This window comes from Aquarana catesbeiana, linkage group LG01 (genome assembly GCF_042186555.1).
Source record: "Aquarana catesbeiana isolate 2022-GZ linkage group LG01, ASM4218655v1, whole genome shotgun sequence".
Lineage (NCBI taxonomy): Eukaryota > Metazoa > Chordata > Amphibia > Anura > Ranidae > Aquarana > Aquarana catesbeiana.
Genome location: NC_133324.1, coordinates 135267522 through 135339610, shown reverse-complemented (window position 1 = coordinate 135339610; position 72089 = coordinate 135267522). Strand labels below are relative to the sequence as shown.

General features: G+C 42.0%; 1 protein-coding gene across 3 annotated transcripts; it reads left to right on the top strand.

Moving 5' to 3' along the window:
- Window positions 1-36568: 36568 nt before the first annotated feature.
- On the top strand, window positions 36569-66911 carry HMGCR (3-hydroxy-3-methylglutaryl-CoA reductase). 3 transcript variants are annotated; one of them, XM_073624079.1, is made up of 20 exons: window positions 36569-36730; window positions 50367-50550; window positions 53268-53379; window positions 53492-53579; window positions 53661-53745; window positions 53859-53964; window positions 55063-55169; window positions 55374-55484; window positions 55655-55818; window positions 55907-56145; window positions 56255-56424; window positions 57740-57934; window positions 58188-58346; window positions 59272-59429; window positions 60785-60890; window positions 63160-63330; window positions 63622-63762; window positions 63844-64002; window positions 64253-64407; window positions 65282-66911. In XM_073624079.1, the coding sequence occupies exons 2-20, from the start codon at window positions 50386-50388 to the stop codon at window positions 65334-65336; spliced, it is 2646 nt and encodes an 881-aa protein (XP_073480180.1). In that variant the 5' UTR covers window positions 36569-36730; window positions 50367-50385; the 3' UTR covers window positions 65337-66911. The 3 variants fall into 3 exon arrangements, with proteins under 3 accessions (XP_073480180.1, XP_073480176.1, XP_073480183.1); XM_073624075.1 differs by lacking the exon at window positions 36569-36730 and adding an exon at window positions 36844-36990; XM_073624082.1 differs by lacking the exon at window positions 36569-36730 and adding an exon at window positions 36849-36985.
- Window positions 66912-72089: the final 5178 nt, after the last annotated feature.

Genomic DNA, 72089 nt, shown 5'->3' with positions numbered 1-72089 from the left:
TCCAGCGAATGATGGACAAAACTTTGAGACCACATCGCCCATATGCAGCTGCTTATTTGGACGATGTGGTCATTCACAGCCCAGATTGGGAATCGCACCTGCCCAGAGTACAAGCAGTGGTAGATTCCCTTAGGAAAGCAGGTCTCACGGCAAACCCAAAAAAGTGTTCCATAGGCCTGGAGGAGGCCAAATACCTTGAGTATGTTATTGGCCGGGGATTGGTCAAGCCTCAGACCAATAAGGTTGAGGCACTTCAAAAATGGCCACAACCGGTAAACAAAAAAACAAGTTCGGGCCTTCCTGGGCATTACGGGGTATTACAGATGGTTTATACCAAACTTTTCCACCATTGTCGCCCCCCTGACGAAGGGTAGAGGGTTGGTCATGGTTAAATGGAATCCTGAAGCCGAGGAGGCGTTCCAGAAATTAAAGCAGGCCCTGTGTTTATTACCGGTGCTAGTGACCCCCGACTTCACATAGGAGTTTGTTGTACAGACGGATGCCTCTGAGGTGGAACTAGGGGCTGTACTATCCCAGAACAGAGATGGTGAGGAACACCCGGTTGTATACCTGAGCCGGAAACTGAACAAGCACGAAAAAAAAGATGCTCCCATGAAGACGATGTGTGACAACAGAGAAAAATGGCTGCGTGACAAGGTGGTTCCTGGCTTTACAGCCCTTTAAATTTACAGTAGAGCATAGGCCGGGCAAGCTCCAAAACAATGCAGATGCGCATTCATGCATGCACTGTATGTTTGGGACAATGGCTCAGCCGCAGGGGCTTAAGCAGAGGGGGAGGCTATGTGACAGTATGCAAGGTGAGGTCATCGATCGACGATATATTTCACCTCGCATTTCTATTGTCAGAGACTGAACCGGAATCCGGCCTGGATTTTTCCAGCCTCTGTGGCAGGCTTGGTTCCGGTCCCGGTCTTGTGGTCCACTCGAGTCCATGCTTAGTTGGACTTTAAATGACCAGGAAGAGAGCACAGCAGTGCTCTGGCCTGAGACTCAGAAGGGAATCTGAGAGAGAGGAGCCCTGTTTGTTTGGACTGAAAACGAAGGTTTGCTTTACCTCATGTTTTGTGGGTGTCGGGGACCAGCCCCACACCGTATAGAGAGCAGTGTACTGTTTAGTTTAGCCCTGGACGGCAAGGATTTGTTTTACTGTTTTGTTTATTTTTATGACTTCGCAAACCACCTGTAAATAAAGCTGGCAACCCGCAAGATTTTAAAGAAACTGCCTGTATGCTGACCTTCATTCTGAGAAAAGGTGAGCCCACGAGCTAATCTCCCCACAATATAAAATGTTTATATATATATATATATATATATATATATATATATATATATATATATAAAATTACACTGCCACTAACTGAATAACCTGCCTGCTTAACCACTTGCCGACCGCCTCACGCCGATATATGTTGGCAAAGTAGCACAGGTGTGCAAAACGACGTACCCGTACGTCATTGCATCATCGGCGGCTAGCGGGAGCGTGCCCGCGGACTTGATGTCCGCCAGTGGCTGCAATCATGACACGGAGAGGCAGAACAGGGATATGCCTATGTAAACAAGGCATTTCCCTGTTCTGTCTAGTGATATGACAGGGATTTACTGCTCCTAGTGATCGGGAGCAGTGATTTCAGTCATGTTCTAGTGAGCCCATCCCCGCCCTACAGTTAGATCACGCTGAGGGAACACACTTAACCCCTTGATCGCCCCCTAGTGTTTAACCTCTTCCCTGCCAGTGACATTTACACAGTAATGAGTGGATTTTTATAGCACTGATCGCTGTATAAATGCCAATGGTCCCAAAATAGTGTCAAAAGTGTCCGATTTGTCCGTCGCAGTCACGAAAAAAATCGCAGATCGCCGCAATTGCTAACACAAAATAAATAATAAAAATGCCATAAATCTATCCCCTATTTTGTAGACGCGATAACTTTTGCGCAAACCAATCAATATACTCTTATTGCAATTTTCTTTTTTGGAGTCTTAGGACGGGTCTTAGGAACCGCATCCTGTTCGACCCGGAGGAGAAGCAAGGGCCCTGGCAGCAGCAGTCATTCCTAGGAGCCCTACCCCGGATTCAGCAGAGCATCACCACTTCGTCCACACCTTTTCCGCAGTAAGGTAAGGACATAGATCACGCAAGGCAGTGGGGTGGTTGTGTTAGTGCCAGAGGATTGCGGCCTATCGAGCGCCGGGATGTTGGGGGGATTGTGTAGTGAGAGTGGATTGATCGAGAGCTACACGATTTTGACCACCAGCCGCCACTGGTGCTTACATTGTTTAGCTTTTACTTATGTAATTCATTTATACCAAAAGAAACAAAACTGCTGATAGGCAGTGAAGTGTGAAATCAAAAATTTACGCCCTTAGAAAGCCTGAAGGCGGTGCTTGGTTTCGGGGTCCCGTACGCGGCTAGGCTCCCAAAAAGTCTCACACATGTGGTATCCCCGTACTCAGGAGAAGCAACAGAATGTATTTTGGGGTGTAATTTCACATATTCCCATGGCATGTTTGAGCAATATATCATTTAGTGACAACTTTGTGCAAAAAAAAAAAAAAATTTGTCTCTTTCCCGCAACTTGTGTCACAATATAAAATATTCCATGGACTCAACATGTCTCTCAGCAAATAGCTTGTCTACTTTCCAAAATGGGGTCATGTGGGGGGTTTTAGAACTGTCCTGGCATTTTATGCACAACATTTAGAAGCTTATGTCACACATCACCCACTCTTCTAACCACTTGAAGACAAAGCCCTTTCTGACACTTTTTGTTTACATGAAAAAATTATTTTTTTTTGCAAGAAAATTACTTTGAACCCCCAAACATTATATATTTTTTTAAAGCAAATGCCCTACAGATTAAAACGGTGGGTGTTTCATTTTTTTTTTCACACAGTATTTGCGCAGCAATTTTTCAAATGCATTTTTTGGGGAAAAAACACACTTTCTTAAATTTTAATGCACTAAAACACACTATATTGCCCAAATGTTTGAGCATGTTGCAGTGGCAACAAAATAAATACATTTTTAAAAGCCTTTAAAAGCCTTTACAGGTTACCACTTTAGATTTACAGAAGAGGTCTACTGCTAAAATTACTGCCCTCGATCTGACCTTCGCGGTGATACCTCACATGCATGGTGCAATTGCTGTTTACATTTGACGCCAAACCAACGCTTGCGTTCGCCTTAGCGCGAGGGCAGGGGGGGACAGGGGTGCTTTTTTTTCTTTATTATTTTTTTGCTTTTTATCTTATTTTTAAACTGTTCCTTTCATTTTTTTTTTTTTTTTTATAATTTTTATTGTTATCTCAGGGAATGTAAATATCCCCTATGATAGCAATAGGTAGTGACAGGTACTCTTTTTTGAAAAAATTGGGGTCTATTAGACCTTAGATCTCTCCTCTGCCCTCAAAGCATCTGACCACACCAAGATCGGTGTGATAAAATGCTTTCCCAATTTCCCAATGGTGCTGTTTACATCCGGCGAAATCTAAGTCATGAAATGCTCGTAGCTTACGGTTTCTTAGGCCATAGAGATGCTTGGAGCCACTCTGGTCTCTGATCAGCTCTATGGTCAGCTGGCTGAATCACCGGCTGCATTCTCAGGTTCCCTGTTGAGACAGGAGAGCCAGAGAAAAACACGGAAGACGGTGGAGGGGGGGGGCATTCCCTCCCACTGCTTGTAAAAGCAGTCTAGAGGCTAATTAGCCGCTAGGATTGCTTTTACATGAAAGCCGACCGCTGGCTGAAAAGAATGATACCAAGATGATACCTAAACCTGCAGGCATCATTCTGGTATAACCACTCAAAGTCGTGAATGGCGTACCTGAAGACAAAAAAATGGTTAACAATAAAACACAGTAAACAGTAAAGTATAAAAAATTACATACCTGAAAAGTAAACATGATAAAACATAATAACAATAAAACATTGCAGAATAGAATACAGTAAAGAAGAGCAGAACAACAGAGAGAGAATAGAGCGAGAGAGAACAATAAAACGACAACTATTTTTTTTTATTTTATATATATATATATATATATATATATATATATATATATATATATATATATATATATATATATTTTTTTTTTTTTTACACTTTTTTTTGTAACTAACTTTTATAACTGTAACCGGTTCCAGCTTTGGGTCTCTCAAAATGCGATGGCATCTTGGGAGACCCTGTGAAAGTGTGCCTAGTCTGTGCAATGCTGTACCCTACGCTAATAACTAGTGCATGGTAGCGTTCAAAACATTCACCAATGCAAAGACCAAGATTGTCAGGACAGGAGGGACAATAATAGCGGGTGTCAGGCCTATATCCGCGCTTGCTGCAGACACAACATCTTTTTTGGGGGGGTTCGTTGGGTAGGGGTACTCGGGAGGACATAAAAATGCCTCTCATGCAGTCGACTGCATTTGGTTGGGGATGTGAATGGGGGAAGTACGGGCGCTGCAGAAGTGGTGGGTTCCCAATTAGGATTGGCGAATGCAGCAGGAAGGGCACTATGGGCACGACGGGCCTGTGTTCGTCTTCTTGGTGGCAGCGGGACACTACTTGTGCTTGCCACCTCACCAGCTTGAACTGCACTTATGGGACTCGCCACGTCACCAAGTGTTACTGCAGTGCTGGTTTGATTACGACCGGGGTGTACTAGGCCGCTGGTGCTTGCCAGTTCAGCAAAACGCTATCAAAAAAACTGTTAGCGACCGCAGGGATCAGGCCTGACTCTGCAACTGCTGCAGTTATGCATTTAGTGTTTTGTAAGTGACAGTGATTGATCGATACTGCACTTGGGTGGGCTGGGCTGGGCGGAGGGGCAAAATGCAGGTGCTAGCAGGTATCTGGGCTGATCCCGCTAACACTGCGTTTTTGGGAACCCTAAACTGCTGGGGACGCCAGTATAGATCTGATCAGATCAGATATTGATCCGTTCAGATACTACACCACTAAGGGAGGTGTACGGTGCGTGTGTGGGTGTTAGCGGTACTGGCACTAACCTGACGCTGCCTGGGGCTGGTACTTGCCAGTTCACCAAAACGCTACCAAAAAAACTGTTAGCGATCGCATGGATCAGGCCTGACTCTGCGAATGCTGCAGTTATGCGTTTAGTGTTTTGTAAGTGACAGTGATCGATCGATACTGCACTTGGGTGGGCTGGGCTGGGCTGGGCGGAGGGGCAAAACGCAGGTGCTAGCAGGTATCTGGGCTGATCCCGCTAACACTGCGTTTTTGAGAACCTTAAACTGCTGGGGACGCTAGTATAGATCTGATTGGATCAGATATTGATCTGTTCAGATACTATACCACTAAGGGAGGCGTATGCTGCGTGCGTGGGTGTTAGCGGTACTGGCGCTAACCTGACGCTGCCTGGGGCGACGCATATCACCGCCGGGCGATCAGGGGGCTAAACCTTTATTCGGTAATAAACGGCGGGTGCCCTGACACTATAAAAAATAAACGAACTAACCAGCGTCACCCGTAACGGTTATACGGTGATCAGTGGTGAAAGGGTTAACTAGGGGTTAAAACCTTTATTAGATAGTATATGGGGGTCCCTGCCGCTATAAAACGCTGACGGCGAACCTATATATTTACCTCCCTAACTAGCGTCACCAGTGACACTAATACAGCGATCAGAAAAATGATCGCTTAGCGACACTGGCGACGGGGGGGATCAAGGGGTTAAAACTTTATTAGGGGGGGTTAGGGGGGTATCCTAGACCTAAAGGGGGCTAACACTAACTGCCCTACCACACTAACTGTCACAAACTGACACCATGCAGTAATCAGAAAAAGAAAAAAAAAACTGCTTGGTGTCAGTGTGACGGGGGGGGGGAGGGGTGATTGGGGGGGGATCGGGGGGGGGATCGGGGGGGTAAAGGGGGGTGTTATGTATGCCTGGCATGTTCTACTGTGATGTGTGTGTTTGTCACATTGTGTCACATTGCAGTCTTCTCTCCTCGGCGCCGGAACGGAAAATGCCAAGCCAAGGAGAGGTGACATCATTTCCTCTGCCTCTGTGTACAATACAGAGACAGGGAAATGATCTGATTGGCTAGGAGCGATCGCGAGGGGGGGGCCACGAATGGATGGCCTCCCCCTCACCTCCGATCGCCAGGGAAGATTTGCCGACCGCCGCGGGCACCCCACCCATGGGCACCCCACCCGCGGGCAGGCAAGGACGTACCTGTAAGTTTTTTTGCCTGCCCGTGCCATTCTGCCGACGTACATCGCCGTGCGGCGGTCGGCAACTGGTTAAATAGCATTTCATTAGTGTCACAATGATATAAAACAATATATTATGCAAACAAAACGTGTATCAGTCTTCATGCCTCTTCCTTCATATCACTCAGTGTGCTCATAAACTCTTGCTGATGTGTTTACTCTTATACTCCTCCACCTTCAGTGCTCCACCAATGTTGGTTAACCACTTCACTTTCGCAAGATTTACCCCCCCCCCCCCCTTCCTGACCAGGCCATTTCTTGTGATCTGGCACTGCGTTAATTTTAGGGCTCATTTAAACTTGTTTCGGCTTAAACGAGGCTTCAGACAGGCTTTGTTAAAGCTCTCTAAACGCTAGTCAAAGCCCCTCACTAAATAAAATGGTTAGCTTACAGTCCTGTTTACATCTGCTTTTGCTTTGCTTCGGCTTCGCTTCAAAAATTATACCCCATATAGCTTCAGTGGTGCTTCAAAGTGTCTTCAAAGCCTTCATAGAAGTCTATGGCAAAGCTTGCTTGAAGCCCCACGCCTCGCCGAAGCCTCACCGGAGCCCCATCGAAGCTCCACCAAAGCCCCACCGAAACCTCATCGAAGCTCCAAGCAAAAGCAGGTGTAAACAGGACTGTAAGCTAACCATTTTATTTAGTGACAGGGCTTTGACTGGCATTCAGAGAGCTTGAACAAAGCGTGTCCAAAGCCATGTTTTGAAGCAAGTGTAAACTAGCCCTTAGGGCTCATTTACACTTGCTTCAGCACACATTAACGGCTAGTTTACACTTGCTTCAAAACAAGGCTTCGTAAAGGCTTTGTTAAAGCTCTCTGAACGCTAGTCAAAGCCCTTGTCACTAAATAAAATAGTTAGCTTACAGTCCTGTTTACACCTTGCTTTTGTTTTGCTTCGGCTTCACCTCAAAAATTATACCCCATGTAGCTTCAGTGGTGCTTTAAAATGTCTTCAAAGCCTTCATAGAAGTCTATGGCAAAGCTCGCTTGAAGCCCCACCAAAGTCTCATCGAAGCCTCACGCCTCACCGACGCCCCATCGAAGCTCCACAAAAGCCCCACTGAAGCCTCACTGAAGCCTCATCGAAGCACCAAGCAAAAGCAGGTGTAAACAGGACTGTAAGCTAACCATTTTATTTAGTGACAGGGGCTTTGACTGGCTTTCAGTGAGCTTTAACAAAGCCTGTCCCAAGCCATGATTTGAAGCAAGTGTAAACTAGCCCTTAGGGCTCATTTACACTTGCTTCGGCTTCAACACACATTACCAGCTAGTTTACACTTTACAACCACTTTCACCTACAGGTAAGCCTAGATTAAGGCTTACCTGTAGGTGCTGGTAATATCTCCTAAACCTACACGGTTTGGGAGATATTTACAATTCCCCGTACGATGAGTTGTTCTGCGCATGCGCACTTTAGAAAGGGCACGCTGTGCCTTTTTTAGCTGGGGTCATGCCGTGACTGGCGGCTCCCACATGTGAGTGACGTCACGTGACTCCGGCCAGTCACAGAGGCGGAGTTCGCGGTCCCGGAAGGAAGAGGGGTGAAGATGGACGCTTCCAGCCAGCGGGGACATCGGGGACATCGCAGGCTTCTGTGTCAGGTAAGTGACACATAATGGGCTACTATGCGATGCATAGTAGCCCATTATGCTTTACCTTTGCAGGGAAACAAAGAGGAAGTAAAACCAATCAGAGTTTACTTCCTCTTTAAAGCTCTCTGAACACTAGTCAAAGCCGCTGTCACTAAATAAAATGGTTAGTTTACAGTCCTGTTTACATCTGCTTTTGCTTTGCTTCAGCTTTGCTTTAGAAATTATACCCCATGTAGCTGGTGCTTCAAAACGTCTTCAAAGCCTCCATAGAAGTCTATGGCAAAGCTCGCTTGAAGCCCCACTGAAGCCCCACCAAAGCCTGATCGAAGCACCAAGCAAAAGCAAGGCGTAAACAGGACTGTAAGCTAACTATTTTATTTAGTGACAGGGACTTTGACTGGAGTTCAAAGAGCTTTAACAAAGCCTGTCTGAAGCCATTTTTTTTTTTTTTCAATTATAATTTCTATTGAAACCTACGACGGGCGAGAACAGGTCATTACATCTACTTGTGAAGCCATTAAAACATCAGACATATAACTTACATGAAAACAAAGAGCAGTTCGAAAGTGTATATTCCACCAGCATATATCAAGGCAAATGTCAATGAAGATTAACAATAATAGAAATTAGCAAGTAGTCTATCACTTTCTACCCTCTATCAGTTGTCATTAAAGATGGAAAATGGACTGTGGAGCAAGACACGCTGTCACCCAAAACTATTTTCTCATTTTCAATAATCAGAGATGGTAAGGAAAGAAGGAGGGAAAAGGGAAGAGGAAAGATGGGGGGGGGGGTGAAATGGCGTTGGTTCAGGATAACTAGGGATAACTAGGGTTATGTCCCAAGAAGGGCAGTACTCTCCTCGGAAACGTCAAACTGGTTCCATAGTCCCCAAGTTTTACAGTATTTTTCCTATTGGTGTTGTGCAGTGAGTACTAGATCTTCCATCTTATTAATATCTTCCACCTTACGAACGAAGTCAATCAGTTATGACTGGCGGTGATTGTTTCTTCCAATGCAGTGGGACGCAATACTTTGCCACGTTCAAGAGGTGTCTTGCAATGGAGTTTTTATAGAGTTTGGCTGAGATGGTGGAGACATGTAGCAGGAAAAAGGCTGGATCACCAGGAATCTTATATTCCGTAAATTTTTGTGTGGTTTCTCTGTCGCCCAGAAGTGGGTCAATTTAGGTTACGCCAAAGCCATGTTTTGAAGCAAAACTGTAAACTAGCCGTTAATATGTATTGAAACCAAAGCAAGTGTAAATGAGCCATAACTGACAATTTTGCGGTCATGCAATGCTGTACCTAAACAAACAAAATTTATGTCCTTTTTTTTTAAACCACAAATAGAGCTTTCTTTTGGTGGTATTTGATCACCTCTGTGTTAATTTATTTTTGTTTTGTTTTTATAAAAACAAAAAAACCAACAATTTTGAAAAAAAAAAAACAATATTTTTTACTTATTGCTCTAAAACATATCCAATAAAAAAAATGTAAAAATTTTTCAATGAAGAAATTTCAAATTTCTTCATCAATTTAGGCCAATATGTATTCCGCTACATATTTTTGGTAAACAAAATCCCAATAAGCGTATATTAATTGGTTTGCGCAAAAGTGTCTACAAACTATGGGATATATTTATGGAAATTGTATTTATTATTTTACTAGTAATGGCGGCGATCAGCGACTTATAGCGGGACTGCGATATTGTGGCAGACAAATAGGACACTAACACATTTTAGGAACCAGTGACACTAATAAAGTGATAAGTGCTAAAAATATGCACTGTCACTGTACTAATGACACTGATTGGGAAGGGGTTAACATCAGGGGCAATCAAAGGGTTAACTGTGTGCCTAAAATGTGTTTTCTAACTGTGGGGGAGGTGCTTTTACTATTGGAAGGCATGGATTGGTGACCCTGCTTTACAGGAACACAGGATCCATGCCTTCTGTACTGACAGAACGGCTATCTGCCTTGTTTACATAAGATCAGTGGGTGTCGGCGGACATTGGGTCCGCGGGACCCGTAGTGTAGAATCACATCAGGAGCGAGCCGCCGGCTGCGCGCACTCGCACCTGATACCAGGAAGTGCAGGATCACGTATGTATATATATATATATATATATATATATATATATATATATATATATATATATGTAATCCTGCGCAGCACAGCTGCCCTGTAGCAGTAATTGTGCTATAGGGCGGTTGGCAAGTGGTTAATGCATAATGCTACATGAATTTACATTTTTATTAGATGTGCAGGTGTGGCGGTGAGAGTGGGGCAGAGGTACAGTTAGGCGTTCATGTGCGGTGGTGAAGGCAGAGGAAGGCTAGGATTAGAGATGTAAAATTTCTGGAAATTTTGAAGACATAGAAAAAAAAAAATTCTGGACAAAATGGACATTTTTGGAAAAATTTAAAAAACATTTCAATATGAGTAGTTGTACAAATTGAAAGTCATTTTGTTACACTGGGAGCATGAAATGCAGTGCATATACAAGTATTATGCTTGAAATAAAAGTACAGCTTCTTCAGTAAATAAACTAAACTTGCTCTTTAAAATGTTATTTTTTATTACAAATGGAATAACAAGGACTGTATATGTTAAGAACATTTCACTTTTACATGAGAACAGGTAACCATCCCCCTTCCCTTCATAATAGTGTAAAAGCTTCCTGACAATATGTATTTCCAGTTACTGAATTGCCCAATTGGTTAGTAAATTAGTAAAGATAATTACATATTTTTATGTTAGTAAAGATAATTACATAACAAAAGAGGTGGAGCTTGAACAAACTGGCACCATCATTCACTGTAGATGTGCCTAAAACTGCATGTCTAAAAAGTTAACACCTGTCTAATCTGTGTGACATTATGTTAATTGAACTATAGTTATTATATCAAATGAACTGAGGAAGTCACTTGGATGAGTAGTGAAACATTTTCAAGAATAATCAAAGTCTTTTCGTTTCTCTACTGATAGACATTCATGACTGTCCACTCATTTTCCATGTATGTTGATGCGCAGTGTCCACGTTGTGTTTGCCCTGGTAAATGGAACTCCACAGTAAGATCAATGGACCAAATGGAAAAAGGTGATCAAAAAACACCAAAAACAATACTGCTCTTCTATAAATAAAGGTGAAATAGCTGCAAAAATTTTTGTGAGATATGACACAACTAAACAGTAAATAAAAAGTAAAAGTTGTGCTCAAAAATCAATAAATAACACAAACACAATAGTCCAAAAAATGTTCATATAAGTCAATCCAGCAAAAAGGACTGAGCGAAGAAAGAAATGTGTTCAGATGAATAAAAGCATCAAACAAAAGTCCTTGTGCAAAACAAATCCGAATAAGAATCCTCCACCTTGTGAAGACACCAACAGTCAGGATGTACTCTTACCCCAGATTTTGGACCCTCTGATTATGGAAGGTCACAAACTAATTTGGATAACCCAACTGATATGTAGCCACGGAAGTGCGGATGGTGTGCGCCTCTCAAACCGTTTATTCTGCACTGAGCTCAGATCATCCAACTATCCCAGCGGTACCAAAAAATTGTGTAAAAACCTTCTTGTAGGCGTTTATTCGAATGGTAATGCACTTACATGTATCAAAAACAGTGCAGTGAAAGTTAAAAAGCAGCAGCAATCGTTATCACACTGTTTTTAATATATGTAAGTGCATTACCATTTGAATAAAGGCACACACTACCCGCACTATATCTTCCATGGATACATATCAGTCGGGTTATCCAAATGCCTTCATGACCTTCCATAATCAGAGGGTTCACAATCTAGGGTAAGAGTACATCCTGACTTTACTGTTGGTGACTTCACAAGGTGGAGGATTCTTCTTCGGATTTGTTTTGCACAAGCACTTTAGTTTGATGCCTTTATTCATCTAAACACATTTCTTTCTTTACTCAGTCCTTTTTTGCTGGATGGACTTATATGAGCATTTTTTGGACTATTGTGTTTATGTTATTTATTGATTTTTTTTTTTAGCGCAACTTTTATTTTTTACTTAAATGGAAAAAAGTGACCATGTGTAAGTAAAACATTCATAGCATTGACCCAAGTACCACAGTTTGAACTGAATAGGCCTGCCTTGATAGGTTCCTTTTCTCCAGAAACGCACTTCTCAGAAAGGTATTGAACTAAATGAACTTATGTCTCTTCAACCTCAGTAATAACAGAATTATATATTACTCTGCTCTGTCAGCACGTTGCCTATATTATCTTATCAGATGAACTGCACCTGTTGCTGTGCAATACAAGCAGTAGTTACATAAGGACTGTCATTCTTTAGTTGTGTGAGGTATGGAATGTACAAATAGAACAAGGTTCTACTTGGTGAAATGTTACAGTATAATTACACTTGCGTTATTAACCACTTCAGCCCCGGAAGATTAGGCTGCTCAATGACCAGAGCACTTTTTACAATTTGGCATTGCGCTGCTTTAACTGGTAATTGCGCGGTCATGCAATGTTGTACCCAAACGAAACTTGCATCCTTTTTTTCCAACAAATAGAGCTTTCTTTTAAAGGTATTTGATTGCCTCTGCGATTTTTTTTTTTTTTTTTTTTTCTCTAAATATAAACGGAAAAAGACCAAATATTTTGAAAAAAAAAAAAAAAAAAAGATATTCTACTTTTTGTTATAAGAAAAATCCAATAAACTCAATTTTAGTCATATATTTATACATTTCTGCTGCTTTCCCTGAGTATGGGGATACCACATGTGAGACTTTTTGGAGCTTAGGCGTGTACAGGACCCCAAAAATCAATCACCGCCTTCAGGATTTCTAAGGGCGTAAATTTTTGATTTCACTCCTCACTACCTATCACAGTTTTGAAGGCCATAAAATGCAGACATAGCACAACCCCCCCCAATCACCCCATTTTGGAAAGTAGACACCCCAAGCTATTTGCTGAGAGGCATGTTGAGTCCATGAAATATTTAATATTTTGCCACAAGTTGCGGGAAAATTACAATTTTTTTTTTTTTTTTTTGCACAAAGTTGGCACTAAATGACATATTGCTCAAACATGCCATGGTTATATGTGGAATTACACCCAAAAATACATTCTGCTGCTTCTCCTGAGTACAGGGATACCACATGTGTGAAACTTTTTGGGAGCCTAGCCGTATACAGGACCCCAAAAACCAATCACCGCCTTCAGGCTTTCTAAGGGTGTAAAATGGTGATTTTACTCCTCACTACCTATCACAGTTACGGAGGCCCTGAAATGTCCAGATAGAACAACCCCCCCCCCCCCCCCAATGACCTCATTTAGGAAAGTAGACACCCCAAGGTATTTGCTAAGAGGCATGGTGAGTATTTTGCAGCTCTCATTTGTTCTTGAAAATGAAGAAAGAAAAGAGAATTTTTTTTTTTTTTATTCTTTTTTCAATTTTCAAAACTTTGTGACAACAAGCGAGATCTACAAAATACTCAACATGCCTCTCAGCATGTTGTCTACTTTCCAAAATGGGGTCATTTGGGGGGGGGGGGTTGTGCTATCTTGCCATTTTATGGCCTTTGAAACTGTGATGGGTTGTGAGGAGTGAAATAAAAAATGTACGCCCTTAGAAATCCTGAAGGTGGTGATTGGTTTTCGAGGTCCTGTACGAGGCTAGGCTCCCAAAAAGTCTCACACATGTGGTATCCCCATACTCAGGGAAAGCAGCAGAATGTATTTTGGGGTGTAATTCCACATATAACCATGCCATGTGTGAGCAATATATCATTTAGTGACAACTTTGTGTAATTTTTTATTTATTTTTTTTGTCATTTTTCAATCACTTGTGACAAGAAAATAAAATATTCAATGGGCTCAACAAGCCTCTCAGCAAATAACTTGAAGTGTCTTCTTTCCAAAATGGGGTAATTTGGGGGGGTTTTGTGCTACCTTGACATTTCATGGCCTCCGAAACTGTGATAGGTAGTGAGGAACTGAAATCGCTATCTTACGCCCTTAGGAAGCCTGAAGGCGGTGCTTGGTTCTCGGGGTCCTGTACACGGCTAGGCTCCCAAAAAGTCTCATACATGTGGTATCCCCATACTCAGGAAAAGCAGTAGAATGTATTTTGGGGTGTAATTTCACATATTCCCATGGCATGTTTGAGCAATATATCATTAAGTGACGACTTTGTGCAAAAAAAAAAAAAAAATTTAATTTTCCCACAACTTGTGACAAAATATAAAATAATTCATGGACTCAACATGCCTATCAGCAAATAGTTTGGGGTGTCTACTTTCCAAAAAGGGGTCATTTGGGGGGGTTTGAACTGTCCCGGCATTTTATGCACAACATTTAGAAGCTTATGTCACACATCACACATCACACATCACACATCACACATCACACATCACACATCACACATCACACATCACACATCACACATCACACATCACACATCACACATCACACATCACACATCACACATCACACATCACACATCACACATCACACGGCAGCACAGTGGTTTAGTGGGTAGCACTCTCACCTAGCAGTAATAGGGTTGCTGGTTCAAATCCCGATCACGGCACTACCTGCCTGGAGTTTGCGTGTTCTCCCTGAACCTGTGTGGGTTTCCTCCGGGTACTCCCGTTTGCTCCCACACTCCAAAGACATGCTGGTAGGTTAAAAAGCGCCCTGAGGTGATTCAGATCGCATAGGTAGCGCTATACAAGTCACTCATTCATTCATTCACCCACTCTTCTAAGCACTTGAAGACAAAGCCCCTTCTGACATTTTTTGTTTACATGAAAAAATATTTTTTTTTTGCAAGAAAATTACTTTGAACCCCCAAACATTATATATTTTTTTTAAAGCAAAGGCCCTACAGATTGGGTGTTGCATTTTTTTTAATTAATTTCCCAATGTCGCTGTTTATATCCGGCGAAACCAAGCTCGTAGCTTCCTTTTTCTTAGGCCATAGAGATGATTGGAGCCATTCTGGTCTCTGATCAGCTCTATGGTCAGCGGCTGCATTCTCAGGTTCCCTGTTGGGACAGGAGAGCCCGAGAAAACCATGGAAGATGGTGGGAAGGGGGGACGTTCCCTCCCACTGCTTGTAAAAGCAGTCTAGAGGCTAATTAGCCGCTAGGATTGCTTTTACATGAAAGCTGACCGCTGGCTGAAAATAATACCAAGATGATACCTAAACCTGCAGGCATCATTCTGGTATAACCACTCAAAGTCCAGCAACATATCAGTACGTCGCTGGTACTTGTTGGGCATCCATTGTAATGTTCTTTTTTTCATGCAGCCTGTGAGCTGAACAAAAAAGAGATTGATGGGTATGCCCACCATTAGAATACCGCCCTTCATCCACCCACTTCTAATGATGGGCATACATGCACCATTTTGGTGGTGATTTCACCACTGTGGTGGTAAAATCACCTCCTACAGCGCTGGAATCGCTGATTTACGTATTGTGGGAGCAGACGCTGTTGCTGTCAAGATAAATAAATCAGTGCTGCAGCTGAATGGCGTACCTGCTAAGCAAATGATGGTTAACAATAAAACAAAGTAACATTACAGTATAACAGTAAGACATACCTGCAAAGCAAATACAATAAAACATAGTAAAAATTAAAACATTTTTTAACACAATCTATGCCTAAAAAATATATGCCAAAGCATGGGGGCAATCTGCCCCTAATGTTAGGAGCAAATTGCTCCTCCATCCCTTCCCACATGCTTCTGCATATATGCTCTTTTTTTTTTTTTTAACTGTGGTGGTAAAATCACCTCCCACAGCGCTGGAGTCACGGCTTTACGTATCGTGGGAGCAAACGCTGTTGCTGTCAGAATAAATAAACCCGTGCTGCAGCTGAATGGCATACCAGCTAAGCAAATGATGGTTAACAATAAAACAAAGTAACATTACAGTATAACAGTAAGACATACCATACCTGCAAAGTAAATACAATAAAATATAGTAAAAATAAAACATTACAGTTCTAAAATACAGTAACAGAGAGAGAGAAATAGATATAGAACAATAGTGAGCGAACAATAGAGTGGAAAATAGAGAGTGAACATAATAGAGAGAACAATAGAGAGAGAGAGAGAAGAAAAATAAAACCCCAACTATTTTTGGCTTTCTTTATTTTATATTTTTTGGTGTTTTGGCTCGAGATTAGGGTCTCTCAAAATGTGATGGCCATCTCATCTTTCAAGACCCTGTTAGTGTGCCCTAGGACTGTGTAGTGCTGTACCCTACGCTAATACTCCACTAGTGTGTGGTAGCGTTTGAAACAGTCACCGATGCAGAGACCAGATTGGTCAGGACAGGAGGGACAATAAAAGCAGGTGTCACGCCTGAATGCACGTTTTCTGCAGACACGACATCTTCTTTGGGGTGTTCTTTGGGCAGGGGTACCAGGGAGATCATACGGAAAATGCCTCTCATGCAGCCGGCTCACTGCATTTGCGTTGGGAAGGTGGGGCATAGCACCGTCTGGAAACAGAAGGGCTGTGACGATCTCTTCCTGGAATTTTAGGAAGGATCCAGTCTGCCCTGAAGCTTTGTATAGCACAAAGCGCTCAGCAGAGCCGATTGAAATAAGTATACAGACACTTTTTTGTACCAGCGTCTGGCCTTCCGTGCAATTAGGTACACCGCCAACAACTGGTCATTGAGCTCCACCCCTCCCATGTTAAGGTTGTATTTGTGGACACAGAAGGGTTTCTCCACAACACCAGTTGCCGTAGGAATTTGGACTGTCGTATCTGCATGAAGGGAGGACAGAACTAAAACATTCCGTGAATCCCTCCACTTCACTGCTAACAAATTATTACACTTCAAGCAGGCTCTCTTCCCTCGTCTAAGTCGGGATTCTACAAGCCGTTGGGGGAAGTCCCGGCGATTGGATTGCATGGTGCCACATGCACCAATTCCACAATCAAAAAGGCGACTAAAGTGGCACGCTTGTGTAATAATTATCCACAAGTGGTACCCCTTTCCGAATAAGGGTAACACCAAGTCCCACACAATCTTACCAGCGCTTCCTATGTAGTCTGGGCAGTTCTCCCACTTTACGTGACTATCTTTTCCCTCGTAACCATAAAACTATATGTATAGCCTGTTGCCCTGTCACAGAGCTTATACATCTTGACCCCGTATCTGACACGCTTGCTGGGAAGATACTGTTTGATAGACAATCGGCTAGAAAACGTAATCAGGGACTCATTAACGCAGACAACTTGACCGGGAGTAAACAAGGCTGCAAATTGCTGGATGAAGTGGTTTACGAGGGGCCGAATTTTGTAGAGCCGATCAAATCCAGGGTCACCCCGAGGACAACAGAGTTCATTATCATTGAAGTGCATGAACCGCAAGATCTGCTCATATCATGTCCTGGTCATGCAGGCAGACAACACGGGCATATGGTGAATTGGGTCAGTGGACCAATATGACTGCAACTCACTCTTTTAGTTATGCCCATGAGGAGGGATAGGCTCAGGAAGGTCTTAAAATCAGAAACCGTAATAGGTTTCCAATCGCTGGCAAGGGTCAACTGGGGATTAGCGGCGATTATTTGACCAGCATACAAATTGCTATAGAGATCTTCACAGCAAATAAAAATCAAGTGATGTAAAATCAACTGTTTCCACCTGAATTCCGGGTTGGCCAGTGAATGGGGGAAGTACGGGTGCTGCAGAAGTGGTGGGTTCAAAATTTGGATTGGCAAATGCAGCAGGAAGGGCCCTATGGGCTCGACGGGCCTGTGTTTGTCTTCTTCTTGGTGGCTGCGGGACACTACTTGTGCTAGCCACCTCACTATCTTGAACTGCACTTATGGAACTTGCCACGTCACCAAGTGTTACTACAATGCTGGATGTATGACCAGGATGTACTAGGCCACTGGTGCTTGCTAGTTCATCAGAAGGATGAGCAGCGCTGGTACTGGCTCTCTGCTCCATACAAGAGCCCTGCGGTTCTTGCACCTCAACGACAGCAGAAGAATGTGGTCGGGTATGCCTGACCTTGGCAGGAACCACTACTCCCTCATCAGAGCTATCTGTCAGGTTGCCGCTGCTGTCTACCAGTTCGTATTCTGAGCCTGAATCTGACATATGGGTGACTTCTTCTTCACTATCTGTCATGCTCAGAAACGTGTAGGCCTCTTCACTACTGTACCTTCGATTTGACATTTTGGTCTCTAAATTTACTGTTATGCCCCGTACACACGGTCGGATTTTCCAACGGAAAATGTGTGATAGGACCTTGTTGTCGGAAATTCCGACCGTGTGTAGGCTCCATCACACATTTTCCATCGGATTTTCCGACACACAAAGTTTGAGAGCAGGATATAAAATTTTCCGACAACAAAATCCGTTGTCGGAAATTCCGATCGTGTGTACACAAATCCGACAGACAAAATGCCACGCATGCTCAGAATAAATAAAGAGATGAAAGCTATTGGCCACTGCCCCGTTTATAGTCCCGACGTACGTGTTTTACGTCACCGTGTTCAGAATGATCGGATTTTCCGACAACTTTGTGTGACCATGTGTATGCAAGACAAGTTTGAGCCAACATCCGTCGGAAAAAATCCTAGGATTTTGTTGTCGGAATGTCCGAACAAAGTCCGACCGTGTGTACGAGGCATTAGAGTAGTGAGACTTACAGGAAAAAGAGCTCCTGACCATCAGCGACTGCTTCAAACGCTATAAAAAAATCTGTTAGTGTTCGCAGGGATCAGGCCTGAATCTGTGAATGCTGCAGTTATGCAGTTATATGTTTAGTGTTTTTCTAAGTGACAGTGATCGATTGATACTGCAGTTGGGTGGGCTGGGCGGAGGGGCTAAACGCAGGTGCTAGCATCTGGGCTGATCCCGCTAAAACTTTTTTTTTTGGAACCCTAAACTGCTGGGGACCCTAGTATAGATCTGATCAGATCGGATATTGACCTGTTCAGAGACTATACTACTCAGGGAGGTGTATGGTGCGTGCGTGGGTGTTAGCGGTACTGGCAATAATCTGGGGCGAGGCAGATCCTGACACTAAAATCTAACTGATATCACCCACCGAGTGATCAGGGGGTTAAACCTTTAGGTAATATACAGCGGGTGCCCTGACTCTATAAAAAAATAACTGGCTAACCAGCGTCACCCGTGACACTAATATGGTGATCACTGGTGACAGGGGGCGATCAAGGGATTTAATCTTTATTAGCAGGGTTGGGGGGGTTCCTAGACCTATCTGGGCCTACAACTAAGTACCCTAACACTGATTTTTGTCACTAATGACACCAGTACAGTGATAAAAAAAAATATGAACACTGCACTGGGTGACACAGTGACAGGGGGTGAAGGAATTAACTAGGGGGGGGGGGGGGGGGCGATCGGGGGGTGACAAGTGTACCTACATGTACTGGTGTCAGTGTAGTGTTGGTGCACTTACTCTGAGATGTCTTCTCTCCTCTCTCTGGAACGAAAAGTATTCCACTAGGACAGATGACATAACTTCCCCTGTCTCTGTTTACACTTACACAGGCAGGGGAGGATTTAATTCGTCAGGACCTATCAGCAGGTCCAGGCCAGAAATCATTGGCCTGGGCCTGGGGACTAATCAGTTCTGAAGCAAATCTGGTCTTCGCGGCCGCCTAGGGGGCATATAGCTACGACGCTTCACCCAGTTGGGCCAACCTGCCGCAGTATAACTGTGGCGGCTGGTCTGGAAAAGGTTAAATAAACAAGAAAAGTTAAGGCTGAAGTCTAAAGAGAAATAAAAATCACAAATTAATGCAGTTCTCCCCCCCCCCCACTCCTGCCCAGGCCCCTTCTCCCAACCCCCCAGGCCATTTTTAATTTTTTAGTGCTGTCACACATTTAACCACTTCAGCCCCGGAAGATTTGGCTGCTCGATGACCAGGTAATTTTTTGTGATACGGCACTGCGTCGCTTTAACGGACAATTGCATGGTTGTGCGACGTTGTATCCAAACAAAATTGATGTCCTTTTTTTCCCCACAAATAGAGCTTTCTTTTTGGTGGTATTTGATCATCTCTGTGGTTTTTATTTTTTGCGCTATAAACAAAAAGAGCGACAATTTAAAATAAAAAACACAATATTTTGTACTTTTTGCTATAATAAATTTTCCACAATTTTATTTTTAAAAAAGCAAATTTTTCTCAGTTTAGGCCGATGTAATCTTCTACATATTTTTGGTAATAAAAATCACAATAAGCGTATATTGATTGGTTTGTGCAAAAGTTACAGCATCTACAAAACAGGGGAAAGATTTATGGCATTTTTATTATTATTTTTTTACTAGTAATCGAGGTGATCAGCAATTTTTATCGGGGCTACGACATTATGGAGGACAGATCGGACCCTTTTGACACATTTTTGGGACCAGTGGCATTTATATAGTGATCAGTGCTATAAAAATGCACTGATTACTGTGTAAATGTCACTAGCAGGGAAGGGGATAACACTAGGAGGCGATCAAGGGGTTAACTGTGTTCCCTAGGGAGTGATTCTAACTGTAGAGGAGGGGACTGACTGGGTGAGGAGACCGATCGTTGTTTATACTAAGCATGAACAACAGAACGCTCTCCTCACCCCTGACAGCACGGAGATCTGTCTGTTTACATTGACAGATCTCCGTTCTGTCTTTGTGTGGAGCGATCGTGGGTGTCCGGTGGTCACTGCGACCACCGGGCACGCGCATCGGCTCCGGCGGCGCGCACGCGCCCCCTAGTGGTCAAAAGGCGAACCGACATACAGCTACGTCGGTTCGCCCAGGGGAGCCAACCTGCCGCAGCACAACTGCGATGGCTGGTCGGGAAGGGGTTAAATGACAGTCATGCAGCAATGTACCCAAATACATTTTGTGTATTTTTTGGGACAGATTGAACTTTCGTTTGGTGGTATTTAATCACCACTAAGTTTTTATTTTTTGCTGTATAAATTAAAAAGACCAGACATTTAAAAAAAAAAAAAAACCTTCTTAGTTTTCTTATAAAAATTTGCAAGTGGACAGTATAGTGTAGTGGACAGTGTAGTGGTCGTTTTCTCATAAATATAGGCCAAAATTTATTCTGCTACATTCTTATCGTAAAAATAACCTAAATTGGTATATATTATTTAGTCTGTGAAAGTTAGAGTCCACAAACTATGGTATACAGGTGCATCTCATAAAATGCGTTACACACAGAGTGATATATTTCAAGTATTTCTTTTCATTTTGATAATTATGGCTTACAGATAGTGAAAACTCAAAATTCAGTATCCCAGAAAATTTGAATATTACATAAGACCAATAAAAAAAAAAAAAAAAGGATTTTAAATACAGAAATTTTGGCTTACTGAAAAGTATGTCCATGTACAGTATAGTATGCACTCAATACTTGGTCAGGGTTCCTTTTGCATGAATTACTGCATCAATGTGGCGTGGCATGAAGGCGATCAGCCTGTGGCACTGCTGAGGTGTTATGGAAGCCCATGTTGCTTTGATAGCAGCTTTCAGCTCGTCTGCATTGTTGGGTTTGGTGTCTCTTATCTTCCTCTTGACAGTAACCCACAGATTCTCTATTGCCCTCCACACACGGTTGGATTTTCCGACGGAAAATGTGTGATAGGACCTTGTTGTCGGAAATTCCGACCGTGTGTAGGCTCCATCACACATTTTCCATCGGATTTTCCGACACACAATGTTTAAGAGCAGGATATAAAATTTTCCGACAACAAAATCCGTTGTCGGAAATTCCGATCGTGTGTACACAAATCCGACGGACAAAGTGCCACGCATGCTCAGAATAAATAAAGAGATGAAAGCTATTGGCCACTGCCCCATTTATAGTCCTGACGTACGTGTTTAACATCACCGCGTTTAGAACGATCGGATTTTCCGACAACTTTGTGTGACCGTGTGTATGCAAGACAAGTTTGAGCCAACATCCGTTGGAAAAAATCCTAGGATTTTGTTGTCGGAATGTCCGAACAAAGTCCGACCGTGTGTACGGGGCATTATTCTCACCTTGTATCCCCATACCTATTTAAAGAAATCTTCCAACCTCCCCTACTCCCCTCACAGGCACTCATCAAGAGAACCCTTTATGCTCAGCTCCTCCATTCATTGAAGATGCTCCTACAGCTTCTATGAATGAAATGTCATCAATGAATAGAGAGGGCAGACCTATCAATCATCCACCAGTTATCAGAGGCAGGCTCTTTTGATAACTGCCTGTGACAGCCTCTTGGTTCTATTAAACCCAGCAGCATTGGCAGCGAGGGTTGGAGCGCATCGGAGGAGGAAGATTACTCTTGGACTAAAAAACATAAACAAAAGGGACAAATCACTGATGGCAAGTAACATCCCTTGTGCTCACTTTTATTTTTATTTTGTGGGTAAATTTAGGCTTAAGGCTGGGTTCATGCTGTTGTGTGGAGCAGCTCACAGCACTCGTCCAGTGCGTCCCTGTTCTCCGTTTCAGGGACGAATCAGGCCAGAATTTTTGGCTAAATTTGGACCGGAAATGGACCAGAAGATGCACAGGACTCTTCTGCTAACCGACCCTTAGCCGTCCTGGAGCTGTGTGAACTGAGAGCCGGTCACAGTCTCCTGACATGCGAATTGTCTCCGCATCCAATTCGCATCAGTGTGAACCAGCCTTATTCTGTAGTTGGCATGGTGCTGCACTCATGACATTTGATGGTTTGACAGTTCAGATAAGAGCACAATCAACTGTGACAATTCAAGGCATGTCTTGAATATAAATGTCTTAGGAAACCGTTAAACCAATGGGTTAAAGCCCAGTACACACGGGCTGGTTCAGTAGCAACTGGCCATCTTTCGGTCTGTGTGTACAGCTGTCTGTTCAACAAAATTCAGTCTAATGAATAGCTCCTGTAAAACAAGAAGGCTGGAAAACCAACCAATAGTTGTAAGCGCTGATCAGTGTATTCTGGTGGTGGGGGGGGGGTCCCCCTGTCAGAAAACAATGTTTCAATAGGAGAGATCCCTGCATCAATATTGCTTGTGTTGATGCAGGGATCTGTCAGTTTTTTTTCCTTAACCTGCTGGTTGAGTGCCGGTTCACACTGGAGCAGCTTCAAAGTCGCCCGGCTCTGAAGCTGCCCCATACAGCACAACTTCAGCGTGGCTTGCAAACGGCTTCTGTAATAGAAGTCAATGCAAGTCACTCTGAAGTCGCCCCCAAATGGTACAGGAACCTTTTTATAAGTCGGATCGACTTGAGACGCTCCAATTAGAACGGTTCCAATTGCACTGAATGGAGCGTGACTTGTCAGGTGGCTAAGTCGCCTGACAGGTCGCCTCAGTGTGAACCGGGCCTGAATGAAAAAAAAAAACTGGATGTGTGTATCCAGCTTTAGTTTACATAAGGAAATACAACGTAACATTATTGTTTCATTGTATTTACTCTGATTCATTCTTGTGTACATCAAAGCAATGTCATTTGACCTGCGTATGACAGTTAAAGCAACCTCCCAAGTAGAAAAAAACATGTTTGTATTAAAATGTGTACTTATTTAAATACTAGTTAATGCTAATCAGCCCTTTTTACCACTTTCTGTTTTTGTTCCGTTTAATGTTTCTCTTTTATTGTGACATTACACCCAAAAGAAAACATTTTATAATATTGCAGTAATACAACCATAATCCCAGTATAATTTTTTCCAGAAGGTGATTCTTCACATGGTAAAAAGTAATTCTAGTGGCTATACAGAAGTTGGATTACTTTTACAGAAAACGGAAGGGGGTAACACCCCCTCCCGCCGCCACCTCCTTTACCAGGCTCTCCCGTCCAATCGAGGGAGCCTGGTAAGAATGCGACTGGCGGCAACTACTTCCGCAGATACAGTGAGAACTGATGTTGTTCCCTTCACTGTGTGACGTCACAAACCGGAAGCGTCAAGGATTTCTTCACTTCCGGTTTGTTTGTTTACAAGCCGTTGCCAGGTTGTGAGGCAGCACATCAAGCTGTTTGTTTGATCTTTTGCTTTGGAGGTCAGAGGAGATCTCTAACAGACCCCAGTTCTCTCTATAAGGAGGACCTGTCACGGCCAATGCTACACAAGTGATGTCGTTCATCACTTGTGACAGCAATAAAAGTGAATGCACGTGTCGGCCACGCACACATACAGTATGTACACAGCAATCACACCACACATGTGAGGTATCACCGCAAACGTCAAGGCAAGAGCAATAATTCTAGGACTGGACCTTCTGCGTACCTCTAAACTGGTAAATTAACCTTTACAATCACTTTAAACTTTTTTATTTTGTTCATTTATTTTTTTTTCAAATATATATTTTATTAATTTTTTCCAAGAATTTGGGCAAAGCCCGGAAATACAAACAGTAAAAAAAAAAAAAAAAAAAAAAGGGGGGGGGGGGGAGGTCACGGCCTCCCGATAATATAGCATAATGATACATCAAACATCTTACAGACATAACAATAAGAAAACTTTGTCCCATGGTGTTATTAATGATACAAATATATCTTCCTTTACTGTTACCTGCTATCCTTTTTAATTACCGTGGGTATAGAAAATGATCATCAACTAAATTATTCCACGTTATATCAATATTTAATAAGTCTATTAATGTGTATCAATCATAATTATAGTACTACAAAATAAAATAAGAAAAACAGATAGAAGAAAAGAATGAAGAAAGAGAGGTAAGGAAAGATGGGGAGGGAGCTGGGATGGGAAAGGGGAGGTCGTCAGGATGTCATAGAGATCAATTGGGGTCTTTATTTTTGTGTGCCACCCGTTAAATATATTGGGTCTATTAATTAATTCGGGTTTCCAAATAGGACCCTGCCTTTCTCTGAATATTTGAACATATTCCACAGTGCCCATGTTTTTTGGTAAGTTGCTTGTCTATTTTGTGATGTCAGAACTAGGTCTTCCAGTTTATTTATGTCTTCTACTTTCCGCAACCACATTGATATGGTAGGGGGAGCTTGTTGTTTCCATAATGTGGGTATGCAGGATTTCGCTGCATTCGTTAGGTGTCTTAGTAAAGATTTTTTGTAGGCTTTTAGTGGGATAGAGGATACATGTAGTAAGAAAAATGCTGGGTCATTCGGAATCTGAAATTCAGTGAACTTCTGAGAAATGGAACGGACAGCAGTCCAGAAATTTGTCAAGTGAGGACAGGACCAAAACACATGTAGAATTGTTCCCACCTCTCTCTGGCATCTCCAACAGTATTTTGATGATTCAGTAAACATAGAATGCAAGCGACTAGGTGTTAAATACCACCTGGTCAAGATCTTGAAATTTGTCTCCTGTATTTTAGTGCAGGTGGAGGATTTAAGGGAAAGAACTATCATATTTTGTTTCTGGACTGCTGTGAAAGTACATTGGAGGTCTGTTTCCCATTTTGTAATACATGGGAGATCGGGTGTTTGTGCGGGTGTGTTCAATAGGGTATACATCTGGGATAGTAACTGTTTGATTGGTTCTGTGTCTGAGCATATATCCTCGAACGTCGTCAGGGGTCTAGTGTAGGATTGCGGGTTTGGGATTGTTTGAAGAAAATGGTGGATTTTGACTGCATTCCAGAATGTAAGTTTAAACAAACCGGCTGGATCTATTAATTCTGTCATGGTTGGCCATCTGTCTTGCGTCACAAACCGTAAAGCTCTAGTGCATCCAGAGTTTCTCAATGTCTGGAACTGTCCAGGTGCTATTCCCGGGGGGAATTTTGGATTTCCCAAAATCGGGGTCATGGGGGATTCTGTGGTCGTTACTGATGTTTGCAAAGTGGGGTGGAGACATTGCCGTATGGTGTTACCTATAAAGGGGTGGGATTTCAGTTCTGGTGAAAGTGAATCATGGCACCACAATGCTGATTCTAGAGGTATGTTTGTTTGATGTTGCTCAATTTGTGTCCATAATTTATGGTCCTTGTTCCTATTCCAATCTATTACCCTGCCTAAGTGTGTTGCAAAATAATATTTCCAGATGTCCGGAAGTGCTATCCCTCCGTAGTGCTTAGGCCTGGATAATTGTGCTCTGGGAATGCGCGGTTTCTTATTTGCCCAAACAAAACGAGTGAAGAGAGTTTGGACACGTCTGAAATATGTAGGGGGTATTTTGATTGGCAGGGCTTGAAACAAGTACAGGAACTTGGGCAGTATACACATTTTAATTAGGTTACACCTCCCAAACCAAGAGTGTAGACCCTTATTCCATTCTTCCAATAGTAATCTGACTCTCGTTAATAGGGGGGGAAAGTTACTGTCATATATTAGTGCTGGATCCGGTGGTATCTTCGTGCCCAGGTAGGTCAGGGCAGAAGTGGTCCATTTAAACCGGAAGCTTGATTGTAAATTTGTGAGATCGGTGACTGGTATAGATATGCCCATGGCTTCTGATTTTGAAAAGTTAATTTTTAAGTTTGATAATTTCCCATAGATTTCCAATTCTTTTAGGAGGTTGGGTAGGGACATTACTGGGTCTGTTAACGAAAAAAGTAGATCGTCCGCATACGCTGATACCTTATGTTGCATAGGCCCTACTGATATTCCGTGTATGTCAGGATTTAACCTAATTTTGGAGAGAAATGGCTCAAGAGAAAGTGCAAATAGGAGGGGGGATAGAGGGCATCCCTGTCTTGTCCCATTTGTAAATATAAAGGGGTCCGATAGAACACCATTCGTCTTTACTCGTGCTGTGGGAGTGGAGTAAATACCCGCTATCCGGTTGAGCATCACCTCCCCTAGGCCTATGTGTCTGAGTACCGCATTCATAAAAGGCCAACTGACACGGTCGAAGGCCTTTTCTGCGTCAGTATTGATAAGGACACAAGGGGTCTTCTTGGATCTAGAGATATACAGCAGATTCAGCACTTTCGTAGTACTGTCTCTAGCCTCCCTAGAGGGTATAAAACCAACCTGGTCTAGGTGAATAAGATTCTGGAGGTGTTGCGCCAGCCTGACAGCAAGAACTTTAGTGAATATCTTAAGGTCTAAGTTCAACAAAGAGATGGGTCTGTAGCTCCCGCATGCTGTCGGGTCTTTCCCCTCTTTATGAATTATTGGGATATGAGCACCCAAAGTTTCCCTTGCAAAAACTGCCCCCGTTCCAATCCTGTTATATAGTGTAACCATACGCGACCCCAGAATCGGCAAAAAGGTTTTGTAATATTGTAACGTATAGCCGTCTGGGCCTGGGGCTTTACCTGGTTACATTGTCTTTATGGCATTCTGAATTTCTGCCATGGTTATGGGTGAGTCCAGTTCTTCTCTAAGCTCCTGGGAGAGGGTTGACATTTGGGAAGATCTAATGTATTCCTCAATCATTGCATTGGGGGAGGTTCCCTGTGACAGATTGTACAATTTGGAGTAAAACTGCCGAAATTCCTCTGTTATATGTGTAGGTAGGGATGCTTTTTTACCACCCGATGTGGTAATGTGAGGGATATAGGTCGACTAATTATGGCTTCTGACCGTTTTAGCTAAAAGTTTTCCACATTTATCCCCGAGCTCATAAGTCTTTGTTCGACCGCTTTGTAGGGCCGCCTTTACTCTATACTGTAGGATGTCTGTGATTTGTCGTCTAATGGTCGACAACTGTGTTTCTGATGCTTGGGTAGGAGCGTGTTTGTGTCTGGCTTCTAAAACGGCCAGTTCCTGTAAGAGTTGGGAAAGCTTTTTATTTCTTTCTTTTTTGATGCGGGCTCCATGTGAAATAAGGGTACCTCTTAGAACTACCTTATGGGCCTCCCACAGTATCCCTGGGTCACAGTCTGCTTGGTCATTCTCTTGGAAATAGAGATTTAGAGTTTTAGTTACATCTGCCAGTACTTCCGGTATTTGTAGGAGGTTTTCATTAAGTCGCCAGAAATGATGTCTGGGCGAGTGAGTGTCTGATAAGCGGTAGCTTAAAAAAAATTGGTGCATGGTCTGACCATGTCCTGTTGCCAATTGATGTTTGTTCAACAGCGTGAAGTTGTGAATGTGGAATTATGAAATAGTCTATTCTGGTGTAGAGTTGATGTATGTGGGAATAAAATGTGAAGTCTTTCTCTCCTGAGTGTTGTAAACGCCATACGTCTATTAGTTATGAGTCATGGAGTGTTTTAGCTATCCGTTTAAGTTGGTTCGGTGGTACCGATGTTTTACCTGACGACGTGTCTACTGAGGGGATCAAGGGGGTATTAAAGTCTCCTCCTAGTATCAATTGTCCTTCTCAAAGTCTCGTAGTTTCTCTAGTGTCTCTTGCAGGAATGTGGCTTGTTGTTCATTAGGGGCATACATGGTTGCAATCGTTACTTTTATAGTTCCAATTGTGCCTTTGAGGAAGACATATCTTCCTGTCGGGTCTATCAAGGAACTCTGGTACTGCCAGGGAATCTTGCGGGGTTATTTTGGGTTGTTTACCACTCTTCTTCCCGGTTCTCTTCCTGGACGATTGCATAGCTTGCATAAAACGGCTGAATTAGCTGAGATGAGGGGAGAGGGCCGGGAGCTCACACAGCACACGTCTCTATTCAGCCATGTCCAGGCCACGCCCCCCCTTATTCATTTATTTTTAAGTGTTTAAATACACACATTTTAAAAAGGCACCTTTGTTTCACTTGGAAATAACTTTACTATGAATTGTACCAAAATATATATAATTCAATTTAAAGGGGACAGATTATGGAATGCATGTTTGTTATATCTGCATATCGCCAAAAGTAAGCTTTGGTGATATACACCGATCAGCCATAACATATTGACTACTGACTGATACTGACATTGATTATCTTGTTACTATGGCACCGGAAAGTGGGTGGGATATACAAGGCAGAAAGTGGACATGCTATCCCCGAAGTTGATGTGTTGAAAACAGATAAATGGGCAAGCGTAAGGACTTGAGCGACACAAAGGCCAAATTCCAATGCCTACATGCCTAGAAGTATTGAATTCAAATTTACAAAGGTCCGACAACAATAATTTCTTCCAGTAGAGGTCCAAATCTTATATATGTGCTATTACTCAGACTCCCCCTTCAAATGACAGTCCCCCCATTTACACCACAGTGCAATCTTTTACAACACAGCCACCTTTACAATACAGTGCCCCCCCCTTACATCAGTCATCACAGTCCCCCCCCAGTCCCCCATCTTTACATCAGGATCTCCCATCCTTACATCACAGTTCCCCATCCAGAGGTGTATCATCCATGGGCGCAAATTGTGCAATGCACACGGGCCCTGAGGGGGGTGGGCTCTTACCCACTCTGCACCCATCAATGAGTGAAGACTGAGGCGCTGAAGCTGTTCCTGTCACTGCTGCTCTCTGGTTCCTATCACAGGATCTGTGTGAATCGATCCTCACTCACACAGATCCTGTTACTGCAGCTGAAGCGGCTGGAGCTGGGGGGTGGGTAATGCTTCTCCGGGGGGGGGGAGAAATCCAGTCCTGTGAGGACTGAGTATGGGGGGGGGCTTTGAAGCTTGAGGATGGGGAGACTGTGATGACTGAGGATGGAGGAAGGACTGTGAAGCCTGAGGATGGGGGGCAATGTGAGGCAATACAGATTGCCTCTGTATGCCCTGGTTCATTTAATAAACTTTGATTGATTATGAGTATTGGGACAGCAGTGACCTTCAGTTAATGTATTTTCCCATTTTGGACAGTGACTTATGTGCCTGGACTTTTGTGTGTAAGAATGGAGGTGGGGTGGACTGTGAAGCCTGAAGATTCCCCCTTTACAACACAGCACCTCTGTTATATCTCAGTGCCTGCCTTTACATAGTGATCCAATGTTTACATAGCTGCCCACCTTAATAGCACAGCTCCCCTTTCATTACAACAGTGTGCTCGTCCCTCCCCCTTGCCTTCCTGTCCAGAGAGAGGGGGGTGCCAAAGGGTCTAGATGGGGGGAGATTCCCAACTTTTTCCTATTAAGTGGGTGATTGGTAGGACCACACCACATCATAGCGACCAACTAGCCGCTTGCTGACTTGGAAAGTGGAGCAGCTCCCTAACCTATGTAATTCCGCCTGTAAATGTGTAAGGCAAGAGATGTGGGTGAGATCTTGGGATGGGAGAGTCTTAAGCCTGGGTTCACACTATTGTAAACATAGACATCGCGTTGTGTCGATCACATGCAATTTCTGTGCAATGCGACTTCAGCCTTACAGTTGTATGGCTGAACTCGCATTGGTATAGCATAAAAAAAAAGCGCAGGGACTTTTTTTATCCACATGGGTGTGAACACATATGATTTACACAGGTTCTGTGGCTAATTTAATGCAGATAAGATGCCAAGTGAGTTTAATTACCACTTTAACCACTTCCGGACCGTCGCACGCCGATATACGTCCTCACTTTGAGGACGGATATCACTGTTATGGCTGCAGCTAGCTGCCATAACCCCGGTATCACCGTGTTCGGCCGGCAGTCCGGTACAAGATAAAAGTGGTCACTGCGGCAGATTCGCAGAGAGATCACTTATATCGGTGGCGGGAGAGGGGCCCCCCCTCCCGCCGTGATCTAGTGCCCTCTGCCGCTTACCAGAGCCGTCAGCAGCGACGGAGGCGATCGGATCTTTCCTGTGGCTGTGCATGGAGGCGAGTGAGGGGAAGATGGCCCCCACCCATCTCCATGATATTGCATGGAGATCTGAGGTCTTTTGTACCTGGCAGGTCCTTAAAATAAATAAGAAAAAACATTTTTAACCACTTGCCGCCCGCCATATAGCAGAATGACGGCGGCAAAGTGGATTCAATATCCTGACTGGACATCATATGACGTCCGCAGGATATTGAGCCGCTGCGCGCCCCCGGTGATCGTTGTTGTGGGGTGTCAGTCTGACACCCCGCAGCACTGATCTAGGTAAAGAGTCTCTGACGGAGACTCTTTACCACGTGATCAGCCATGTCCAATCACGGCTGATCATGATGTATATAAGAAGAGCCGGTGATCGGCTTTTCCTCACTCGCGTCTGACAGACGCGAGTAGAGGAGAGCCGATCGGCTGCTCTCCTGACAGGGGGGGGTCTGTGCTGATTGTTTATCAGCACAGCCCCCCCTTGGATCCTACCCAGGACCACCAGGGAAGCCACCCAGGACCGCCAGGGAAGCCACCCAGGACCACCAGGGAAACCAGCCACACTGGACCACCAGGTATGCCCCCTAGACCCCCAGGGAAATACTAACCAGTGCAAAGGCAGCTGCCAATCAATGCCCAGGCAGCTGCCAATCAGTGCCCACTCCAATGCCTACCACTGCCAGTGCCACCAGGGATGCCTATCAGTGCTGCGTATCAGTTCCGCGTATCAGTGCCCATCAGTGCCACGAATCCGTGCCCAGCAGTGCCGCCTATCAATGCCCATCAGTGCCTCCTATCAGTGCCCATCAGTGCCACCCATAACCCATCTTTTCAGCCTTTCAGTGCCCACCAGTGCCACCCAGTGCCACCCATGAGTACACATCAGTGCCGCCTATCAATGCCCATCAGTGCTGCATATCAGTGCCGCCTACCAGTGCCCATCAGTGCCGCATATCAGTGCCCATCGTCAGTGCCCGCTCATTGGTGCCACCTCATCGCTGCCGCCTTATCAGTGCCGCCTTATCAGTGCCGCCTTATCAGTGCCCATCAGTGAAAGAGAAAATGTACTTATTTACAAAATTTTTAAACAGAAACAAAAGCAAAACTTTTATTTTTTTCAAAATTTTCGGTCTTTTTTTATTTGTTTAGCAAAGAATAAAAACCGCAAAGGTGATCAAATACCACCAAAAGAAAGCTCTATTTGTGGGAAGAAAATGATAAAAAATTTAGTTTGGGTACAGTGTAGCATGACCGCGCAATTGTCATTCAAACTGCGACAGCACTGAAAGCTGAAAATTGGTCTGGGCAGGAAGGTGTCTAAGTGCCCTGTATTGAGTTGGTTAAACACGACCCGTCCCACCAAGCTTGCGTGCAGAAGTGAACGCATACGTGAGTAGTGCCCGCATATGAAAACGGTGTCCAAACCACACATGTAAGGTATCGTCGCAATCGGTAGAGCGAGAGCAATAATTCTAGCCCTAGACCTCCTCTGTAACGCAAAACATGCAACCTGTAGAATTTTTTAAATGTCGCCTATGGCGATTTTTAAGGGTAAAAGTTTGTCGCCATTCCACGAGCGGGTGCAATTTTGAAGCGTGACATGTTGAGTATCAATTTACTCGGCGCAACATTATCTTTCACAATATAAAAAAATTAGGCTAACTTTACTGTTGTCTTATTTTTTAATTCAAAAAAGTGTATTTTTAAAAAAAAAAAGTGAGCTTGTAAGACCGCTGCACAAATACGGTGTGACAGAAAGTATTGCAATGACCGCCATTTTATTCTCTAGGATGTTAGAAAAAAAATGTATAATGTTTGGGGGTTCTAAGTAATTTTCTAGCAAAAAAAAATGTTTTTTAAGTGGTTAATCAGCCAATTAATATGTGTTCGGGTTTAAAGGGATGAGGTGGCAACCCTATGCACGTGCCGCGATGTTTGCCCGCCACCTGACAAAGTGAGAACAGGGATTTGTGTGTGTAAACTGAACTGTTGTTCCTAGTATATAGGAACAACGATCTGTCATTCCCTCCAGTCACTCCCATCCCCCCACAGTTAGAGCACACACTGAGGGAACACATTTAACCCCTTGATCGCCCCCTAGTGTTAACCCCTTCCCTGCCAGTGACATTTACACAGTAATGAGTGCATTTTTATAGCACTGATCGCTGTATAAATGTCAATGGTCCCAAAAACATAGCTCCCAACTGTCCCTGCTTTCGAGGAACTGTCCCTGATTTGGAGCAATGTCCCTCTGTCCCTCTTTCCTCCTCATTTGTCCCTCATTTTGGTCTGATCTATATAGCTGTATATAAAGTGCACTTTTTATGTTTCAAAAAGTGTTTCCCAGAGCTAAACTTTTCATCCAAGATCTAAATTGCTGAATTTGTCAATTTTAAAAGCCAAAATAAAATGTATAATTTTTTGGTTATGTCCCTTTTAAGGGGTGTGGCAGGGGCGTGTCCTATGCCTACATACCCTTGCTAGTAGGTGTCCCTCATTCCCATCTCAAAATGTTGGGAGGTGTGTCAAAAATGTGTCAAAAGTGTTCGATCTGTCCGCCGCAATGTTGCAGTCCCAATAAAAATCACAGATTGCTGCCATTACTAGTAAAAATAAATAAAAATGCCATAAATCTATCCCCTATTTTGTGGAAGCTATAACTTTTGCGCAAACCAATCAATATACGCTTATTGCGATATTTTTGGTAAAAAAAAAAAATGTAGAAGAATATATTGAAAGAAGAAATATATTGTTTTTTTAAATTTTTGGATATTTATTATAGCAAAAAGTAAATAGTGTTTTTTTTTTTTTTCAAAATTGTCGCTCTTTTATTTATAGCGCAAAAAGTAAAAACCGCAGAGGTGATCAAATACCACCAAAAGAAAGCTCTATTTCTGGGAAAAAAGAACATCAATTTTGTTAGGGTACAACGTCGCACAACCGCGCAATTGTCAGTTAAAGCGACGCAGTGCCGTATTGCAAAAATGGCTTGGTCGGGAAGGGGGTAAATCCTTCCGGGGCTGAAGTGGTTAACATTGTATTGACACCTGCAGCGGTTCACAGAGGGCAGAGATGCGATACGGGAACCGGCACTGGAATGGTGCTGGTTCCCACATCGCTATAGTGTGAACCCAGGCTTAGTGTTAATACTGCTCATTCCAGCATGAAGCACATGTTATGTAATAATAAATAGGGATGATTTTTGGTCCGTGCCACCTTGGATTTGAGGTGGATCTCGTGATTTGGCGAAACTCAGAATTTATGACCATAAATTTGCACCTGAACTCAGAATGCACTGCATAACCATTATACTTGGTCAGATAGGTCCCTAAGAGCCAGTAATCATAAAAAATGAACAAGAGTGGGAGCAACGAAAATAATTTTACTGTTAGGGGTCCTCACAACTTGGGAAATTTTATCAAGGGGTCACGGCACTAGGAAGTTTGAGAACCACTGGTTTACAGAGAATGGTCTGAAAAAGAGAAAATTATTTTCGTGCAGTTGTGTGGAGAAAAAAGTGTAGTTAGAGAAGAATGGGTAGACTGGTTCCAGATGATAGAAAGCCAAAAGTAACTCAACTAACCACTCGTTACAACCAATGTATGCAGAATACTATCTCTGAAGGCACAACACATCGAACCTTGAAGCAGATGGGCTACAGCAGCAGAAGACCACACCAGGTGCCACTACTGTCAGCTAAGAACAGGAAACTGGGTCTACAAATCGCACAGGCTCACCAAAACTGGACAATAGAAGATTGGAAAAATGTTGCCTGGTCTGATGAGTCTCGATTTCAGCTGCGACATTCAGATGGTAAGGTCAGAATTTTGGCGTAAGCAACATGTGGGCTCCTTAGTACAAATTGAGCACTGTGTAAACGTCACGGCCTACCTGAGTATTGTTTCTGACCATGTCCATTCCCTTATGACTACATTGTACCCATCTTCTGATGGGTACTTCCAGCAGGATAATGCACCATGTCACAAAGCTCAAATCATCTCACCACTGGTTTCTATGATTATCGCTGAGTAAACAGCCTAATGCCCCGTACACATGCATGATCCAAAAATCGGATGAGAGATCTTCAATTTTTTTTTTTTTGCATGCTAGTCGTATATCGAACCTGAAGAGTTTACTAAAGTTCCGAAAAAATTCTCATAGGACAGAATTAGGACGATCATGTCCAAAGCTGTATTTTTCGTCCAATTTTCGGATCGCGTGTACGGGCCATTAGACCCCTTTCACACTGCTGCGACTTCTAAGTTGCGTGATTTTGACATGATTTTACCATGATTGCAGAGAATGCGTGTGTAAACTTGAGGTCTATGGACCTCAACTTGCATCAAAGTGGGACCAAAGTAGTGCAGGGACTGCTTTGAAGTCAGTGCAACTTGAAGTTACACAGATATGCATGGTACTCATTGGAAATCATAGGGTACAACTTTTCATGCGACTTTGCAGTCCCAAGTCGCAAGACGAGTCACACAAGTGTAGTAGTGCCCCCCCCCCCCATTTCATCCATTTTAGGCACACTTTCTCCAGTCAATGAACAGTCTCTTGTTGTTTTTATTAGGGGATTAAACTTGGGGAAAAGGGACATGGGATGTCCAGATAATGAATCTTTAGTAATGGAAATAACTGTAGTTGAATCTAAACTGACAGTTTCTGCTACTTCACATCTCCTCCAGCACACTACTTGAGATCACTTGTTTTCCTTCACTGTCCAGTTCCAGATTCCTGCCATTATTAGCACATGGCTAGGCCTCACTCTGAATTCTCACTCTGAAGTCCTAAAGTTTTCCTAGTAGCAACCATTATAGATGAACAAGATAATTATGCTAACTGATCCTTGGTAGAATACTGCTCTCAGCACATCCGATGCAAGTCCTGCCAACCCTCCTGGCTGCAGCAACTTAACTTCAACAACACCACAGTCTCTCCCTCTGGTTCCACATCCAATCCTGGCATGTCTCCCCCAGAGCTTCTTACTGTGCTTCTCGCTCACCGACCCTGGCATGGATCCCTCCTGAATGACTTTCCTGGCCATGCTCCCACTGTCTTCCTCCTGCTCCTGTTCCAGGGCACCTCCATGACCGTGTAAAGAGAAGCTCCCTCCCAGCCTGAGGTACACCCCCCAGAAAGGGGGTCCCTCAAGGACCACCACAGTCTAACACTCCATCATTCAGTTCTTACACCCAACTCCTCCTACAACAGGCTGACCATGGGTATATATAAGAGGCCTGCCCCCTGCCAATCCCAGTTGGAGATTGGTCAGGGCTCCCAAATATACCTCATGTTACTCCAGCTCTCTGCCTTGCCTCTTTTCCAGAACCTTCTCCCTGGAAACAGAGGAGGTGCCCAAGAGCTGAAATACATGTCAGTCACCTACTGCTACACTAAACCACAACAAACAGGTCTAGCTCACAGCATACCAGCATCACTGGCAGTATACACAAACACCCACTACTCTAGCACCTACCTAAAGGTACAGGGTGCTACACAAGCGTGAAAGGAGCCTTAAGCCTCGGTTTCCACTATTGCGACCTGAAAGTTGCATGATGTTGTCATGATTTATGCCGCAAATTTGATGAGACTTGAAGCAATGCCTGTGTATTCTTGAGGTCTATGGACCTCAAGTCGCATCAAAGTCGGACCAAAGTAGTGCAAGGACTACTTTGAAGTCACACAGATATGAACGGTACTCTTTGGAAATCATGGGGTACGACTTGTCATGCGACTTTGCAGTCCCAAGTTGCATGACAAGTCGCACAAGTGGAAACATAGCCTAGGGTGAATGTAAGGTCTCTATGGGACATATAGAAGTGAGGATTGAAGATTGGTTCAGTAAACAGTCCCAGGGTCTGGTTTTAGGTGATTTCTTGGAATAGATGGGTAAATATGATGTAAGTGTGTGCACAGTGCACGTTATAGGGGAGGATGAAGGGAACGCCTGGCTGCCCCCTCTAGTTCATGGCCAGTTTGCACAGCTAGGTTTCCTTGTCCCCCTCACTCCCGGCTCTCCCTTATTATTGGCTCGCTGTCAGTGAGGCGAGATCGCCTTGTCTTACACGGATGCTGGTTGCCACAGCAACTGCAATGACGAGCTCACCTGTCCAAGGCGCTGATTGGTCGCAGGATCAGGCCACTCGTTGCTTCCAACACGCTAGCTCCGCCCTTCCTCGTCAGGGCTGTCACTGGAGTATCAGGTGACGCGCTCGTTCACTCGCTTTGCGGCGGCGGACGGGAGAGGTTTTCTTACAATAGAGCCGCTTCCAGACGTGGTAACAACACCGCCGCCGCTGGGCCAGTCAGGATAGATCCACCTGCCTGAAGGTGAGTGTGTGCGCCGGGCAGCGGGGATATTCGCTTTGCTTATTCCAAACAGGCAGTGAGTTAGACAGCCCCGGGCAGAGATGGGGGCAGGGGTCCTTCGTGCTGTCCTCGTCTTCCTGTATGAGGTCACGACCCGGGACAAGCAGCGTAGCTGGACGAGGAAGGAGAAAGCTGGTCACCATTGTTAGGTGTCCTACCTGGAGGAGGCTTCATGAAGTGGGCGCAGGACTGAGCTCAGGAGCGGGAGGGGTGGAAGTAAGGCGAGTCTCCTCTTATGGGGGGGGTGCAGGTAGTATGTGTTGGGATGGAGATGAACCTCCATGTTCAGAGCTGGGAGCACAGCTGGTGGAATGGAAGGTCATCCAGCATCCATTTCCCTTGTTATAAAATGTTATGTGGCTGAATGCAGAGAGCTGCAAAGGAAGACCAGAATATGGAGCAGGAGATGTGTGAAACCATGTTCTATAAGACAGCACCTACCTCTAACTGTGTCCCTGGCAACTGCAGGTCCCTGGTCCCCCCCCACCCACCAACTGTGGCTGCGTGGCAACCCCCTGACAATAGCAGCCCCGCAGTCGTCCCGTCCCCCAACCCCCCCCCCCCCTTAAAACAACATGAGACTCCATGGTCCCCCCCTTTCCACAATGACTGAATCCCTGCGATCTCCACCCTTACATACACACACTATCCCCCCAACGACCTGAGGCTCCACAGTCCCTCCCTTCACTAATGGCTGAAGCTCCATGGTCCCCCGTTCAACTGTGGCTCCGCGACAACCCCATGATAATGGTGGCACCATGGTCCCCCCCCCCCCCCATATGATTACTGTAGCTCTGTGACCCCCCCCCAGCGACTTGAGGCTTTGCAGCCCCCCTCCCCCTGAACAACTCTGCTTCTGTGGTCCCTCTCCTGACTATTGCAGCTCCATGGTGTGCCCTCACCCTAATGACTACAATGTATTTTCTCTTGGTGACTGCAGCACCATGCCCCCCCCCCCCCCCCAATTACAAATGGTTTGAAGTGAAGCCCTCGGTGGGGCCCTAGCAGTTAGAAGTGGAAAAATTGATTTATAGAGGAGCCTTCAATAACCATAATCTCTAGCAGTTACATGCAAAAAGTCCCTAGTTTCTGTCTCCTTCAGTATGACCTCAGTCTCCAACCAAGTCTCTGATCAGTTTCTCTAGGAAGTCTTCAGCTGTAGCTTTATCTGTAATGTTATATGTGGCCCTTTAATGATATTTGGGGCCTCCTGTATCTTGTAGGGTGACAAATGCTGATTTACAGTATACTTAATAATTTTTTTAAATATATAATAGTAAATGTTACTGGGATTTACTAAAACTGGAGCACTCAGAATCTGGTGCAGCTGTGCATGGTAGCCAATCAGCTTCTAACTTCAGCTTGTATAATTAATCTTTTGGCAAAAAAAAAAAACATAAGCTGAACGGTTTCTATGCAGAGCAACCAGAATTTGCACGCTCCAGTTCTAGTAAATTCCCCTCCCCCCAATAGTTATTCTTTTATAAATTATTAAAAATATTGTGTATACTGGAAGAAAAATTATAGAGCTGTATGTATTCCTTGCTGTGTCTCTGTTAATTCTGAAATCTGTTTTTCTTTAGTAATAGCTATTCATTTAGATGTACTAAAATAAAGCCAATATGTTAGATACTATACAGCAAACTACATGTGACCTTTGTATCTATTTTATGATATATTTGATACAATAATTATATTTTAGACTTGATATTGGTGATAATCATCATCCTTCACTGACAGTACAATAGGAGGTGTCTGTGCAGATTACAGCCGGCGCCATATTAAACCAGAATCCTAGAAGAGCCCTGCCCAGTAGATCTGATCTATAGACGGCCTTGTTTCTTCTTCACTGCTGAGCAGAATTCAGACTGTGAAGTATATTGGATTCAGAGCTGTGTTTTAGTAGTTCTTTGTTATAGTATAGATTATAACAGTGTTTTGGATTTAGAATGTGCTCTTTTCACCTGTGAGCACCTTTTTGATATATGGATATAAACCGCCTGCTATGTACATAGGTTGGATTAGATTTTCAACAGGTACCATTGCAGTTGGTTTTGGGCTTTGTGGATGGTAAAACCAGTGCTGAATGTTTTCTTTGTTATTGTATCATCTTTGACTGTCATAAGAACTGTGGTAAATCTGCAAATTAATTTGAGGCTGTTGACTGCTCACATCGGTGATAATCAGTCCCCCCCCCCCCCCATCAGGACTCTTCACTGTAGTGACATGCAATTCAAAAATTCAATGTAAGCCTTGTTATGGATATTGCTGGTGAACTTTTTTTGGATTGTTTATTGTATTAGAGTCATAGATGCCTGGTGAGAGAATATGGCCAACATACGTGCAAAGTGTTCTATTGCCTTTGTTGCAAAACCACCAGTCAGATGTAACCTGTGCTGAAAATGACAACTGTATAAACCTGATTGGTTGTTGAAGACCTAGGAAGTTTCAGCTTGGAGGCTGCTATTAATGTCCTGTCCTTCTGATCACTTTGGATTGGGGACAGAGAAAGTGTTGAAGGCAGAGGTAGCTAAGCATGTAGTGTTAAATAGTTAGTAAGGTTGAATAAAGACACCAGCCCATCCAGTTCAACCTGAGTGAGTGTGGGTGTGTGTCTACAATTGTCCCTATCCCTGTACATTGTGTCTCATTAAGATGCTCATCTATTATATTATTTATTTAAGGTACCCATATAGCACTGTCAATTTACATCACACACTAACATCGGTCCCTGCCCACAATCCAAGGTCCCCAACTCGCATTCATATACTAGGCCAATTTTGGACGGTATATGAACAGAAGCCAATTAACCTACCAGCATGTCTTTGGAGTGTTCTTAGAAGGTCAGTATTTCTGTCAGTATAGGTTTCCTTTCCTGGAGAGCAGGAATTTACAATGCTCTTAAATCTCTCAAGAAGGCAAATGAGAGACTCAAAACATTTACTCTGGAATCTATCCAGTACCTGTTGTGAAATGATAGAACACAGAATTGTAACTATATAGTTACCTGTATGTTCCATGCTAATTGACCATTTAGGTTGTAACCATTGTTATCTTCCTTTCCTTTTGAATAATAAAAAAAAAGGCAGAAGGAAATAAATTCTGGTGACTTTAAGGGCTTGCTTACACCATATGTGTTCAGCTGCACTGAGCAGTGACAAGGCAAAGTGTCCTGAGTCTTATGAGTTTCACACCATTGTACTGCAGCAATTTGAATAAAAATAGAGCATGCATTTCTTTGTGAGCGCAGCACATTGCGGCTCAATACACGACTTCTTAACTCCTTGAGTTGAATGAATAAATATGAATGAAATGTCACTTTGTGACATTTTAAATACAAATGAAAAAAGTAAACTGCGCAGTTTATTAGCACCGCTTCCTTCACAGCACACACTGGCAGCCATGGTAAAAAGCGGCTACTGGTGTGAACAAGCTCAAGGCCTCATGTAAAATCTGTTTCTCATGACAGGAAAGATCAGCATTAAACCCGCAACTTTAGAAGCGTCAAGGCGCACTTCGGCGTCTATTTTATTGCCCAACGAATTTACCAAAATGCTGAATCGCTAAAGGTGCCTAGTGCATTCATGAAGACCTTTGCCTCTAAATGCTGATGCACCTGAACTCCTCTAAAAGCCAATGCAGGCATGGACACATAGGGGGAGAGTTATTAAAAGTGCTTCTAAACGTTTGATTTTTTTTTTTTTTTTAAATAACAAACCAGTTATACTTGCCTGCTCTGTGCAAAGTTTTTTTTTTTTTTTTGTAGGTCCCCCACTGGCAGTCCTGGCTCCTCATCTCCCCCTGCCGAGTACCCCCAATAACAAGCTGCTTGCTATGGAGGCACTCAAGCAGGCTCACTCCCAAGCCACACACCTGTGATTAGACATTGGGTTTGACGTGCAAAATCTGGTGCAGCTCAAACCAATCAGCTTCCACGTTTTATTAACCACATGCCGACCGGGCCATAACCGAAAGACGGCTGCAGCGCGGTCTGCTTATTCTGGGAGGACGTCCGTGGCAGCGGCCGTTTACCATGTGATCGCTCCGTCAAATGACGGAGCGATCGCTTCTAAACAAACCGGCGTCGCGTCCAGTTCCTCTCTCCCCTCCCCTTACCTATTGGTACAGTGTGAGGGGAGAGATCAAGTGCTGCAGCACTGGGCTGGATATGTAGTGCCCACAGCGCTGCTTTGTGCCCCATCCATGCTCACAGAAGTACTCATCCGTCTATCCCATCCATACTCATCCATCCATGCTCAGAAGTACCCATCCATACTCATCATTCCAACCAATCCATGCTCAGAAATACTCATCCATCCATCCAATCCATGCTCATCTATGCTCAGAAGTACTCATCCGTCTATCCCATCCATACTCATCCATCCATGCTCAGAAGTACCCATCCATACTCATCATTCCAACCAATCCATGCTCAGAAATACTCATCCATCCATCCAATCCATGCTCATCTATGCTCAGAAGTACTCATCCATCCATCCCATCCATACTCATCCATCCATCCCATCCATATTCATCATTCCAACTCATCCATGCTCAGAAATACTCATCCATCCCATCCATACTCAGAAGTACTTATCCATCCATCCCATCCATGCTCAGAAGTACTCATCCATCCATCCCATCCATCCTCAGAAATACTCATCCATCCCATCCATACTCAGAAGTACTTATCCATCCATCCCATCCATACTCATCCATGCTCAGAAGTACTCATCCATCCATCCCATCCATGCTCAGAAATACTCATCCATCCCATCCATACTCAGAAGTACTTATCCATCCATCCCATCCATACTCACCCATGCTCAGAAGTACTCATCCATTCATCCCATCCATACTCAGAAGTACTCATCCATCCATCCCATCCATACTCATCCATGCTCAGTTCTCATCCATCCATCCCATACATACTCATCCATGCTCAGAAGTACTCATCCATCCATCCATCCCATCCATACTCATCATTCCAACTCATCCATGCTCAGAAATACTCATCTATCCCATCCATACTCAGAAGTACTTATCCATCCATCCCATCCATGCTCAGAAGTACTCATCCATTCATTCCATCCATACTCGGCAATACTCATCCATCCATGCTTAGTCACCTATACTCAGCCATGCCCAGCCATCCCATCCATACTCAGCCATACCCAGCCATCCATATTCATGGCTCAACCATGCTTAGCCATCCCCATCCACAGCTTATCCATGCCACATCAGTTCACATCCATGCTACTACAGTGCCTCAAAGTGTAATAGGTAGTCAAATTAGTTTTGACATTTATGCCCCTAGAACACCCGATGGTGCTCCCTGCATGTTGGATGGACCTCTCTATGTGGCCAGGCTGTGTAAAAGTCTCACACATGTGTTATCGCCGTACTCAGGAGGAGTAGGAGAATCTTTTTTGGGGCGTAATTTTTGCCATGTACATGCTATGTGTTAGAAATATTGTATAAATGACAACTTTTGTGTAAAAATAAATAAATAAAATATGCGTTTTTCATTTTCTTTCCACATTTTCCAAAAACTTGTAGAAAAAAATGACATGTTCAAAAGATCGATCTGCTTCATAGATTATATGTTGGGTTGTTTTCTTTCCAAAATGGGGTCATGTTTGGGGAATTTCCATTGTCCTGGTGCTCCAGGAACTTCAAAAGTGTAAGATAGTCAAGAAATTAGATGTGTAATTTTATGCCCCTAGAACGCCTGATGGCGCTCCCTCAATGTTGGGCCTTTGTATGTGGTTACGCTGTGTAAAAGTCTCAAACGTGGTATCACTATACTCAGAAGGAGTTGTAGAATGTATTTTGGGGGTGTAACTTGTGGTATGCATATGCTGTGTGTGAGAAATAACCTGATAATATGACACTTTTCTGAAAAAAAAAATCTTGATTTTTGCAAAGAATTGTGGGAAAAAATTTCAACTTCAAAAAACTCATCATGCCTCTTTCTAAATACCTTGGAATGTCTACTTTCCAAAAAGGGGTCATATTTGTACTGTCCTGGCATGTTAGGGTCTCAAGAAATGAGATGGGCTGACTGTACTTCAGGTGTGATCAATTTTCAGTGATTGGCACCATAGATTGTAGACTCTAACTTTCACCAAATAATATACACCGATTTGGATTATTTTTATCAAAGATATGTAGCAGTATAAAATTTGGCTAAAATTTATGAAGAAAAATTCTTAATTTGCAAAATTTTATAACAAACAAAGAAATTTTTTTTTTTTTTTTTTTTTTACAGAATTTTCAGTCTTTTTTTCATAGCGCAAAAAATAAAAAACCCAGCGGTGATTAAATGCCACCAAAAGAAAGCTCTATTTGTGTGAGAAAAAAAGAACAAACATTTCATATGGGTACAGTATTGCATGACTGAGTAATTGTCATTCAAAGTGTGAGAGTGCTGAAAATCTGAAAATTGGTCTGGTTAGGAAGGGGGTTTAAGTGCCCAGTTGTCAAGTGGTTAAAGCTTAATTGAACAAGCTGAAGTTAGAAGCTGGCTACCATGCACAGCTGTACCAGATTCCAAGTGCTCCAGTTTTAGTAAATCTACCTCATTGTCCATTCACACAGCGTGTGCGGCTTGGTGAAAAATTCGGTGCATCTCTGCATAGAAAACAGCCAGCTTCCAGAGTTCACACACATGTGAACAGACATCGCATGTAATTTGCACCGCATTTCTGGTGCAGATCGCATGCGATGTCTGCGCAATGCAAATTCAACCATACAGTTGTATGGCTGAACTTGCATTGGATTCGCACAAAAATGTGCAGGGACTTTTTTTTTTTTTTTTTTTTTCTTGCACTGTGAAGTGAACACCCATGCGATTTGATTTCCTTCTGAATCCGAAGTTCGCACTGTGAACCGATCTGGGGGTGTCATTAAGTTTGTTTTGACACCCGCAGCGGTTCGCAGAGGGCAGTGTGAAGTGCCTGCGGAGGAGATGCGATGCGGTAAATACATTTTCACAAAGTTCTGTAGTAAATAATAGAGCACATAAACACTAGTATACCTAGAAAGGTGAATCCCACTCCCAATGGACTGAGATATTTATAGACAAAGGAAGATTGATTTGTCACTTTTAATTGTTCTTATATATCAGAGAATGTTTGTATGTAGTAATGTCAAAAATGTGACCCAATTGCTCTCTACTGATGACTCAAACCTAATGCTCAATTCACAGAGCTTTAACACAAGGATAAGTCTCTTTATGTAGGGATGCACCGATACCAGTTTTTTAGACAGTAGGACTACTGATATCTTATATTTTTTTTTTTTTCCCCCTCAAGTACTTGCTGATACAAATTTAACAATCCCTAATTTATAGTGTAATTTCAGTGCGCTTCTAAAAAAAAAAAAAAAAAAAGTCAGGTGCAATTTCCAGTGTCATACACTTTAAAAATGTGCACCTGAACCCCTGCATGAAATCACACTGGACTTGAAAGTATTGACTTTAGTATTGGAGCATTTGTACAAGTACAAGCACTCATTCAAATGCTTAGTATCGTCACTGGTATCTGTGCAACATCAGTAATTTGTCTACTTTTTAGGATAGGGCTGATTAAACCTTGTCTGTAGATAAAATCATGTATGGTTGACCATTAGCCTTTCTCACTTGTTCAAAGCTAAAGCAGAACTTTACTCATAACAACTTGATTAAAATGTTCTTTAGCAAGGAACCTTCCATATTAATTATGCTACCAAAAATAGTGTGTGCTGTTTTTTGCCTCCAGCATTGTTCCTGTTTCTTCTTGCCAGTGACTGCCATTTTGCTGAAGCCCAGAGCCCCTGAACAGCAGTAAATCTATTTAGGCTTTCAGCAGATTGGCCTCTACAAATTTGGTACAGTGCCTAAAAATGGAGAGCAACTGAGCATGTGCAGAGCAGTGTGAGGCAGTGTATTACTGCATTTTGAACAGCATAGGCACTTATCTCTAATGTTTTACATAGCTATATAAAAAAAATTGTCGGGTCTCGTAACAGACAGGGGAGACATTTGACAGTACCATGATCATAGCCTCAACTGCAGATGTCGATATAGGGAGACCTGAATTTCCCTGTGCCTGGTGAGACTACCTTACGGTGATCATCTATAGTCGGTAAGGAGCCTCATTACTCACTTGAGTGTGAACTATCTTGGATGCAGGACTGTTTTTTTTTCACCATATTTTCTTGTGGAGCATCACTTTACACTATATATGGACTCTTCTGTTGGTTGAATTTTTTTTTGCAACATTTGAAACTGAGACTTTTTTTTTTTTTTTTTTTTTTGTGATTTGGTTAAGTTAATTCTCTCTTTTATGGTTTATATTCATCACTTCATTCATGTGTTTATCATTCACTTTCATTATATTAATTTTATAATAATCTTTTTTTATGATATCAGCTTGAGTTTTTTTTTTTTTTTTTTTTGTGTTGACTTTTTTCTTCATTACTCTACTCTAAGGGCCCTTTCACACTGGGGCGGGGGCGGCATTTTACCGTCGGTATCCGGCCGCTAGCGGGGCGGTTTTACCCCCTGCTAGTGGCCAAGAAAGGGTTAAAAACCACCGCAAAGCGCCTCTGCAGAGGCGCTTTGCCGGCAGTGTAGCCGCTCCGTCCCATTGATTTCAATGGGCAGGAGCGGTATACACTCCGCTCCTTCACCACTCCGAAGATGCTGCTAGCAGGACTTTTTTTCCCGTCCTGCTAGCGCACCGCTCCAGTGTGAAAGCCCCGAGGGCTTTCACACTGGAGACACAGCAGCAGCACTTTCGGGTCGGTTTGCAGGCGCTATTATTAGCGCAATAACGCTTGCAAACCGCCCCAGTTTGAAAGGGCCCTAATTATCAATTGTTTATTTTTAATTATTCAATTTTTTTTTTTTTTTTTGGTAGTAGATATAATTGGGGTATCACTTTACGTATTTTTTAGGGCTGTTACTGATTTAAATTTTCGTGTTCGATTAATTGATTTTTTTTTTTTTTTAATCAACTAATTTCGATCAATTATAATGCACATACCGATCCAACTACTTTTAGCTGACGTCATGCATAGCTCCTCCCCCCCCGTACGCATTACGTTCAATCAGAACTTCCTCAGCGGGGTGGGGCTACGGCGTCGCCCTACAGTCTATTTAAATAGCACCGTTGTTCATCAGGGGGACCGATGGAGAGCCAGAGATATCCATCACCTGCTGAGACAAAGTGTCAGCTCTGAAAAAAAAGTGTCCTCATCATAAATGTTTCTTGATTGCTGGATAACCAATCGATGCCAGTACATCGTCAAACTGACTTACAGCCAGGAAAGCCCTCAGATATGTTGATTTTCATAGCCAAGTCCAGGATTTACATAGATGTTTATCTGAATACTTTGACCAGTGAGATTTAATCAAATCGTTAGGATCTGTCTTCCTCAATTTATGATTTCACGGACATCGACGTCACCGGACTCCTCCCCCCTTCCCTTCATTATCAGATGGAGGCATTTGGGGGAGGAATCCAGTCACGTCGATGTGCGTGACGTCACCGGATCTCCGACGGAACTCTCTAAAGACCCGGAAGCCGGCGGAGAGGTGAGTACTGATCAAAAGAATTTTGATCAATCAAAAAAAATTAACGATTAATCGAGAAATTAATCGTTAATTTCCCCAGCCCTAGTAATTTTTAGTGTGATATTTGCCTTCGTTTTTATTAACTGAGAGTTTTTTTTTTTTTCACTATCAATTTTGTCTGGATTAACATATCATTATATTAGCACTGTATCTTCATTTTAATTTTTTTACATAGCTATACCTGCAAAAGCAACCAGCCTGAAGTCATCTAGCAGGACTTGATTTTCTTACTAAAGTTGCACTGTAAGTTGGATGAATTGAAATGTGGCTGGTTCAGCAGAGAGCAGCCTAATTTCAGTCTGTTTGTGCCCATTCTAGTTCAACATAAGTCGAACATTAGATCAACTTCTGTTGACGGACAAGCTGGAAAACATTTATTCAGTGGCTGCAGCTGTTTATTAGTATATTCTGACATTGGGGAGTCCTGATGTCAGAATACAATGTATTGGTGGGGGGATTCTTCTATCCACAACATTTTGTATGGATGGAGGAATCCTCCATTTTTTTTATTTTTTTTCTCCAATTCACCCCTCTAGCTGATGTGAAAAAAAAAAAAAAAAAAAAAATAATAAACCAGTTTCGACATCCGTATTAAATTGGCTGTACATAGTGAGTAGTATGTTTGTCCATGTATGCGCTCAATGTATGATGGCTTAATAGCATCCCAACAAGTTTGACTTTGGTAGTGGACAGCAGAATCTGTCAGATTTGGGCAATCAAAGTGCACTAGAAAAAATGTGACTTGTATTTGAATTATCAATATTTGCACTTGGATGGTTGTGTTTACTTGTGTTAAGCTGTCTAGAGGTTTTGTTTGGTTATGGCCTTTTTAGCAGATACATGGTTGCCCTTTCTGCTTCCTATGTCAATTTTAGTGTTGGTTTTTTTTTTTTTGTTTTTTTTTTTGTTTTTTTTTTTGTTTTTTTAGAGAGTGTAGTACTATTGATAATTAATGAGAGTAGTGCCCTGTTATGGCTTTATCTTCTGATGTAGAAATCTGGGAAATTCTACATTCCATCTTCCCAAAATCCCCCTTTGTTCTGTGTGTCCACCCATTTCTTTCAAGTGCTAGACGCTAGAGGAATACAAATCTGGATTTTCCTAACTGGGGAGTTTCAAGCTGATGTCAGGATGATATTAAGTGTGTGCTCTGTAAACACTAAATTACATTTCACATTTGCTATTTGAAGTTTGTAATGGGTTGCATCAGCAAGTTTACAGAGTGTGTCATCCCTGAATAAGGAAAACTGCAGCTGCTGTGCTGTCAATAGTCATTTTAAAGCTTGGCTTAGCTATCGTATGCAGTGCTCGTAGGTTAGTAACACGGGTACACCTAATATATACCATTTGGCATTGCTGATAGCACAATACACACAGCCAAATATTGGTGTGTGTGTGTGTTGGTTTTTTTTTTTTTCTATGCAAAAACAAGCATTGTAAGTTTTTTTTTTTTTTTTTTTTTTTTTTTTTTTTTTTTTTTTTTTTTTTTTTTTTTTTTTCTGAAGTTCATCTTAAGTCCAACCCCATGCAATCCCGGAGAACCAGTGGATGGGGCTTTACTCTGCCCTAAAAGTCTCCCCTCTGTGTTCAGGGTTTGAGCTCACAGCTTGCACTTTTGGGGAACTTGGAACTTAGATTTTGGGGAACTCGCCCTTTGCCCTGTTCTTGTCACACAGCAGTACTCAGTACTCATCATCAAGGACTCCAGTGAGTAGATGAGATTAGGCTAGCGCCCTCTGTAATGGCAAGTACACACGATCAGAAAAATACTGCTTTTTTAAGCAATCGTACACTAATCTGATCGTAGTACACAGCTTTCGAGAGCCAATCAACAGTTCATCCTATATAATCTGATGGGGCAAGCACAAAAAAATTTCTTGTACAATTTGTTTTAATCAGTGCAGTTTGCGTCCAAGAATAAAATGCAATACTTTACATCACTTCCGAATTTTTGTTCTGTCGTGTGAGAGTTTTCGTAACTTTAGTAACCTTCATTTTGATATGAGGCTAGCATGGAAAAAAAAAATGAAAATAGACTATCATCCATCCAATAATCTCATCATGTGTACCAGGCATAAGACAAGGTCATTCGTGCATTAAAATTATCTGTCCATAGAGGGTTAAAAATTTCATAATCTACTCAGTATCTGCCTTTGTAAAGCTTATGTAAATTATACTTTTTTGGTGCCTTTAGTTTAGATGACTAACTACTTGCATGTTTCCATCATATTAAGCATATCTTGACATATGCAGCAGATTTACCATTTTAATTTAGTTTTACCCAAGAATGGTCACTGGTTTCACTTGTATTAGGAGAATGAGACTATCGAACGAACGATCGTCCCTTTTTTTTTTTTTTTTTTTTTTTTTTTTATTGCTAGTCTCCTATCAGAAATAAAGAGGTTACGAAAATTCTCGTACGACAGAATAGAAATTCAGAAGTGATGTAACGTATTGTGTTTTTATAGTATTTTCTAACAAACTATACTTATTAAACAAAAATCATGCGATCTGTTATCGTGCGAGGAAAAAGTTTTGTGCTTATCTCATTGGATAATTTCGCATGACCTGTCCTGATCGGCTCTTGAAAGCGTACTAATGAGAAGATTATCGTACGATCGCTTCAAAAGCGGTATTTTTCGTATGATTTTCTGATCGTATGTACTAGGCTTAAAGGTGGAGAAGGTCTCAATATTGTTCATACAATACTCCATTGAATAATGGGGTCATTGAACTTGAAACGGACTTCAGTCACTGATAAGGGTTCGATATTGAAGTCTCAGTATGTGCAAAGGGAACTTCCCTCAGGTTATATAACTAGAAGAACAATGCAACATATACAGCTGTGGCCAAAGGTTTTGAGAATGAAAATTTATATTTTTGTCACAGTCTGCGACCTCAGTTTTTATGATGGAAATTTTGCATATACTCCAGAATGTTATGAAGAGTGAGCAGATGAATTGCAATTAATTGCAAAGTCCCTCTTTGCCATAAAAATTAACTTAATCTCATAAAAAAACTTTCCACTGTATTTGTGAAGAAGGCTTCAGGGCGCCCAAGAAAGTAGAGCAAGCCCCAGGACCGTCTCCTACAGTTGATTCAGCTGTGGGGTCGGGGCACCACCAGTGCAGAGCTTGCTCAGGAATGGCAGCAGGCAGGTGTGAGTACATCTGTGAGTACAATGGTTCCATTAAGAACTTCTGGTCAATTCTTAGGCGGGTGAACAAAAAACCCCACAAATTCTGACAAACTCCAAGCATTGATTATGCAAGAATGGGCTGCCATCAGTCAGAATGTGGCCCAGAGGTTCAGTGACAGCATGCCAGGGCAAATTGCAGAGGTCTTGAAAAAGAAGGGTCCACACTGCAAATATTGACTCTTTGCAATAAACTTCATGTAATTGTCAAAAGCCTTTGACACTCATGAAATGCTTGTAATTTATACTTCTGTATACCATGGTAACATCTGACAAAAAGATCTAAAACACTGAAGCAGCAGACTTTGTGAAAACTAATATTTGTGTCATTCTCAACTTTTGGCCACGGCTGTACATCATATAAAGGAATTTAATGAATCTGTTCAGTTTCAGCAAATGGCATTAACACAGTTTCCTATAATTGAATTTTGATTTACTAGCCCTTTAAATCCTGAAGGGATAGGTAGCTGTGACTGTTTTTCTCACTAATAGACTTGTCAATATATTGTAACCGAAAGTGAAAGCTGTTGTGGTCCTGAATGGAATTCTTCAGTAGATTCAGCTGAGTAGCCAAGTTTGTCCAGACCTTTCCTGGTCATCAATTCAGGGAAACCAAGGCATATAAGCTAGAAGTAAAGTAAGGAACACTCTTCATTTAGTTGTAAAGCTTCTGTGCTATTGGCCTCTGAGAGTTTCTCTTGGTGTGGTGCTTTCTTCTCTGCGATGCTGAAATATTTGGATTTCATTAACAATTGGTCATTTTATTTGTTCTTTTTTTTCAGATCACTACAGAGTGTAAAGATGTTGTCCCGGTTGTTCCGCATGCATGGCCAGTTTGTGGCTTCCCATCCATGGGAGGTCATCGTGGGTACGGTGACTATGACCATTTGCATGATGTCCATGAACATGTTCACTGGGAATGATAAAATCTGTGGATGGAACTATGAGTGCCCGAAGTTTGACGAAGTAAGTTTAACAAGACCTCTCTTTATTCATCATATTGGCCTATAACTTGCTGTGTTCTGGAACGTGAAATAAAGTGAAGTCAGCATTAAAGATGCTTGACCACAATTCCACATTGGTGTCATTTTTTTTAAAAATTGTAATCAATTTGGGGTTCCTTTTCTATTGACTTGATTGGGAGTGAGCTCTGGGAAAAAAAACACTGCTATCCCATCATTGAGTCTTTCCGTGTGTGGGTGTTTTTTCTTTGTTTTTTTTTTTTTTTGTTTTTTTATTTGAACACTTTGTCGCATATAGAATACTGGAGAGATAAAAGTGACCATTTTGTTTACTCAGTTTTATAAATGGCCCCCAAAATGTCATTTCCTGGAGAGCAAAACTATAAAAAAAAAAAAATTTCAAGTCTGCATTTACTGTCTTTTGGTTTGTTCCTCTTATGAAAGAGGTTTGTTCAAAAGTCTAGATCCTTTATTGTCTAAATTGCACCCAGTTTAGATTCATTGCCAATATTATGGCAGTTAAGTTTTAAGTTTTCAGCTTTGTAATTAGATGAGTTTCCTCACATTTCTTCCACTGATGGATATTTGACTGTTTGAATGAAATTAAGCCTTCTTAACACAGATCCACAGCGATAAGACCATGGGGTTGATTTACTAAAACTATAGAGTGCAAAATCTGGTGCAGCTGTGCATTGGGAGCCAATCGGCTTCTAACTTCAGTTTGTTCAATTAAGCTTTGAAAGAAAAACCTGTAAGCTGATTGCTTTTTTCAGAGTTGTGCCAGATTTTGCACTCTCCAGTTTTAGTAAATTAACCCGACTGTATTGCTGCGGCTGGGCTGACGGTTGTTACAGCTTCTGCCACTCAGCCTGTACAAGGTAATGACAGAGTGACATGACCTGCAACTCTCTGCTAATCTTGGCAAGTATCCGCACATCAAGTGGTTACCTTCGGTTAGGGACAGATGTCTGTCCCTGGACATATTTGTGTGCATCGGGTTCGGACAGCTGTCTCTAACCGCAGGTAACCCCTGGTACACACTGAGAAAATTGAGCGAACGATCATCCGTTGTGGTTTTTTTTTTTCTCTTGTTTCCCACCACGTCGGAACTGAGACAGGAAATGTACGAAAATTCTTGTTTGACAGGGTTTTTTTTTTTATTGTTTCTGAACATGCGCAGTCTTTCGTTTTCTGATTTTACTTGTACGAAAACATGCATTACACAAAAAATTGTTCTTTCTGTTCACGTATGCAAAACATTTTGGAGTTTGTCGCTTCTGAAATGTTCATTTACAAAGTCTGAATAGGATTTCGAAATCCAAAAGTTATGTACACACTATATGAAAATCTAATGTGCCTTGTATGGAATTTTTCGACAGAATTTTTCCCATAGTGTGTGCCCAGCTTTAAAGCGGTAGTAAACCACAGTTTAATAAACAAAATAAAAAAACTTCCCCTGCAAGGCAATGGGATTATGCGCTAGTATGCATCGCATACTAGCACATTATGAGAGACTTGCCTTAAAGCGAAGCCCTTCAGCGGCGTTTTTATCAACGTTGATAGGTCTTCCATCTTTACCTGGTCCCTTTCCAGGTTTGTGGCCTCCGGCTACATGAGTGACCAGGGGCGTGATGACATCAGTTCCGTGCATTCGCGCAGGAGCCGCTGTTTATTACACAGGCTCTGAAGGTTCGACATAATATGCTGGACCCTTAGAGCGCATGGGCCGTGGAGGTCACCGGCTCTATGCAGTGTAGGTACAAGTGGTAAAACTGCGTTTGCTGCCACTTTAATGTGCGGACGCTTGCAGACTGCTGTGGCGCCTCTTAGCCTGCTATTGCTTTGTACAGGCTAAGCGTCCGTAGCTGTCTGCACTCTCCTAAAAGTGTGTGGTGTGTGTCTTTGCTGCCTTCCGTGTAAAGGGGATCTTCAAGCATATTTCCACTTTTGCAGTCAAAATGGAGAAACCCATTATGTTTTTTTATATGCTACCATTCACACAGCATGCCTAAAAATGCTTAGAATGTTTAGGCTACATGTACACTAGCCTACCCTACCGTGGGTGCGGGAAAACACAATTGAGGCAAAACCGCAAACCGTGTTTTTACATCCTTTTTTTTGCCTCGATTTGCATTTTCCCACAACGGTTTTTATTTTGAATGAGATTCTTCCACGTTCAGGAGAGGGAGGTTTAACCTCACTTAAACGCGGCAGCTCCTAATCTCTGCTAGAAGTCTGTGTACATTGATTCATAGGCTTTTATGGAGTTGCGTTTAGGAGCTTTGGCAAAAAAATGGCAAAAGCTCCTAAAACTCAAGTTTAGGAATTGCTAGTGTACATGAAGCCTTAGAATATTTTATTTTTTGCATTAACTTAGAATGTGATCTTTATCACTTTGTTAGGACAGATTGTGTGCACATCTAGTTTACAACTGATAATGAGATCTGGAAGCACAGTACAGATAGTAGTGTTAGTATTGATGGTAGACATAACTCTCCAGTCCCCTCATTTAACATTACATAGAAGTTGAAAGGTACAAATATATAAGTAGCCATTTTTAAATATTATTATATGTGAATCGGAACATGTAACAAATATATAAAGTACGTGTTATTGCAATTTGGCTGCAAAACTGGAAATACACTTTAGCTAATTGAGATTTTTGTGACCTTTTGAATAAATTAGTATTTTTGTTAATGCGTTTTGTCTTGTAAATTGCAGGATGTTTTGAGCAGTGACATCATCATCTTGACCATAACACGCTGCATTGCAATTCTTTACATCTACTTCCAGTTCCAGAACCTCAGGCAGCTTGGATCTAAATACATTTTAGGTGATGTATATGTCCGCATCTTAATAATATTGAACTTACTTCTTCCTCTCTTTACACTGATATGACTGAATTTGGATAATTGTTATTGACTTTCTTTATGTTCTCATTTTAGGCATTGCTGGGCTGTTTACCATTTTCTCAAGCTTCGTTTTTAGTACCGTGGTGATTCATTTCCTAGATAAAGAGCTGACCGGGTTGAAGTAAGTGCAGAATGCCTAGAGCTGATAAGACAAGTTTTCCTTTTTACTGAAATTGTGACCTTATTTCTGTCTTCTTTCCAGTGAGGCTCTTCCATTTTTCCTGCTGCTCATAGATCTCTCTAAAGCCAGTGCATTAGCCAAATTTGCCCTGAGTTCAAACTCACAGGTCAGCATATACTATATTGTGCTATTTACAATGGCGTTTCATTTTATTTATATTCTATGTTTTGTCTATAATGTGACATTGTAATTTTTTTATTTATTTATTTTTTTCATTAGGATGAAGTTCGAGTGAACATTGCTCGCGGTATGGCCATTCTGGGGCCCACCTTCACTCTGGATGCTCTTGTTGAATGTCTGGTTATTGGAGTTGGCACAATGTCTGGTGAGTGTGTGTAACTTGCCCAAAGAAGAGACCAGTCACCCCAGTTCATGCACAAAATACAGCTTTTCATCTGTACCAGATAGCAAGAATATATGCATGTAAGAGGTCTCTTTTACATGAAAATATATTATAGATGTGTCTGGCATGGCTACTGTAAAATATACCAGCCAATGGAACCCTCTTCTTCTTCTTTTTTTTTATTTTTGACCTGTTATTTTAAATTGCTGTGTTTACTATCTGTTTTGTCCAATTATTGATGGGTCTCATGCATCGCTTTTATAGGCATTTAGCTTTTGTGTCCATGCACACATTGGCGTTCACAGGCATATTAAAAGTGGAGTGTTTTCAGGCTGAAAAAAAAAATCAAAAGCGCATTCGGGAGATGAGCAGAAAAATGCGTTTAGGTGTATTTGAGCGTTATTGCATTCCAGTGGCCAGGAAAAAACTTTATATTATGGTCAATGGAATTCATTAGTTTTCAAAATCTGCATGCAATACACGACTTTAGGTGCATTTTGAAGATGCTTTTCTCCTGCCAGGAGTTCTGGTGTTCAGAGGAGAAAAGAAAATGCCCTGTGTGCATCCAGTCATCCAGCAACCTGCATAGAGGTTGTATAGCTTTACTAGTGTTTTGAAATAGGTTTTCTCTAAATACTGCCATTTACCCTTACTAGAAGTGTGTGTGTGTGTGTGTGTGTGTGTGTGTGTGTGCGCGTGCTATGAGTAGGACTTGACAAATTTGCTTTGAATTTAGGAGCCAGTTTACACCCAACTGTCATCCAATCTGCCCAGATGGAGGGTAATGCCCCCATCCGTCTGTTTTTAGTGCATAGAATTGGATGTAAGCGGGTCCGATTGGGTCTGCCTTTCCGTTTTTAGGGCAAATGGGGGCAAATGCGGGAGGAGGTATAGCAATGAGGGCAGATGGAGGAGAGTGGTAGGGCAGCAGCAGTAGAGCATGGTTTATAGCCATTGGGTAAATCTTGCTTGGCTTTTTACTATAAGATTCCTTCTTTAAAATACTATTTTTGATCTTTAGCACTTCCCTACAGCAGGACTGTTTTGTAATTATGCATTTTTTTTTTTTTCTTAACACAGGTGTGCGCCAGCTGGAAATAATGTGCTGCTTTGGTTGTATGTCTGTCCTAGCAAACTACTTTGCTTTCATGACTTTCTTCCCCGCTTGTGTGTCCTTAGTCCTGGAGGTAAGTGATCTTCTCTTTCTCTTTTTTTTTTTTTTTTTGGTTCTGCTGTCCCAGGCTATTCCTTGTTCAAGAAACAGATTTATCCTTTAGAGCATATTAAATATTCTATCACCCCTGTAGATCACGTTTGATTTCCACCTATAAATTATTGTGGAATCATAATTGTCAATTTTTATATTTATTTATTCCCCCCCCCCCCCCCAGTTATCCAGGGAGAGTCGCGAGGGCCGTCCCATCTGGCAGCTTGCAAATGTGTTGGAGGAAGAGGAGGATAACAAACCAAACCCTGTCACACAGAGAGTGAAAATGATCATGGTGAGTGGCCTTTTTTATTTTTTTTATGCAACTTCTTTTATTGGTTATCTAGCTTTTCTATATCCAGTCCATCCAGATCAGATTATGATTCGCCATAAAGTGGTACATAAACTGCCTAATCTACAAAAAACTCAGAACACTGAAAGATTTGCCTCTTATCTTGTCTTCAGTCTTTAGGCTTGGTTCTTGTTCATGCTCACAGCCGATGGATAAGTCAACCTTCTTCTCAAAACAGTACATCTATTCAAGACAATAAGGTCTCCATTGGCTTGGATGACACAATTCCAACGAGGATTGAGCCCAATATGCCTCTCTGGCAGTTCTATCTTTCTAGGTAACACAAATGATTCATGGAGTCTTAATGTTATTTGATCTTGTTTATTCAGACCATTCCTGCTAATAAAGATACTTTTATTCCACAGAATGGTCACCATGGACATTGAGCAGGTCATAACTTTGAGCCTTGCTCTTCTCCTGGCTGTCAAGTACATATTCTTTGAGCAAACTGAAATGGAATCCACCCTTTCCCTGAAGAACCCAATTACATCTCCTGTGACCATGCAAAAGAAACCAGTGGAGGGATGCTGTAGAAAGGAACCTGTAGCAGAAAAGCCAGCAAAAGAAGTTAAAGTGGAGGATATCTCCTCAAAGGAGGAAAAAGGTACCAGCCTTCAGGAGTCTACACAGTAAAATCTTGGTTTAACCTTTAAAGTAACATTGTGGGTTTCCTCCTAATCAATGTGTTTGTTTTTTTTATCCTCCTATTTCAGAGGCTGTTATAAAGCCATTGCCTCTGGAGACTATACCAGCCAGGCCAAACTTTGTTTTGGGAGATTCGCCATCACAAGACTCAAGTGAAGAGGAAAACGAAACCGATTTGGATATACCAGAAGAGCCACGGCCCATTAATGAATGTATTTGCATCCTCAAAAACCCAGATGTAAGTGGTTAGATAGTACTTAATTGATGCTGTTTGGGAGTTGTATGTAATTTTGTCCTTTTAAAATGTATTAGATTTTATAATTCATTATTGAGGCCAGCTGTAACCTATAGTTTAAGCTGGGACACTGCCATGTAACACAAAAGTGAATTAACCCCTTCCCGCCGACGGTACGCAGCTCTGCGTACTCGGCATTCCGGGGTTATACCGGGATGATGCCTGCAGCTGCAGGCATCATCTCAGCACCGTTGTTTAGAGCCGGCGATCGGCTATCCGAGTATAACAACCGATGCGGCTAAAAGCCGCTCGGCTGTTATACTGGAGGAGCGGGAGGGGACATCCCCCCCCCCCGCCCTTACTTGGCCTCCCGTGCGATCGGGAAGCCCGGTGTCCAATCGGCCACCTTGGGCGGCTTCGTTCCAGCCTTCTCAATGTAAATGCGGCAGCGACGTCATGACGTCACTTCCCGTTTACTCGGCTGCCAATGGCGCCGGTTTTAAAAAAAAATATACAATGTTCAGAATCGCCGTTTTCGGCAATCTGAATACTGTGAAGTGCAAAGGAGGGATTGGGGGTCTTTTAGACGCCCGATCCCTCCATAAAGAATACCTGTCACCACCTATTACTGTCACAAGGGATGTTTACATTCCTTGTGCCAGCAATAAAATAAAAAAAAAAAAAAAAAAATTTTAAACACAATTTACAAGTATAAATAAAATAAAAAAAAAAAATAATAATTTTTAAAGCTCCCTGCGAGCTCGCGCAGCAAAGAAAATGCATACGAAAGTCGCGCCCGCATATGTAAACGGTGTTCAAATCACACATGTGAGATATCGCCGCAATCGTCAGAGCGAGAGCAATAATTCTAGCCCTAGACCTCCTCTGTAACTCAAACCTGGTAACCATAAAAAAAATTTAAAGCGTTGCCTATGGAAATTCATAGGTATCGTAGTTTGTCGCCCTTCCACGAGTGCGTGCAATTATAAAGGGTGACATGTTTGGTATCTATTTACTCGGCGTAACATCTTTCACATTATACAAAAAAATTGGGGTAACTTTACTGTTTGGATTTTTTAAAATTCATGAAAGTGTCCCTTTTCCAAAAATTTGCGTTTAAAACACCGCGGCACAAATACCGTGTGATATAAAATATTGCAACAATCTCCATTTTATTCTCTGCTAAAAAAATATATATAATGTTTGGGAACTCTAAGTAATTTTCTAGCAAAAAAATACGGATTTTAACTTGTAAACACCACATTTCAAAAATAGGCTTAGTCATGAAAGGGTTAAACCTTTTTTATGCTTCATCTAGAAAGGTGCTCGGTACCTGAGTGACACAGAGGTGATCAGTTTGGTGAATGCTAAACACATCCCAGCCTACAAACTGGAATCCATGATGGAGACTTTAGAAAGAGGAGTCGCTATCCGCAGACAAATGTTGTCTAAGAAACTGCCAGAGTCCTCTGCCCTTCAGAACCTGCCTTACAAGAACTACAACTATTCCTTGGTAGGTCCTAAACCAGAATATTTTTTTTTTTCTCCTTTTAAACTTCAAATTTTGCTTTATAATATTTATTCTGCTTTCGTACCTTTTATTTAATGTTTGCATTCTAAGGTTATGCTTTCTAAAAGTTTTTTAATCATTTTACAGCAGCGAAAATCTGTAAATCATCTTGCAGTTGCAATTTGGTGATCGTAAAATTGTATTACTACTGCATGAAAAATAAATCTTGTGACGTAATGGTAATTTCCTTTTTTAGGTGATGGGGGCATGCTGCGAGAATGTTATTGGATACATGCCCATCCCTGTTGGGGTAGCCGGACCTCTTATTTTGGACAACAAAGAGTATCAAGTTCCCATGGCTACAACCGAAGGCTGCCTTGTGGCTAGTACCAACAGAGGCTGCAGAGCCATACTGGTGAGTTATTCTATTTTTAGATTACCTTCTAAAGTAAGGACTCTTTAGTGGCACACTACAAAGCTCAGCATTTACATATCAGGCAGCCTTGTGCGATTCTTTTGGGGTCGGGTTCCAGTTGCAGGCTCTAGAAGGAATGTTGATGTAGATGCCATACTGATTCTAAGGACCTGTTGCAGGGTAATCTTGCCAAAAAAACTGCAGTGACATCCAGTGCAGCTGAAGCAGTGGGGGTGGCTTTTGCTGCTGTGATCTGACTCTTTTTGTTAGAGGGTGGCTACACTTCATTCTCCATGGTCCCACTGGATGTGGGAATGAATCCCCCTCTCTTGTTCCTCTCTCCCAGTATAGACTCTGGGATGTGCAACAGACATAAAGCAGTACACAGAACTGCAACTAATGTGCACCTTTACTGCTCGTTCCAAAGAAATAAAAGTGAGTTCACAGAGGTTGTTACAAGGAGGCTGAAACGCAGTAAGACACAATGTCATTCAAATAGATTACAGGGCCAATAAGTGGTGGATTTTTATTGTCACTTTGAGCTACACCTCTTCCATCAAGCGTCTCCCTCTTTTCTTTGCTGTGTCATGACTGGTACAAAGATGTGCAGAAGTTTCATGAATACTGGAAAATGTTTGAACTGTCATTTCTGCCCAAAAGAGAGCAACAGTTCATATATAAGCCAACGAGTGGATATGGAATAATCTAAATATCCATTCTTAGTACGGATGAAATGTTGTATATCAGAGTTGGAAGACCAGTTGCAAATTAATATCTGTGGCATTTTTTGTATATGATGCAGAAATCCAGTGTAGACTGGTAGAGTATCCCTGCTGGTATAGGGGTGTGTGTGTGGGTGTGTATATGTAGTTTGTTCAGCTACTGGCTATTTCCAGAATATAAACAAACTATATGCTCCTTTCAGCTGGGCGGAGGTGCTCGCAGCCGTATCCTGGCTGACGGAATGACTCGAGGGCCAGTGGTGAGGTTGCCATCAGCTTGTGATGCAGCTGAAGTAAAAACTTGGCTGGACAGTCCTGAGGGATTTAAAGTAATCAAGGATGCATTTGACAGCACAAGTCGGTAAGTGTTTTATTTAACTTCTGGATCTTAACCCTAAGGTGTGTGTGTGTGTGTGTGTGTGTGTGTGTGTGTGTGTGTGTATATAAATGTACCCCTACGAAATGGCACTAATTGTAAGGTTTCTTTAAAAAAAAAAAAATGTGTGTGTATAAATGTCCTAAGATTACGGACATTCCTATTTCACAAAGATAAGCTGGGCTAAATTTTGAACCATGGGTGGCCCTGCTGGACAAAAATTGATTTAAAAGTTGGCCAAGCTAGGTGGAACATTTTGGCTAAACAGGGATTGCATCCTATCAGGTGCAGTCACTGTTCAGCTTCACAATTGTATTCAAGGTGCTGCAGCTGCCTGAATACAATGGAGATTTCTCAGTCCACACTATGATAGCAGAATCTACTGTTTTTTCATCCTGCTGAACTGGCCAAGATTTGATCCATGTATGGGTAGGCAGATTGTACCCAAGTCAATTTATCGATTTGACTTGGTTACAATCAGCCTGTCTGATTTATTTATTTATTTTTTCATATGATTACTGCTATTGGCTACAGCGTTTTGAAGCCTCAGTGGATATTTGTAACACGGTTGACTTGTTTTGATATCTGATTTAGTTATCGACAACCATCTCACTTTCACTTTCCTTTCTTTTACTTTTTCTCCCTTTTTTCAATCTTTCATTTCTTGAAACATCTGTTTTTTGCAGCTGTCCTGTTCCTAATACCTTTTAGCTAGTATGCATCTCATTGAGCTTATGTAAATTTTAAAGTGATAGCAAAGTTCTTCTTTTTTTCTTCTTTTTTTCTTCTTTTTTTTTCTTCTTTTTTTCTTCTTTTTTTTCTTCTTTTTCTAAAAAAAAAAAAAAAAAAAAAAAACGAAACGCGTTATACTTACCACCTCTGTGCAGTTGGTTTTGCACAGAGCAGCCCGGATCCTCCTCTATTTGGAACCCTCTTTGCTGCTCCTGGCCCCTCCCCACCTATCGAGTGCCCCCACAGCCAGCGGCTTTCTATGGGGGCACCCAAGTCACAGCTCCATGGAGCCCCAACCAGGCCCCACCCCCTTTCTTCCCTGATTGGCTGGCTGACTGACTTTGGGAGCCAATGGCACCGCTGCTGTGTCTCAGCCAATCAGGAGTGTCCCGGACGGCTTAGACATTCGTGGACATCGCTGGATAGAGATGAGGCTCAGGTAAGTAATTAGAGGGTGCTGGGGAGGCTGCTACACACAAGGTTTTTTATCTTTATGCATTAAAATAAAAAAACTGCCTTTTACAACTACTTTTAAGCATAAAACATAACGATTCAGTGTGTATGTTGAGTTTGTATGATGACTTTTGTGCTTTTCTGTCGTGTTCTAGGTTTGCCCGTCTTGGGAGACTTCAATCCACTGTAGCTGGGCGCAACCTTTACATCCGTTTTCAATCAAAAACCGGAGATGCTATGGGAATGAACATGATATCAAAGGTAGGAGGCAATGGCAATACAGCGCTGCTTGCATTTTTAAAGGATAAGTTCACTTTAACCACTTGACAAACTGGGCACTTAAACCCCCTTCCTAACCAGACCAATTTTCAGCTTTCGGTGCTTTCACACTTTGAATGACAATTACTCAGTCATGCAACACTGTACCCCATATAACATTTTTTGTCCTTTTTTTCACACAAATAGCTTTCTTTTGGTGGTATTTAATCACCGCTGGGTTTTTTATTTTTTGCGCTATAAATCAAAGGCTGAAAATTCGATTAAAAAAAAAAAAAATCTTTTTCTGATAAAATGTATTGGGTAGAGTATTGCACAGTGTGGCAGAGTATTGACATTGAGCAGCGCTGTGGGCACTAAACATCCAGCCCACAGCGCTGCTGTCACCTCTCCCCTCGCACTGTACCGATCGGTACACAGAGGGGAGGGAGGAACCGGCGTCATGTCATGACGGAGTGATCACGTGGTAAATGACCGCGATCAGCGGCTATTTACCGTGATGCACCGGGTCCGGTCACGGATGTTCCCGGGTGCGCGCCCCTGGGGGTGCGCGGGAGCAACATTCTGGAAGGACGTCCACCCAGAATAAGCCGACCGCGCTGTTGCCGTCTTTCGGGTATGGCCCGGTTGGCAAGTGGTTAAACACTTTTTTTTTTTTTTTTTTTTAAATGTATTTATTTTTATTTTTATTTTTTTTGGAGGAGCCTGGAAATAATTGCACCCGCGAACAGAAGATCACAGGTGTTATGGAGGGCTCCTACAGGCTATCGGTGTAAGCTGTCTGCCTGCCAGTTTTACACTGACAGGATGAATCGATGAACTACCACAGTGCTCAACAGCGCCATGGTAGTTCATTGAGAACTACAAGCCAACGGCTGCAAAGGGCTGGCGGAGCCCTGCATGACAATGTTTTTAAAAAAAAAAAAAAATTGTTGTCAAGGGGGATCAGGAGGTGCGGGAGCCAGTGCAACAGTAACCTGTTATGATAGGTGAACTTATCCTTTATGCTGCAATTGTCTATAAACTGATTAAAAAGATAATAAAAACCTGACTATGACTGCTGAGCCTGACTGAGTATATTACATTTATAAGAGAAAATACACCAAGATGGTTAAACGTGTGTGTGTGTGTGTGTATGTACATTTTTTTTTTTTTTCCAACTCATATTTAAAAGAAATATGAGCCCCTCATACATGTATAGACTTGGTATGTATCATGATTAATCCAAAAAATAAAAAGGCGACAGTCCACTCAGTTATGCACAATGTATCCGGCTGGAATGCTAACATTGAAGTATTCTCAAATATTATTATAGTGCAAGTTGACCTGCCAAGAGAACCACTAACAGCCCATGACTCAAATAAATACAAAATAAATGGTGGTTGTCCTCAGATTGGATAGCAGCATTCATCATGGGGTTGATTTACTAAAGGAAAATAGTCAGTGCAGTTGCGCTATATCTGAGTGGAAGCTTTGCTGATTTCTATCATCCAATCATGTGCAAGCAAAAATGCTGTTTTATATTTTCCCTGCATGTTCCCCTCAGACCTAGAGCAACTGCACTTGCAGTACACAGACTATATGCCTTTAGTAAATCAACCTAATGTCTTATAAAGTTCCATCAAAGGTTGTAGTAATTTCATGTGAATGCTTAGCACCATATTGTTAGGATGCCCTTGCACCATGCCTGAGCCCAGCTGTATAATTAGAAGCAAGATAAACCAAGGGAACTGTATGTATTTTCTGGACTATTTAGGATACATACTACGTTTATACATGTATGAGGGACTTATTTATAGTTTTTAATAGGTGTTTGGAATAAAAATGACCTTTTTTATATATGTGTTTAACCATCTTTGTGTTTTCTAATATAATTTTATACACTTGTTTGGATTTAGTAGTCGTAGCCAGGATTTTATGATCTTTTTGATGAGTTTGTCAGTTTCATTGTACCAGCGACTCCCCCATTGTTTATCCTTCTTGATATTTTTCTATTGGATTAAATGTGGAGTTGTGTTTAGTGAGAGAGGTCCTGAGGATTTTTTTTTTTTTTTTTTTTGTGGAAATATTGCTAAATTTGGCTTTATCCAACTGTACATTTTGGTTAATGCTAGCCTATGTCCCTTGTTCAGAATAATGTCAAAACTTTTAAACTGTAAGTTCTGCTGAATACTAAATTTTATGATACAAATTTTCATTCTATAAAAATTATAGTTCAGGCTTTCTTAACTTGTTTAACTATTTACTGCTACAGGGAACTGAAAAGGCTCTGTCTAGATTACAAGAAGAGTTCCCTGAGCTACACGTCCTTGCTGTAAGTGGCAACTACTGTACAGACAAGAAGCCAGCTGCCATCAACTGGGTGGAGGGGAGAGGAAAGTCTGTGGTGTGTGAAGCTATTATTCCAGCGAATGTTGTACGAGAGGTAAGAACAAGGTCTTGCATTATCCTACCTAAAAGGGGATCAAGGATTTCTATTTGATTTAAGATGACTTTTATGACTAAACACTGAGTTGTCTGTTTGTGGTGGGTTTTTTTTTGTGTTCTATAAAAATCTATACTGAAAAAAGACCCCACTGTACCATTTGCAAGTGTAAAAAGTAGGCAGTGCACATTTATCTTTACATTGCTGGTGTACAGTACTTGAGCTAATAGTACCTAATCCACTGTTGTAACTGTTTCCAGTATACACACTCATATGTACTTTTATATGCAGGTGCTGAAAACATCAACAGCTGCACTGGTGGATGTTAACATCAGCAAGAATCTGGTTGGCTCAGCCATGGCTGGCAGTATTGGAGGTTACAACGCACATGCAGCTAACATTGTGACTGCAATATACATAGCTTGTGGACAGGTGAGGGAAGAAATAGGTGTTTTACAATAACACTCTTATGAGAATTAAAACCGAATTTGTGATGGTTTTTCCTTTTTGTAGGATGCTGCTCAGAATGTAGGGAGCTCTAACTGCATCACATTAATGGAGCACACGGGCCCTACTAATGAGGATTTATACATCAGCTGCACAATGCCTTCTATAGAAATTGGAACTGTTGGAGGTGGAACCACTCTGATACCTCAGCAGGCTTGCTTAAAGGTAATATAGAACGTTTTATGCTGTCATCTTTTCAGTAAATTTTGTAACAATTTAAATATAACTATAATAGTTCTACAAATCTGGATTTCTTGGCTCCTAATTGTACCATTTTATACTCTGAATTGGATCAGCCTTTACATTCACTTGAATAATTTTTTTTGGACTGTGAATAAAAAATGTGTTTTGATCATGTTTTATAGTTGTTCACTTCAACTTATTAATTTCATATGTGTTATTTGTTTATGAATAGATGCTTGGAGTACAGGGTGCAAGCACAGAGTATCCTGGTAAAAATGCATGCCAACTTGCACAAATCGTCTGTGGCACAGTAATGGCAGGAGAACTTTCCCTAATGGCAGCTTTGGCAGCTGGGCATTTGGTGAAGAGCCATATGGTCCACAACAGGTAATGCAACTTTTAATCATAATAGGACTGAATACCACCGGTCTGTCTTAAAAAGATTCTGTCATGTTGCTCATCTAGAACAGGTTTTCTTTAAAAAAAATAAATAACCCTGCCCCCCTTCAGACCAACACCACCCCCCACACCCCCACCCCCCCCACCCCCACCCCGTGATGCTTAAAGAAGAACTATAGACAAAACTTTATTTTTTTTCCATTTTGGATAGAGTATGGGAGGGTTATAACCCCTGTCAGCTTTTTATTCGTCACCTGTATGCCGTTGTGGAGATTTCACTTCACTTCCTGTCCCATAGCCAAACAGGAAATGAGAAGAAATCCCTGCAAATTAAGGGAATTCCTTGGGGACCCCTAGGTTCCCAGAACTAGTGTTGGAAGATTTCCCCTCTTGCTTTTCGGGGGGGGGGGCAAAATTTAGGATTTTTGTTTACCATTATCACTAAAAGGGAAAGTAAACAGGACGAATGGAAAGGGGGAATCTCCCTAATGGGTGCACAGACAGCAATAAAAACTGACAGGTGTTCTAATCCCTCACCACTCTATTCAACATGGGAAAAAAAAAAAAAGTTGCCTTTTAGTTATACTTTAACTACCACATTGGTTTGTGTCAAAGGGTTGATGTTCAAACCCTGTGTAAGCTCATTGTAAGATGGTGTCAGAGCTTACACAGGGTTAAAAAAAAGTATTCGGGCCTGGGGAGTGGCTGTTCAGGCCCAAGCTCTGCATCCATTAGAGCAGGTCACATGCTTGTCCATTCTTGGAAGCATCAATATTTCCTGGGGGCTCCAACAGATTACCCTCTGTAAATTTGTGAATTGACTCTTGATTTCCTTTAATTGGGCACTGTTCTTTTCTTGCAGGTCAAAAATAAACCTTCAAGATATGCCTGGCACATGCATAAAAAAAGCTGCCTGAGCCCAATAAATATTGGGATGAATACAGGACCATAAGAGAGCGGAAAATAAAACGGAAACTTCTCTATAGGGAATGTGCTTTGTCACGATTGGGAAGGGATGGTATGCAGGCAGCCTGAAAGGAAGACTTATTACAGCCTCAACAGAAGTCTATGTGCCTCATGTCTCGTTTGTCTGGCAGGGTCCAGTTATCACTGCTGGCCCCAATTTGTCTGCTGCTAAGGCCAAAAAAGCCAAATCAACTGAACTTGGACATGTACATTTTTTTTTTTTTTTTTTTTTTTTTTTTACACAGCTTGCATAAAACCTTCCAGTTTCAAGCTACTTTGCATTAAGTTTAAAGAATGGTTATTTTTACCTTATTTAATAATTTTGAACATTGTAATATACTTTTGGTTTTAGTTGATAAAAAAGAATAATTTATTTCTTCTTCATCCAGCTTCTTTTCTATTTTTCTTCTAACTTTGTTTTTTAAGGCCACAGCAGTTTAGAAAGAATATTTCTAGAATTGTGACATATAGGTGGGCAACATATGACTTGCCAGCTATTATTAAAGCCCAAGAATTCCATATTGAACTCGGCATGTCTTTTTGTTTATATTAATTTTGTAGACTTTTGGTCCTCCAAAAAATGTTTTGATCATGTGGTAATCTCGCTCACATTGGTGTCCCTGTTGTGCTAGGGACTCTAATTTTCTTTGCTCACAGCATTCTCTTCTCTACTCTTTTTGCCACTAAGTTCATTCAGAAAGAAGTGAAGCCTAGTGAGATTCTGGTGGGAAGCACGTCAAACATAAGTTTTTAACCCTACAGAACAGGCATATAGGTGTGAGTGAAACTATCATCATCCAAAACTTCCTTTATCCAATTGTGTACTGTTTGGGTGTGTTTTTTTTTTTTTTTTTTTTCCCCTTTTACGTGTTCTGGGAGGCTGAAGTATCTGCATATGTTCTACAGCTATGAAATTGTATTTGGTTCACAAATGTATTTAACTCCCTATGCTTTCAAAAGCTACACAGTTTAAAAAACAAAATGATGGGAACTGTGGTTTTCTGGTGCTGGTGGCCAAAGTTCTTTTTGGTGGTCTATCACTACCTCATTCAGAATAGCTATGACCTTCCAATGCCAAACAAGCAATGACATCGCAGCCTGACCACACCGCCTGGGAGTGGAACACCAAGCCCCAGACTAGGCTGGTTTACAATTCCATACAATTTTATATGGCTGTATACACTGTCCAAGATTTTATACTTTTTGTAACTTTAATTTTTTTTTTTTTTGTATCGCATTTATTTTTCTGTTTTTTAATACTTGGTATTCATCAAAGGTATTAAGTTGGTTCAGAGGAGCATCTGTCACCCTGGAAGCAATGTGTTAACTACAGAAAATTGTGCCTGTGTCACTTTTTATGCACTGGTAAAGAGCTGACATCGTGATGAATAAAGCATCTGTTTCCGTTTTCCCAATCTGGTATTTATTGGAATATATAATTTAAAATGATCACTTTTTTTTTTTCTTGTATTTTAACAAATAAGCTATCTTTTAAGTTGCTGGAATAAATGTACCTATTTTTCTAAGTGTCCTGTTTCTTCTGGTGCCTGTTTCGTTCTTCCCACAATTGCCTAGGGTGGTTGTGTCAGGAGTTCACGGGACACTACATAGCTAATTTCTGAGAAGAGTAGCCAGACGGGTTTTATCTTGTTTTTCTTTAAGCTGAACATCAGGCAGGTTAAGTCAGTTATGCATTCATTAAACTTTCAGTAAATGTGTTCCAAACAGTATATAAAGCTGAAGACCGCAGATATACGTGTAAAACTTATATGGGGAGATTTGTTTCATCCCTGTGTATCATCTGAGGTTGTTCACTTCACTGGGTATATGTGAGGGTTTACATCCACTTTAAGGTTAAACAACTTCCATATACAGTGAGTATAGAAAAGAATCGCCCCCCCCCCCCCCCCCCCGCCCCCCCCCCAGGCTGGAAATTAAGACAGACAGTTTTTGTTTTTATCCAGCTGTATTTACCCAGTGCAACTTATAACATCCAGGTGAAAAATATATCACCAACATGTCAGAAAAAAAATGAATCTGAGCTGGAAAAAGAATCATCCTCCTGCCTAAAAATGACTTGGAAACTTTAACCACTTGCTATCCGCGCTATGGCCGAATGACGGCCACAGCGCGGACCTGAATTCCCGGGAGGCCGTCATATGACTGCCTCCCCTGTGCACGCGCTCTGCAGGGCGCGCTGTGATCACAGAGTCACTGAGACTCGGCTGATCACCGATCCGAGTAAGGGGCTGGTCCTAACCTAACAGTGCCCACAAGTGCCAGCTATCAATGCCCACCAGTAGTGCCAATAAGTGCCACATAGCAGTGCTGCCTATCGGTGTAACAGATCAGTGCCCATCACTGCCGCCTATTAGTGCCCATCAGTGCCACCTCATCAGCGTACATCAATGAAGGAGAAAAATTACCTGTTATAATAAATTTTTTTTTTTTTTTTTTAGATTTAGTTATAAAAAAAATTATTATTTTTTTTAAATTCAGTCTTTTTAAATTTTTTTTAATAAAAACCGCAGAGATGCTCAAATACCACCAAAAGAAAGCTCTATTTGTGGGGAAAAAATGATAAAAATTTCATTTGGGTACAGTGTTGTATGACCGCGCAATTGTCATTCAAAGTGCGTCAGCGCTGAAAGCTGAAAATTGGTCTGGATAGGAGGGGGGTTTAAGTGCCCAGTAAGCAAGTGGTTAATCAGGTGTAGCTAATCACCTTCTCAATGGCACACAAAGCCATTTGACTTTCAATTGTGGTCATTTTTGATTGGCTCAGCATGAAAAGAGCTTGCCTGGAGCATTTCAGTCCCTGGGAGTGCAACTGAAGCAAACTATCAACTATGGGTGGCAAGGCACTATCAAAAGATCTCCAGGATAAAGTTGTGGACAGGCACAAGTCAGCAGATGGATACAAAAAAATTCAAAGGTTTTATCAATGCCTAGAAGCACAGTGAAGTATATTATTTGACCACTTCAATACCAGGCACTTATACACCTTCCTGCCCAAGCCAATTTTCAGCTTTCAGCACTGTCGCAATTTGAATGACAAATGCGCGGTCATGCACAACTGTGCCCAAACAAATTTTTTTTTAAATCATATTGTTCCCACAAATAGTTTTCTTTTGGTGGTATTTTTTTTTTTTTGTGCAACAAATAAAAAAAAAAAAAAAAAAAAAAAAAGGCAAAAAATTTAGACACGGCTGATCACGCGGTAAAGAGCCTCCAACGGTGTGTCAGACTGACACGCCGCACCACCGAATGCTGCGATGCGCACGTCCGCTGTTATACTGCTGGATGTCATATGACGCCCAGTCAGGATAACTCAACCACCTCCTGGCTGTCATTTTGCTATAGGCCAGGGGGGAAGTGGTTAAGAAGTGGAAGGTATTTGGTACAACACAGACCCTCCCTAGATCAGGCTCCAACCTGGATGAAAGAGCCAAGAGGAAACTGGTCAGAGAGGCTACCAAGAGGCCTACAGCAACTCTGAAGCAGTTTCTGGAATTTGATAGAGTGGTCATTGTGTGCATTTGACAACCATATCACAAATTCTCCACAAATGTGGCTTGTATGGGAGGGTTGCAAGAAGAAGTCACCACTGACCTTTGCCAAAACACACCTTGATTTTTATTCTTTATTTAAAGTATCCAGCATACACAGAGCAGTAAATCACATTAGACAGATACATGTATGAAGTGACCCCAGAGAGATCCTAAACTAACATGATATAATTAGCATGGATGACCGGAATACCCAGCAATAAAAAAAATAAACAGAGCTTAAAATGGAGTAGGAGGGGTAGCCTCTCTTGGCTCAAAAGGGAAAAGAAAAGGTGGCGGGGGAGTAAGACTGGTGTAGTTGCAGGCAGAGCGCTGAAGGACCCCGAAGATGGGACATTGGGATACTGTGTCTTAGTACACTCGGGATGCGAAGATGGCCTTCACTTCTTCTGAGAATGGGAATATGTTCCAATGGACCCAGGTTTTGGAATAAGTCTCATGCCTGTTTTGAGCATAAAGTAACAGGTTTTTCCATCTTGTTCCCCTCTTCAATTTTTGAGAGCGAGACAGAGGGAGGTTGTGCGTCTCTCCAATGCACGATCTGACAGCATTAATGAGGTGGCGTAGAACTGATTTGTTGTACACCTTGAAGATTCTGCAGCCACATGGAAAAAGGTGTTATGGTCAGATGAGACTAAAACTGAATTATTTGTCCTCAACACCAAATAATGTCTGGTGGAAATCCAGTACAAATCTCATCTTCCAAATAACACAATTCCTACAGTAAAGAATATCCTGTTATTGGGGGTGTTTCTCTGCAGCAGGGACTGGATGGGGCAAAATACCGTCAAATTCTTGAGGAAAATCTGCTGCCTTCTGCCAGAAAGCCGTCAATGGGAAGAACATGACAAAGACCCAAAGCACACAGAAAAAATGGCCACACAGTGGTTAAAGGAGAAAAAGGTGAATGTCCTTGCATGGCCTAGTCAGTCAGGACCCAGGCTTACACCCCATTGAAAATCTGTGGAATGATTTGAAGACTGCAGTCCACAAACGATCACCATCAAATTTAATTGAACTGAGCAGTTCTGCAAAGATTGCAGAAATATATATAATAATATTGGGCAAATATTGCAAAGTTAGTAGAGACATATCCCAATAGACTAAAGGCTGTAATTAACCACTTGCTGACCGCTGCACGCCGATATACATTGGCACAATGGCAGCGGTGGGCAATTGGGCGTACCTGTACGTCCCCTTTAATTGGCGGGGCTAGCAGGCGCGCGCCGCATACAGCGTGATCGTATTTGCAGACCCGATGTCCGCCGGTATCCCGGCGATCGTGTCACAGAGCCTCAGAACAGGGAAGGGCCTATGTAAACAAGGCATTTTCCCGTTTTTCCTTGTGACATGACAGAGATCACTGCTCCCTGTCGGGAGCAGTGATCGCTGTCATGTGAGTTTAAGCCCATCCCCCTACAGTTAGAATCGCTCCCTAGGATATACTTTAACCCCTTGATCGCCCCCTAGTGTTTAACCCCTTCCCTGCCAGTGTCATTTACACAGTAATCAGTGCATTTTTATAGCACTGATCGCTATATAAAGGACAATGGTCCCAAAATAGTGTCCGATGTGTCCACCATAATGTCGCAGTCACGATAAAATCGCAGATCGCCGCCATTACTAATAAGGAAAAAATTCATAATAAAAATGCCATAAAACTATCTCCTATTTTGTAGACACTATAAGTTTTGTGCAAACCGATCAATATACGCTTATTGCGATTTTTTTTTTTTTTTTTTTTTTTTTTTTTAACCAAAAATATGTAGAAGAATACGTATCGGCCTAAACTGAGGAAAAAAAAAATGTTTTTTATATATTTTTGTGGGAAATTTATTACAGCAAAAAGTTAAAGCTTTTTTTTTTTTTAATTGTCGCCCTTTTTTGTTTATAGCGCAAAAAATAAAAACTGCAGAGGTGATCAAATACCACCAAAAGAAAGCTCTATTTGTGGGGAAAAAGGGATGTCAATTTTGTTTGGGTGCAACGTCGCTCAACCACGCAATAGTCAGTTAAAGTGAAGCAGTCCCGAATCGCAAAAAGTGCTCTGGTCAGGAAGGGGGTAAAATCTTCCGGGGCTGAAGCGGTTAAAGCAAAAGGTGGTTCACCAAAATACTGTTACCCCCTTGTATTCCTTTTTCCAACTCCGTGATTCTGTTTTGTTTTTTTTCTGACCTGGTTGCGTTCTTGTTCATTTGGATGTTATAAGTTGCACTGAGTAAATACAGCTGGATAAAACAAAAACTGTGTCTTCATTTCAGGCTGCAAAGCAGAAAAAATATTATTTTAAAGGGGGTGATTCTTTTCTATACCCACTCTATGTATCTCAATTGTCTATTTCTTTTTCATACATCATGGGACACAGGCTAATATTCATTGCCTGCTGGGTTATACTCCATCTCCAGGTGAATGGACACTGGTAGACCAAAGGTCTTTAGACAGGAAGTGATCCCAGTTTTTTACCAGTGTCTGCTAGGTGGATGGCACGGTTTGTTTGCGCTCTCTGAGCTCCAGGTCTCTAGTCCCACAAACAGTTCTTTTTTTTTTCTTTTTTTTTTTTATTTTAGTTGTCATACATATAGAGAAATAAACAATTTTATTAATCCATCAATCGTATGAGTTCCAACAAATCCATTCAAAATCCAATTAACAGCATTACTCCTATCTTAAATACATCTACAGAAAAAACAATAGCTAGTTATTTGAGATAGTCCCCATTCTCTCTTCAGTTAGACCTGCTTCTCTTGTATGCCCTGACAACATACTTTACTAAGAAGAAAAACCTCTACATATCTGAAGAAGCAAAAGAAGAAAGTAAGAAGCCTCACGAGGGAAGGAATTCCTAAAAAAAACAAAAAAACAAAACAAAACACTGATAGGGGAGATGTACCAAGGAAAAGGCAAGTTTACTATACCATCATCCACGAAAGTGAGGTCACCCCCAAGTCCACACTCTCTTTTTCACATACTCTCAGGAGCAAAGAGGGAACTCCCTTCCTCCGAGAATTAAAATGTATTCCATTGGCCCCAAGTTTCTAAGTATGTCTCCTTTCGATTTTGAGCCGATAATAGCAAATCCTCCATCCTATTAACCTCTTCAATTCGTGTGACCCATGTAAGAATTGTGGGAGGGTA

Excerpts from the sequence above, each read along its gene's own strand:
- HMGCR (XM_073624075.1), top strand. The coding sequence starts at position 36,851 with ATGAGGTCACGACCCGGGACAAGCAGCGTAGCTGGACGAGGAAGGAGA. Across the intron at positions 53,380-53,491 it reads TGGATCTAAATACATTTTAG|GCATTGCTGGGCTGTTTACC; the intron begins GTGATGTATATG and ends TTCTCATTTTAG. Across the intron at positions 58,347-59,271 it reads GAGGCTGCAGAGCCATACTG|CTGGGCGGAGGTGCTCGCAG; the intron begins GTGAGTTATTCT and ends TGCTCCTTTCAG.